At 38.4% G+C, this 68,666-nt stretch overlaps 1 protein-coding gene and 1 long non-coding RNA gene across 2 annotated transcripts in view; one reads left to right on the top strand and one right to left on the bottom strand.

Moving 5' to 3' along the window:
- Window positions 1-38,806: 38,806 nt before the first annotated feature.
- On the bottom strand, window positions 38,807-60,056 carry LOC140337505 (uncharacterized). The gene is made up of 3 exons (XR_011922050.1): window positions 59,543-60,056; window positions 45,364-45,505; window positions 38,807-39,329 (listed from the first exon to the last, which is right to left on the bottom strand). It is a non-coding gene; the product is annotated as an uncharacterized lncRNA (long non-coding RNA).
- Window positions 60,057-62,652: 2,596 nt separating this feature from the next.
- LHX8 (LIM homeobox 8) overlaps window positions 62,653-68,666 on the top strand; it is a 24,159-nt gene continuing 18,145 nt past the window's right edge. The window contains exon 1 of the mRNA XM_072419486.1: window positions 62,653-62,839. Coding sequence (XP_072275587.1) covers window positions 62,765-62,839 — 75 coding nt within the window. The 5' untranslated portion in view covers window positions 62,653-62,764. The remainder of the gene's footprint in view (window positions 62,840-68,666) is intronic.

Consider the following 68,666-nt stretch of genomic DNA (forward strand, 5'->3'; position numbering starts at 1 on the left):
TCAAACTTTTTTTTAGTTTCCAAAAAAGTATAAAGTTAATAAAACCCTGTCAGATTCTGATGCAGAGTTACCTTAATTTCCTATCCTGTAGACACAACTGGAAATAGGAGTAAATTCCTCTAAAATAAAGGATATTCCCTCTTAGTCTAAAGGCAGGGATATGGAATAAGTACCTTCATTGGAACATTCCCCCTTTGTTTGTGTTCTGGGGAAAAAATACAATTTTGGTTTATCCAAGTCCAAATGGTAATAGTCACCAGGCCATTGATTGAGGGGTATTTGCAATAAATAAAAAGTAACAGAGTTTGTTCTAAGCTGTTCTCACGTGTTTTGATTGGCCAATAAGATCACCCATATGACCAATAGGCCAAACTGGGGCAATGGGGTCCATCTTAGAGAGAAGAGTGTTGTCCAAAGTAAAACTTTTCATATTCGGTGCCCTGGCATGGATATAATGAGGGGCTCTGAAATACATGGAGCTACTTGATATTGCAATTGCCAAATCCCATGTGTGGTTTAAATCCATGTACATTCTAAAAGACATTTATGATGTTTTTACCAGTTGGATTCGTACTGTTGGGTTCAGGTTAATAATTCTGATAATAATTCTAAGCCAACGTTTCTGTGTCGCCTCTCTACCACCCCAGTGACTACCTATATAATATACCCATGCAAGGCCGGGGATAGAAAGTTCTACAGATCAGAACCATGTTGTTATCCTTCTAGCAGTATAGGAGTATAGACTTGGTTAGCAATACGATGTGTGATGGCCATAACCCCAAGCCATGGCCTGTGTTGGAATCCATACCCTCTGGCATAGATATTCATAATATCTGCATGTTGTGTTCCTTGCTCATCAGTGACTGTCCTACACCACTCAATGCTTTCACTCATTTTGCTCATAGAAACCTATTACCTATGTACTATTTTATTTTTCCAAACAGCAGTTCTGCAAAGATGCCAATTACACTGGCAGGTGGAAGGAGAAGCCACTCGTGCAAGAAATGGAGTCATGGAAATATGGAACAAGTGTGCCAAAATATGGAAGTCATAACAAAATAGAACATGAGGTCAGCGTTATAATAATAACTCAAAATGTGCGTTCACTGGAAATATGTACAGTTTTCTTTCATTCTATGTAAATGATCTCTGGCTCTAGGATTTCTCTACCTCGGGCAAGAGCTGAGAGCAGACATTGATATGCTTCTCTAATGTGATGGTTAACAAGTTTTTGGTTCATGAACTTGTAATTATTAATCTGAATTTTCACATCCATCCTGGTAGGAAATAGCTGTGAATTACTCTCTGGGGATATTTGCTGGGTTAAATGGAGGAAGAGCAAAATATAGTTGGGACTGGGAATAAAAAAGAATGGCGGGTATATGTTGTAATGTCCATGTGGGGAGGCTGAACTATTGTTCCTCTAACAAGACCAATGAATACGTTCTTGAAACAATATTAGGCAATCAATGGACATTGCAATTTCAGCTATTTCATCATCTTCTAACATCTCTGGTAGAATACTTTGGGTTTTGTGACTTTTACGAAACTACAATATATTGCTTAAAAAAAAAAGATTTATACTGGTTTAAAAAACTTTCTTACATGCCAGGTGGATATAAAACAAAACTTTTGGGTGATTATCTAAGAAATAAGTAAATAAAACAATGAACCTCCACAATACCAAAAACCTTACAAATGACAATCTAGCACAGTCCTAACTTCCTGTAGTGAGATGACAACGCTGCCTCTGCTGCACCGAATTTCCAAGCAGTGTTGTCATTCCTGTCCTATTCTCTCCTGCTGGATTATAGAACATCTTTCTTTCTCTTCATCTCCATAATATGAAAAAAGAGGTCCTATAGTCCAGCAAAGGGGACCCACATAGGGCTGACAACACTGACTGGGAATATAGTGCTGCAGAGTCAATGTTGTCATCTCGCTATTGGACGGTGAAAACTTACTGGCAGTTACTAAAGGTATTTTCTGCACTTGCAGTATTTTTAAAGAGGGATAACATGGGGACTTGTGCTTGTAGTGCAGGAATGTGTAGGAAGCAAAAGCAAAGAGTTTTTTTGCCAAAACAATTATTGTATTGATGATGTATTCTCAAAATACAATACAATTCATACATTAAATAAAACGGATGTTTCGCTTATGTGCGACCACCCCTGAGGAAGCTTATATCAGGTGAAATGTGTTGGGTTTTGGTCACACCTTGGCAAGTTCTATATCCTTTTTGTGGATACTGTACTATATAAACGATTGTGGTCAATCCACTTATTATTCATTAGCTGCATATTGTCTGCTGCTTATTACTTTAGCCAATTAATATCTGATGCTTTGTTGTTACCTCATCTTCTGAGATTAATATCGATTTAATGTTTGACTTGTATTGTAATTTGAGTATACACCAACACAGTACCTGTTTTTCCAAAAAATATTGGAATATTTAGTTATGTTCCAAGGGAAGTAACCACTACACCCACAATATTATACCCAGTGCAGGAATGTGATTTATATGTATTGTTTTTCCTTTTTTCTTCTCTTTAGATACACTTTACTCCACATTACTCCAGCAAAAAGATTAGGTTAGCCACAGAAAGTTTCTAACTTCAGCTAAACTTTTATTTCTGTTTCCACTGGGAAAATTTTGCTTGGCTTCCTTTGTGTTCTGAGCCAGGAAGTAATGTGAAATCTCCCCAGCAGGATTGCATTTATATATATCGGCACTGATTAACAAAACATCTTATCCTGTATACCTTCCATTTCTTCTTTTTTTACCCTGCTGCATCCTTGCAATTGTTTTCTGCTCATGTGACCAAGGACTGATTGTGAACACAGAGTACAGATCTGCTTTCATATGGTCCTACACAAAAGCTATCCCATCACCCACATGCCCTCCAGCTGTTTAGGACTTCACAGTCACAACATGTGCTATAAACGTCTGTCACATTGAGTGGTGCATTTGGAAGTACTCTTTTATGCCCGTTAATCCCTTTCTGGCCTGTTGGTCATCATAGTAGTATTTAGTATAGTATTTATGAGTGCAGGCAGCTTATGGTTTTGTATAAATTATTCCCATATTTGCTTCTTCCAAGTGAGAAATTTGAGAATACGAGACTTGGCTGGGCCAAGCATTTGATACCCAGATATGTTGAGCTCCTGAGAAAAGACACTCCCCTATCGAGACATTAATCAGAGCAGGACCCTCACTCCGGTATACCCACATGGTGGGCATATTATGGGTAACTGTAACAGACCTCTGATCACAGCACATGGCAGAGGAAAGATTTCCAACACCAATTGTGGCTCTGAGATGTCATGGCACTGAAAACCAAAAAGCTGCAAAGAAAGTTGGGGCTGAAAGATGTGAATAATCCTTGTTCTTTACCCATACTAACCTTTCTCCAAATCCACCAAACAATGCAGCACTATAAAACTGCCCTGATCTTGGAAGGGCCTCCATTTTCTGTTAGCACAGTAGGTCATTGCCTGTTAGGTGTTATATAGAAGCCACACCAGACAAACATTGGAGGCTGTCCCAGGTGAAGCATAGCTTTCCCCCAATCTCGTTTATGAAGCCCCTGTGCCAGATCACTACCAGCCAGTAATGATCATCGTTGATAACAATGGGGGCATGTAGGAGGGCAACTTCTGCTCTTCTCTACCCCTTCCTGCCCCACAAAACAGAATTTGTTTGCTTTACTGCTACTGTAAATGATCAATATTACTCATTTACAGTGACTAACTGAGTGGCAGTATGAAGCTTTAGACCAATAACACCAACAGCAGCCCCATAATACCCCCCTATTCACTCCCTTCGTTAATTATTAATTGCCCTATAAAACCATTTTTGTTGAGTATTAGCTCACCATGTAATTATCAGAATAAAAAATGGTCCAAAGACAGGGTTTTTTGGCAACAGTTTTTGTGTATTCAACAAAACTCATTATTACATCCTCATGTGTGTAAAACAGCAAACATAATAGCAACAACACAGATTTGTACGGTACTTCCTCATCTCTTGAGGTTAATTACCCAGATATTTTCGTAAACATCCACAATACAATTGGAGGGGTACTTCCTCGTTTTTAGAGGTTATGTACCTCCTATGCTAGACACAAATCAACTACTCTAAAGGCGTAGAACATATAACATATATGAATATCTCTTATGTCGCAGCTTTGTTAACCCAACGCGTTTTGCCAAATCTAGGCTTCCTCAGGGGTGATGCTACGTATGTTGGAGTTCAAAGCACTGTTTCTTGGAAACATCTGAATAATAAATAGATATGTGTTACAATAGTATATTGATATTTAAAAAAATGTTTTATTTCCTACCCTAAGTAATAATTGAATAACTTTCATTGGGATATACTATCTAAGGTTACAATAGTCAATATCATATTGGTCTGATTTGTGTCTACCATAGGAGGTACATAACCTCTAAAAACGAGGAAGTACCCTTCCAATTGTACTGTGGATGATTATGAAAATATTTGGGTAACTAACCTCAAGAGATGAGGAAGTACCTTACATATCTGTATTATTTTTTATTATATTTGCTGTTTTATACATATTATTATTATTATGATTATTATTATTATTAATATTAATAAACAGGATTTATATAGCGCCAACATATTACACAGTGCTGTACACTAAATAGGGATTGTAAATGACAGACTAATACAGACAGTGATACAGGAGGAGAGGACCCTGCCCCGAAGAGCTTACAATCTAGTATGTGTGGGAATTTACACACAATAGGAGGGGGATATGTAGTGCTGGGAAGTAGTGATGGTTTTAAAAGACAGAAGAAGAAGATGGGAAGGCAAGTTTGAAAAAATGGGTTTTGAGTGCTCTTTTAAATGAGCAGAAAGTAGGAGCAAGCCGAATAGGACGAGGAAGACCATTCCAGAGCGTTGGGGCAGCTCTAGAGAAGTCTTGTTATCCGTGCGTGTGATGAGGTTATGAGTGAGGAAGTCATTAGTAGGTCATTGGAGGAGCGGAGAGAGCGGCTGGGGGAGTATTTTTTTACCAGGTCAGAGATGTAAGTGGGACAATAACTGTGTAGGGACTTGAAAGCAAAGCACAGGAGATGAATTTGATTCTAAGGTGAAATGGAAGCCAATGGAGAGAACTACAAAGAGATGCAGCAGAAGAGGAGCGGTGGGAAGGATGGATGAGTCTGGCTGCAGCATTCATAATAGATTGTAGAGGAGAGAGTCGGGTTAGTGGAATACCAGAGAGAAGGATGTTACAGTAGTACACATGAGGATGTATTAATGAGTTTTGTTGAATACACAAAAAACTGTTGCCAAAAAACCTTGTCTTTGAACCATATTTTATTCTGATACTACAATTTTCCAGGGTTGGCGAAAAAATGTATTTTTCCTGTCAGGAACTAACACATGAATTCTAAACTCATTGTTTCATATTGGTCCCCATCAAAAAAGATCTCCTAAATTCTAAATCACCATGTAATTAGCAAAATCCGAGATGAATCCCAATTTGGTTAAGCCAATTCATTTATCATTAATGGAAAGCCTACCTGTTTACTCACCAACTGATTGGTAGGGTTTCATTCATTTTAGGCTAAGTTCAAACAAGTTGTTTTGATTGATTTTACCGCTTGTAAAAAGGTTAATATTGATCTGAAGGAGTTCATTTCTCATCAATTATTTGACTGGTGGAGGAGGCGGCAGTGTTTTTTGGACACTACATGTAGTATCCAAGGCTGGTTTGCAGCCCCTGCACCACCATAGACCTGAACTGATTCCACATGCAAAAACTTAAAAACATTTGAGCAAGCAATTTTAAGCATTTGCAAGTGTTTTTTGCAAACTTAAATAAAGGAAATTGCTTTGCTAGGTTTTTGGTGCAACTTGGAAAAGCCTGCACAGGTATTTGCAAATGCCTGAAAAAACCTAGCCTGTTGCCACTCTCGGGTACCAAGTGTTTAACAGTAGGCACCCATTGGGCAGTAAATGCCATAGTCTAATACCACTAGTCTGAACTCAACCTATATCTTGTCCAGCAGTAGACACAGAGCCAAAAATTAAGTAAGTGCTCAATGGAAGACATAGCCAACAGTGGTCTTCCTTGCAAAAAATGACTTGGGACTATATCTGCAGACATGATGCAAAGGGGGTTGTCTACAAAGGGGGTTGGTGTAGGGGTGGTCCATTGCAGAAAGAATTGCAAAAAAAAAGCCCTGGCTGTGGGGGGTCCTGTTGGCTAAGGAGGACCCAGGTCTTATGCTGCTGCACACTTTGCATCACCCCTGTATATGCATTCTTGTGAGCAGGGCCCTCCCCTCCTTCAGTGTCGCTGTCTGTCATTTGCAACCCCTATTTAATGTACAGCGCTGCATAATATGTTGGCACTATATAAACACTATTTATGTTTTTTTTATATAATTTTTAATATTAATAAAAATAATAATAATAATAATAGTAATAACAATAATACATTTTTCAACCATGACTTTTGTATTCTCACTTGTATGTACAGACAAGTTTTGCATCCTTATCTACCAAACGGATAAAATAGATCAGCGTGTGACTCTTTATTAGGAAGAGTCGGCACACATAGTCCTGAGTCATCACATACTGGTTTTAATCGTTTGCATTTGGAATATCAACAGTATTAAGCAAACACGTGTGGTTACCAGGATTTGTATACCGCACTGTAAATAAAGGCTATGTCATTGTAGCAGTACAGTTGCTTTTATTTAACACTTGTCATTTTATGTCTATAAAAGACGGCTAATTTATTTGACGTGTTAACTATCCTGTTGCACCTGGCAGGAAAGGTGGATTGCATAACTGCGATGTGCACCTGTCACCGAAACATAATTCCGGGAGCCATTTTGTTCTCAAGCTGTCTTGGTTGACCGTGAAGGAGGTCATCTCTGGCACAGGAATTGGTGTAGAGCCGGTTTATATGGATCAAGTGCTGGTTTGGGTTTGGTTTGGAGTTAAATAAATACTACTTAAACCCAAAAACATAAATGTAATATATTGCAGCTTAGCAGCCCATGGATGAGGAAGTTTCATTCGCTTTTTTTTTCCAGGTCTTTATTTTTTTGTGAAAGAATGAGGTTCCAGTTTGTCATAACTTGAATAATGAGGATGCTTGCCACTCACCAATTTCACAAACTAATGCAATGTTTCTCAACCAGGGTTCCTCCAGAGGATGTTAGGGGTTCCTTGAGCAATGAGCAAGTCAGATTAAATGACACCAAGAGATTTTCAAGGGTTCACCCATGTTAAAGGTTGAGAAACACTAAATAATATGTGCAAGCAACAAAAAGCAGTTGCCAAGATAGTAACAAGCTCCCATGCAGTAATTACCTTGCCAACTTTCTGAATGGCCACCCACCCAGTGCTTCCTGCCAGTTGTTAGTGTACACAGCAGTGGTCCTATAAGCTGGTGGTTTTCTGGGCCAGTACATTGGTCACCAACATGGAGCTGCTGCGTACACCATCCCCACGATTCAGAACGTTTTCTGGTTTGCAGCAACTTCATATCTCAAGTAACACACTTCCAGAGATGGGGTGACAATGCTCACTAGTTGTGTTGTATCAATGGACGAGTAGCATTTTCACCCTAGGAACTACTACAGATCTCCCTTCCCTTCTGTTTTGCTCATCACATAAGAAAGGAAGTACCCTTTTTTTTCAGAATAAAGCTGGGATGGCCAATAAGGTTGAATAATATTTCAATTGAGTCCACGGGACAAGGATTGAAATCTAAGGGAACAACTGGTATTTTCTGTACTTGCTGGAAAATAGCAACACAATTGCAGCCATCACATTTATGGACTAGTAGGTTTCTATATATACCATTTTTTTCTTTGGCTTTTGGATAAATGTGATAGATATATTTATTACCTATTTATTGTATGAAAAGTGCTTGTTTTTTGGTATTAGGACCCATATTAGGATGGGTGAATTTACTTAAAAAGGTAAAAATAAAACCAGAGATGGGTGAATGTACTTGGATGAACCTAAACGGTAAAGGTTAGGCTTATAAAGCTCCACTTTATAGGAATAAAATACCCAGAATAAACAATTCATTACAAGCAGAAACATATTTTTCTCCCGGCTGTGGTTAGATTCTCACAACGTACCATTTTCAAACTAAAATAAGTAACTGAACTTTAAAAAAATCCACAGGAGCAAATTAAAGGTTTTTCCAATTGTTCCAGAAGGCGATAGCCATGCTGTGCCCACCGTGCGTCTCCTGCACAGCTCTGGCTCGAAGGAACGCGTGGCAACCGCAGAACGTTACCTGGAATTGCCTCTTAGTCACATTTCTAAAATCCAATGACTGAAGAAAGTGCTCAGAACAGAAGGCAACTGAGTTATTTGTCAGTTAGAACACAAGCTGTGATGTCATGGAGGTTCTACCCAGAAGCCTCACCGCAGAGGGCACTCTGTCTGTTATTCTCCACACATTGGCGATGAACTGCGGAAAACTGTTAGAGGCTGTTGTAGGTTACAACACCAGGTAAATTGCCAGCTGTCTCAGCACCTTCCTGTTACCGGCCCACAGAACAGAATTCCCCCAGATTACTGTCAACACCTTAACGCCGTCTTTTTCACAGCTCTTCTGAATTCTAAACAAACATTGACATTCTCTGGCTTTTCATTGCAGTCCTTTCGCAGCTCTCCATTCATATAAAAATGGGCAGTATCTCGCCTCGGGAATAGGAGATAGATAAATAAATTCTGGTGCCAAAATATTATAGAAATTCATTGCTCACTCATCTGTGTAATTGTCTGGTGGATCACCCAATAAAATCATTCATTCACACTTATTTATGGTGTTTCCATCAGCAGTACTTAAAGGGTAGACAGTAAAGACAGTAAATGGTGTAAAATTGTTGAAGGAAGGTTAGTAGAGTTTATTATATGTCTAAAGCTTTTAAATTAAATTTGATCAGAAATGCCCATTGTTCTGCCAATTGGGTGCAGGACAGAGCAGCAGAAGATCGAACGTTGAACGACCTCCGTATACCAATATTTCTTATTTCAATATTTTCAATATTTAAATATTTCCATATTAATTATGACCAGTGCTTTCTGGCAACCAGGGAGCTCCTATTTTTTCTGTAACTTCTGTAAATATTGGAGAACATTTCTATTGGCTGTTAGATATGAGAGGGAGAATTGATCCTGACAAGCAACAGAAGTTCTCCCCCTGATACTATACAAACAAGCAGAGCTGTGTGGTTATAGAAAATGGTGGAAAGCTTTTTTATCAGCCATGGTTTGCCATGAATCGCTTCCCACTGTGGGAGATGCCAATGAAAAATAAATTAAAGTATGGGGCAGTGGATCATCAGTTAATCATCTTCCAATTCCTCCCAGCACCTAATTGTCAGAACAGTGGCCATATCTGATCAATAGTTAATTGATTTGCCATTCAATTATCAATATATTGATAAGATATGACAGAGACTGGCTTGGAGATTTGTATGATGAAAACCCTGATACCTGTATAGATCTTGGTTCTATATTGTATTCATATCATCCATCCTTTCTCAACCTTTTTAACATAGGGGAACCCTTGAAATAACTTTTAGGCCCCAGGGAACCCCTAACAATATTTATGGCACGCCTAATTCATGGTCCACTAGCCTGGGGGTCAAAGGGATGAATGGCTTCTTCATTGATGGCCAAAGGGAAGAATGTCACCCTTACAGATACCCAAAAAGATCATTGGGGTCAGTGATAACTGAGGCTCAAATTGCTCATGGCTCAAGGAACCCCCTAGAAACCTCTGAAGGAACCTTATGGCTCTCAGGAACCTTGGTTGGAAAAACATAGGTAGAACCTACTTAGTGAAAGGTTCCTTTACATCCTTTAGATAATTCCATGTAGCTAAAATGAAGGTAAATGATTGAGACAGTGACCAAACTGGGTCACAAATCTTCAAGAATCAAGAATTGTCACTGCTGGGTAAACTGCCATGCCTCCTTCTGAATTTGCATTAGGAATACCAAATATAGTGCAGAATAAGGTTTGGAAATTAGGATAATAAGGTTGTGATGAAGAGAGTATAGGAAATCAGAAAGCCCTCCATTGTCAGGAATAGTCAGGAAGATTATAGTATATTCTCTATAATCTTAATGGTTATCCTTGCTCGTTAGGTAGCAAGACCTATTCCTTCCACTGCATTGATGATTGCCAAAATGCCTGAAAGAACTGTATGTGGTTTAAACTATTACTGGGGGGTGCTGAGAAGTTCCTGGCTTTGCCCCCTTCCAGATGAAATAGTAAAATAGGTGTGGGGGCATATGACAGCCCAATATCCTATTATGTAACTGTGCAAATATCAGGTCTTTGTGTTTCTTAAAACTGTTTTTTTCTTTTAGTGAGAAGCTGTGATGGAAGAGGCACAAGCAAGTTTCATGTCGTTGGAGTTACGGGCCATCATGAAGTTTTTGTTTCTCCAGGGAAAGTCAGCAAAGGACATTCACACTGAGATGTCAAAAACACTGGGGCAGAAATGTCCTTCCTACAGCACTGTTTGTCTTGTTTCAAGACTGGGCATTTCATCGTTGAAGATGAGCCCCGCAGTGGGCACCCCACAACCTTAAACTCTACTCTGTGGAGTCCATGGTTTCCATACACTGCACTTACTATGATGTTTATCATAAAGAAATGAAATGCATAGCTCCACCTACTTTCCCAAAATTATTAATAAGCACCTGATTTTTAAAATATGGGATAAAGAGATATTTAAGAGTACCTTCTGTTCTAAGTAGGCTTCAATATTCTAGAATAAGATTTGTCATTTGTTTGGCAATAACACAATACAATCAGGAATACTTCTTTATTTATAAGTCAATACAATTATTTATTTTATGCTTTAGAAAATGTGATTTACTCAGTAGGCTCAGTGTCCCCTAATTGGCGTCATTCAGTCTGTTTTTTCCAAAATACAGGCTCAGATGCCCTTGAGTTTCCCGCATTATCTCCTGAACAAAACAACACAAAATAGAATGGAATGTCCTAAACAACAAAAAGTATTGTCTGAGCTCTGAAAGAGAGAGAGCTGCATTGTGATTATCTGTGTGCACCTGAACTGGGAGTCATCGTAACAGCTAAAGGTAAACCTACCATGGTGCAAACTAGTCTTCTATTGCTGACCTTTGAGGTGTACCGCTGGTGAAATTGGAAAATTTGCATAGCTTTCAGCCACTCATAAAATAGATGATGGAAAAAACAACAAGATAACCAGAATGCCTGCAGCAACCACACCACACAGATCTATTAACACGAGCCTGGGGTAGCCTAATAGTTATAGGGCAAAAATAAAATAATCTTTACAAATATTATAATAAATTATAAAGCAGCAGATATATAGTACAGGCAAGTGGGTGTTATAACTTTAAATATTACCACATTAATGAATGCATTTTTGTTTGCAGGAAAATGCAAATACTTCACTATTGTGCAGTTTATGGGGCCACTGTGCCCTTATGAGTCACATACTAATGGAACAATTCAAGAGTTTGTTAGAATCAGGAAAATCCTGCTTCCCTAAACGGAGAAAAATCTTGGACATTTGGAAGTGGAATGGTTACCTCTTCCTAACCAAAGTAAGCACAGGCACCATGCAGGTGCTTAGGCAACATCTGACCATAGAGAAGAAATGAGGAATCATTGATGACCATCCTCCATTAAAACTACCTAGACACTCTTGTTTTTTAGCCTAGCAGTGGTGGCTCTTTGACTGTTAGGGGCCCAGGGTACTCAGCTGGTTCTTTGCACTAGGGTCCCGGATTTGTACACCTGATGTAACCATTATGACAGGTTGCCACTCGCTTAGATAAATGTTATATTTATTTAATGACATAAAGAATGCAACATAGGAAGAACACCCTAAGATGGGTGATGAAGCCAAAACCTCTGTAGCCCACAGGATGAGAGTCAGGAATTATGGCAGGTGCATCTTACTCTTGGTTTATTAAACATATATAAGAACCCAAGGGCTAACACAGCTATTTCCCCTTATAATTTACATATAAATTTTAGCTGAACTGATTATTTATTTGAAGCTTTTCTTGCAATGCTTGATAAGTCAGCCATTGGAGTTCAACTCTGAGGACAAGCACTGAAACTAAATATTATTATTATTATTTAACAGGATGTATATAGCGCCAACATATTACGCAGTGCTGTACATTAAAATCTTCTATATATCTTGCCCATAAGTCTCACAGCTATATTTCTTGCTCTAGTCCTATTGCTTTGTATGTAATATTTTAACTAATAGTCCCTTGGAAATATCCTAAAATATTTTTCTCCTGTGTTTCCTGCACTCTGACAGCTCTATGTGTAATCAGGTTTGTTAGATTATATTGTGCACTGGGCAGAGAGGTCTAGCTTTGGTGTCTGTTGGTCATATTTTGGCATGATTATTTAAAGCTCTCCAAGACTGAGCATTATAGACTCTCATTGGGGGACCTGGGAAAACAAGCAAATCTGAAAAGAATCTGTCCCAGGAATAAAAACCCTTGCCACTTTATAGTAAATGATTTTTAGGAAATCCATTGCTAGTTTGCTGGATCGCCCAGGTTCTCCCTTGATAACCTATCTTCTCCAGTCTTGTAGAGGTTTCATAAATCAGGCCCAATGTGCAACATTTTCAACAGTAAAATGTGTTTAAGGATATTAGCACAATCTTTGCCAAACTGAACATCTCAACTGGGATTCAAATAGGTTAACACAAGCACTTATTCTCAGTCCAGTGAAAGTTAATCTGTTGTTACTAAATAAAATGAACTTCTTTCTGCAAACCAGACATGAAATACTGAATTTTCCTGCTGACTGTGACACTGAACTAGTGAAGGAGAACCATCGGCTGAAAATCCTACAAAATCCAACAATTTAGAACAATATTAGCATTAGTGACCCCCCCCCCCCCCCCCCCAATGAATGTTGAGTTTACTCATAGTGGCCCTTAAATCACTAAATGGAACGATCATAGGGACCTGACAAGCACAATGCAAGGACTAAATCTGCTACTATGAAAGAGTTAATTCCTGTAGGATCTATACCTGACTATACCTGACTATGCCTGACTATACCTGACTATACCTGACTATGCCTGACTATGCCTGACAATACCTGACTATACTTGACAATACCTGACAATATCTGACAATACCTGACTATACCTGACTATACCTGACAATATCTGACAATACCTGACTATACCTGACTACACCTGACAATACCTGACTATACCTAACATTGGGCAGCACAGTGGTTAGCACTCTTGCCTTGCAGCATTGAGTCCCAGGTTTGAATCTCAGCCAGGTCACTATCTGTGTGGAGTTTGCAGGTTCTCCCTGTGACTATGTCTGTTTTCTCCGGGTACTCCAGATTCCTCCCACATCCCAAAAACATGCAGTTAGGTTAATTGGCTTCCCACCCAAATTTGACCTTAGACTACATTAATGACATATGACTATGGTAGGGACATTGTGAGCCCCTTTGAGGGACAGTTAGTGACATGACTATGGACTTTGTACAGCGCTGTTTATTATGATGGCGCCATATAAATGCTTTATAATAATTGTGCAAAGCCTGGCCTTATAGCACAGTTAAGCATTTCATGTCTCTTTTTTTTTTTTTGCAATGAAAAGTTTATTTTAAATATTTATTTTAGTGACAGAGTCCCTTTAGTGAGAAGCTGTGTGAAAAATGAACTGAGCCTGAATTCCACCACCCGCCCTAAGTTTTGTCATTCTTGGAATTTTATAGCTCACGAAGGTGAATCTATCAAAATAACACAAGCATCCAACAGCACAAAACCCAAATGATTGATGCATCTTCAGCCAAGAAGAAAGCTGTTTCGACAGCGTGATCTCAATGGCACGTCACAATGCCTTGTTATGAAATGGAACTTATCCGTGACGACTGGGCCTATGAACGAGCCATCTGACTCCGAGCTGAAGCCTCCACAATTGCCTCCCCTTGTTGAGGACACGGTGAAAAAGAGACATTTCTTATATTTTTTCCATGTCAGGATGATAAATGTGAGCAACAATGTATTGTTTCTGCCAGTACTGTATGCTTCTTTCCGTCCGCGAAGATCTGTTATCTTAACGTCGCGCTACCCACCGAGCCTTTGTTAGGGACCTGTCAAAAAATAAACACAGCTCAGCCTTGTGAGGAGTTTGACTTTTATAGAGTTAGGGAAATTATGTATTTTTAAGATTACCGTCACCTGTCAACAGCTCTATACATCATTTGACCGCAGAACAGATTAGTTCCCCTATGTACACTGAACGTGTGAATAGTTGGTGTTACCTGTACAGTCATCCCAAGCAGTTCTATTGACTGTGGCCTCAAGTTCTCTTTTTTCTTTCTTAAAAGCTGTGTAAACATTGTCTGGCGTGCAAAAGTTTGGCAGCTTCTGCATGGGCTTATCAGGGAAGGAGTCCACAGTTCAGCAAGACAGAATATAACCCCCTAAATAATGTTAAAATTATATGTAACATAGAAATAAGGTATTACTATGGTTTATTGGACCCCTAAAAGCACATATAATAATAATAGTAATATTGTGTATAAAATACAACAGAAGACTGTCAGAGGCTGCAGACGTTCTACAAGACAAAGGTTTCCAACATTTTTTGCACCATGGACTGGTTTTAATGCCACAGACAAGGATGGCTGCAGCCCAGTTCTGCACAGAACCTAGCCTGGTATCTGTCAGCACCCCAATGGTTTGGACCTCTGCAATAGAAGACTATTAAAGAATGTTTCCATCCTACAGATTTTGCTGGAGACTGGAAACCAGCTATAGCAGACATTTAGAGACTGGGGATATGTTACAAGAGACTGCCAATGACTTATTGTTATTACTACACCTTTAAAAAATAGTTGTTCCCATTCATACCACTGGGCTCCTAAAAATCCACACAGTAAGTACCCCATGTCCTATGGATCACATGATGAGTATCAGGAAGCTGGGATCAGAAAAAATCATGAATAGACTATAATCATGAAACATATTAAAATAGAATGGAGTACATTTTAATAAAGCAAATAAGAACCTCAGAAAGATTTGTATTGGGGTCTGTGTCCCTTTTCGAGGAACAAAATGGGAATATCCTAAGGCACACCATACTTGAATCTAGTGGTGCCTGCTGCAGCATTCAGCTGGATGGTGTGGTTATAGGACAACAAAGACTATATCACTGGTACCGGTAAGAAGTGTGACTGAAAATAGTTTTTGTCAAGATATTGCTGTTTTTTTATGTTGAAATCAGAATATTTTGAATTTACAAAAATGCCTCCAGCAGCTTGAAAAAAAATCAACTTCTATAATCTACCTTCTATAAGAAGCTGTCTCATCAAGTACTTCATGGTCACCGTTAGATATCCTCAGCCTCCTGGGTTGACATTATTTTACCCTAAGTAAGCATATTGTAGTTGGGTCGGGTTTTAATTGCTTCCCTATATAGGACATTTCTTTTTTTTATTCATTTGAGGCATAACACTTACTTTGCCTCCTATCCAGTGCCTGCTCCTGGCTCCATACTTCCAGGTTTCACTGGTTCTACAACCAGTCAGGAGAATTACAAATCCTTTTGATTGGTTTGGCAAGCCAATTGTCGCAAAACAAACAGGTCAACAAGCTAGCCCCCTGGCTCAGTTAGCTCCATATCTTCTATGATCTCAATACTTCTCGTGCCTCTTGTACCTGGACAACTCACCTTCCCATGGATTTGGACAACTCAACGTCTCTGTAGCTCATCTAATGACCTCAGCACCATTCCCTGAATCAATATTATGTTTTGTTCAGCAGAATGGGCTAACACATACTGGAGTGGGACCATAAAGCCCTGGGCTCACAGTAAGTTGTTTGGAAAATGCTGGGCATCATTGCACCCTAATAAGGAGCAATGGTGTGGGGCGGAGGAGCACATGTGGGACAGCAACAGAGCAAAAAGAGTCTTTGCTTAAGGTGAAGGTAAAGTGAAGGGTGAAGTGTTTGGATCCCTTTATAATTATATAGGGGGTATATTTACTAAAAGATATTGCTGGGAATGGGTGGGCTTTAGAATAAAGCAAATGGCCAGGGGTAAAAGCCTTAGTAGTAGTAGAAGTTCTGCCTTAAAAGCCAAAAAAATGGGCTGCCGGCTCTCAATGTTAATAGCTGAATTTAAATGAATTTCAAACCTTTAAAACAGTTCCAGCTCCTCTAAAAAGTACCAAGCGTTGTCCATAAACATGCAACGGTAGACTGCACCGTTCTAGGGAACACGGCCTGGCAAATTTCTCCTTGGACAGCTGAGACGAAATATCTATTTTTGTTCTTGGCAGAACGAAGCCTTGAAAATGTACAACATTACAAACAAACTCCCAAAAAAACAAAAGACAAAAGCAAAAATCAACATGCAGTTTTGTTACAGTAACTTTTTTTTCTTGTTCAAACACATGGTAATTAAGTCTGGCAGGCAGTTGTGTTCTGCACTCCAGAGGAATATTAAATTAATCGAAAAAATGTAACAGGCTCTAACGACAATTTTTTTCTTAAACAAAATAATTTTACAAACAAAATGACAATTTGTTCTAAAATTCTTTTTCCTATAATACTTCTTTGTAAATGAAAACCTAAAACCCTTCGAAGAGAATGAGAAATTAAAGCAACATGACAATGGTTGGCCGTATACCAGGACAGGGCAGTAGCTAAGCTCTTCGTGGTCTCCAAGTAATTTATACAATTCTTGGGTCTTACAGTGACCATAGATAATAAAGAAAAGTTGGTGGAAATGCTGAAACAATGTTTCATTCAATGTAAAGTTTTCAGTTATAAACATTCATTTCAACCTACAAATTCTTATTTCTCTGAAAATGCATAGGCTTACCCCATTGAGACATAAAGAGAAAAAAAAAAATCTTGAGTGGTAGGGTAGATTTGATACATTATATAAAGTAAATAATAGTAAATCCTCAAGCATATGGGCAGTGTTATGGTTTGGGGTAACTGTTTAGGCAGTGGTATGATCTGGGCTGTCTGCGGGGGCAATGTAATGATTTTTGGTGATTGTGGGATCTGTGTTATAATCTGGGGTGCTTGTGGATGCAGTGTAATGATCCAGGTTGCATGGGGGCCATCTTTGGTGGCAGTGTTATGAACTGGTGGGCCTGTGGGCACAGTGTTATGATCTGGGGTGCCTGTGGGACAGTATTATGATTTGGGGTGCCTGAGGGGGCAGTCATATGATTTGGGGTGACTGTGGGGCAGTATTATGATCTGGGGTGCCTGAGGGGGCAGTTATATGATCTGGGTTGCCTGTGAGGGCAGTGTTATGATCTGGGGGGCCTGTGGGCACAGTGTTAGGCTCTGGGGTGCCTGTGAGCACAGTGTTATGATCTGGGGTGCCTGTGGGGGCACTATTATGATCTGGGATGCCTGTGGGGATAGTATTATGATCTGGGGTACCTGTGGGGGCAGTATTATGATCTGGGGTGCGGGTGAGGACAGTATTATAATCAGTGGTTGGTTCAGTTGGTCAGGTTTAGGTTTAGCAAAGTTATGTGCCCAAGCATATGTTCAGCTGACTCCCTGAATATACGAAGTATCTATGTTTTTCCAACAATGTATTTTTTCTTCCCCGATGGCACAGGTATACTCCAAGATAACAATGGGATCAAACAAGCTCACACTGTGAAAGAGTGTTTCAGGGAGCATGAGACATCATTGTAACACATGGATTGCTCAGACTATAACCCCATTAAAAAGAAGTACATTTTTCAAATTTCTCAAATTGTCTATTTATTTTGATTGCTGTTTGTATACACAATGGGGTAAATTCCCCTGCTGGCCGATCTATCAGTTAGATGGGAATTAAGGAGATTTTCCTTCCATTTCTATTTCTATATTTGTTGTGAGAAGAAGTGAACCAACTGGGACACAGATAGTAACAGCAGATTAACAGTATTTTTAATTAAATTAATAAAAATAGCTGGAGTTGGCCTTTAAAAAAATTTCTGCAAATTTTAACATTCTCAAACACCTGAATCTATAAATATCTGTGATGGATATTTGTGATGCACAGACTGACGTAAGCAGCAGACATTGTCTGGTATGTCATGATGACATTGGCTATAGTAAACATTACCTGAATGAACACAAAACTGACGACTAAGAGACGGCTTCTCTTATGGCTGCGAGTGTTTGATTCCAACATTTAAAGTGGACCTATCACCAAAAAGGTAATTTACATTAAAGGGTAGACAACACTTTAATGCATCCCAGGAGGCTTCTGGCTGCTCCTTCTGCGCATGCTTGATTTTGGACATGCGCAGAAGGGGCTTTTTCCTGTAATAGGGGAAAAAATGGCGATATCAGGCATGTGCAGTAAGATCGGCACTCTTTTTCCCATCTTAAACAGGCTATGCTACTCAATCTCCTGGCTGTGCAGTGGGAGATCGGGCGACATAGCCAGAAGAAGAAAGAAACCGGAGAAAGAAGGACAGCTTGGGACCCAAATGACGACAGTGCCGGAGGAATCAGGGGCTCTACAGGAGTAAAGGTAGTATCATTTTATTTTGTTTAATCCTGCTTTATTACAGATCCCACTGAGTAGACAGGACCCCCGATGCCAGGACGAGGTCCTCTGACACCCAAGGCAAGGATGCCAAAGTGATCCCCTGAAGTCTTTAATTCAAGGTGGATTAAAAAATATATACGATTAAAAATAAAAAAATATAGGAAAAAGGAATTGAGGAGTTAAGAAAAAAAGCAATACATTTTTACTGACACATTTTATTTAAAAAAAATAATAATTTGGGTTAACAACAAATTTATTTTGTGGTTAGTTCCTCTTATAAAGGCATTATAATAAATGTCTGGTGCTAAAACCATAAACACATGCACACTGAAAAAGTTTACATACAAACAATAATAAAAAAAAATCTGGAAACAAGCAAAAAATAGTCTGTGAATCACAAATATCCACCACAAATATTTATAGATAAACTAATAGATTTTAAATAAATAATAAAAATGAATTAGGGTTCAGTGTAATTTAACAGGAGCTGAAATGTTAGAATTCTGTCGGCTTCCTCGAAGAGCATTTGTTTGCAGTTTGAATTGGATGTCACAGAGGTAAGTATATGTTAATGATCTCACAACGCAACCTCTGTTAGAGCAGTGGGGGAAATTCTTGTCTCGTGGAAAGTTCTGCCATGAGAGGTGTTGTTTAGTTGTGTGTCCTCGAATGACAATTTCAACTTAATTCAAACTGCCAACAAGGGTTCTTCGTTAAAACCCCTGAGGGAGTTGACAGGCGAAACGCGTCGGGTTACGTTTTCTCCGTTTTTCATTCTTTATACCTCAATAGGGATATCACTGTGTAGTTTGTCTGTCATTTTTCCCATGACTTCACATACGGGGAAGACCAACTAAAACTCTGTGTTAAATATTTTATAGAAAGCTATTTTTCAAATTTTATTGCTACACTAAACCCCTAGCTATCCTTGGTCTCTTCTTTCAATTTACACAATATTTAGGGAAGTGGCTCATTACATTGACAAGGGAAAGGGATTAGCACCACTCCTAAAGTAAAAAGAAAGTTTGTGAAATGACTTGAGAAAAGTCACCTAGATAATGCCCTCACTATGCAATGCTCTGTAGAGGTATCACTGCCAACCCAAAACTCTGGAAGTTAGGTATGTACCTGGCCAGATCATGTGGGAATGTCCAATAGGGGAGAAGCTGGGTATCATGACCCCGGAGGGCAATTTGATCTTTGATTCTCTTCACACTTCATACATTTTGTTTGTTCGTTCTATTCCATTGATATCCAAACACGTTCCTATTGGGTTTTATAGTAAATTGTCCTGTATATATTACAATTATCATTCATTTTGACCTAAGTGACCTGACCTGGGTCATTTTAAGTCTCAAGCAATCTTTTAAGATGTCCAATTCACTCACAAGATGCCCAATTTGCTTTCCTAGGTCTGACCTAGGAGATAAATAATCTGATGGTATGAGGACCAAATCTGTCATCATCGTTTGCTGACAAAGGTCGTGTCCTGGTTTAGATAACAGTTATGGGAACAAACAAAAGTAAACTTGATTAAACATACATTTCTTGAGAGAACACTGTCATAAATAAATATGAGCAATGTATGCAAATTAAAGTACACAATTCTAGAAAAAGGTGGAAGCCCTGAGAGAGTTTATGTTTGACCTTGTGTATTGGCATGTACGTTCAGAAGAAATATGAGATATTCTACCTATGAATCAGAATTTAGGTTTTACTTTCACAGCTCTTTTTTGTAACATTAAATTGCATATACAGTGGATTCAGAAAATATTCAGACCCCTTCACTTTCTTCAGTTGTAGCCTGATGCTACAATTATATAAATTCTTTTTTTTTTCCAATAATCTACACTCAGTACCCCATAATGAAAAAGTGAAAACCAAATTTTCAACAATTTTGTAAATGTATTAAAAAGAGAAAAACATTGCATAAGTATTTAGGCCCTTTAGTATGGCAGTGAATACAGCCTCGAGTATTTTTGGGTATAATGCAATGAGTTGCATACCTGGATTGGGGAATATTCTGCCTTCATTTTCTCTTTTTTTTTTTTCTTGCCTCTCAAGCTTAATCAAACTGTATGTGGACCCATAGTGGGCAGCCATTTTTAGATAAAAATGTCACATGACCACTTTTGATGGAAATATATGTGCTAATGACACTAGACCCATATCATCAAAGGTGTCGCCCTGCCCTGTGTTCAAAATATTCTACCACATATAAACCAATCCATCACTAGACATGGTCCATTCCATCAATGGGAATGAACAAGCCTGGTACATGCACTTTAAAGCCCTTTACAGATGACCCCAGACCCAGATAATTAAAAGTGTGGGTTGCCCTGTACGATGTGTGTCACCCTATCTTGCATTTAAAACATCCTGGTTGTGTTCTCTGCCTAGTGTGTATTCCCCTAAAAAAAGAGATCAAATGCCATATCCTTAGGATACTATACAGTAAAAAAGGAGAGAAGAATGGGTCCTTAGTAAGAGGAAGTTTTTACTAAGGACCCACACTTATCTCCTTTGTTTTGTGTATATGTATCCCACTTTATTCCCTCTACAGGTAGTCTCCGAGTTAAGGACATCTGACATATGGACAACTCCTAGATATGAACGGGTTTCCCTGCTTGCTCCTGTGCAGGACAGAGGCTTGAAGGGTGGAGGGGGGTGGTTTACATGACCTGCCGAAGAAATCTTTTGCTAAACACAGCCTCTTGTAACTCTTTAATGACTAAGACAAACTTTGCAGTTGTTTCCTTTTGCATATCAAAGCACAGTTTGCTGGAGAAGTTAATGAATGTCTAGGCGCCATAAAGTTTGTGATTAGCTCACAGTGGGGATTTTATACAGTAACTGACACCACGCTGCCTAATATGTTGAGACAAACATCTGTCCTAATTGCATTTATTAAAATAATGTACCTGTTCCGACTTACATACAAATTCAACTTAAGGACAAACTTACAGTCCCTATCTCGTATGTAACCCGGGGACTACCTGTACTAGACATGGTCTATTCCATCAATGGGAGTGAATGAGACCCTGGCATACACTTATCCACCTTTTACAGCTTGGGCTTCATACACAACAACCTTGTGGTGATAGGGCCACTTTACAGCCCAACTCCCAATAAATACTTTGTAGGGAAGGGCTAGAATTAATGTTAAATGATAACCATATTTTCCCATTGTAGAAGTAGATTTCTTGTACACCTGGTGATTATCAGACAAACCATCAACAGAAACCTCATCAGGTCACAGGCATCAACAAAAATATTTTGAATGTGATATCTTGAGAACCTCCTTGGGGTCTTTTCTGCTCTTTGGGTTATTGTTGCAGAGATTTTCAGTGTATTTTGAAATACGCTTTGATTTAAAATTAAACAAAAGTTCAGAAATTAACAAAAATACACTTTCAGTGCAGTTGGGTGATTGTGATTTTACCAGAATTATAATGGTCCAGTATTCCCCAGCCCCGCCCAATAGATACATTATATTTGTTGTTCTGTGTACATTAGAAGTTAAAGATCAGAAGAATAAGAAATAGCCTTCCACGTAAGCTAGTTCATAGTTTGGCTTTAAATACCCAAAATATATGTGGATGATAATAATTGTAGGAAATGACACTGAAGTTTGTTGATTCACAGAGTATCCAGTTGCTGGAAAAAACTGTTTTCCCACTTTGGACCACTTTTGCCTTCCTTTGGATCTGATGCAGGTTTCGGGTTCTGAGGTTCCAATGTATCTATTTTCTCACTTTGTCAGACCTGATAGACATTTTCTATTAGCTGTTGTCATAGCCAGAGTGCTACAAAAATGCCCCCCCCCCATACCACAATGCCAACCAAGGGATCATAAAAAGATTACTTTGAAAAATATTGACATGAGAAAATTGGAGATGAGGATCAAAGTGTTATGAAAACCAAGGAATGTGTTTTTGCCAAACACGCAATGAAATGGGCCAGCAAGTTTTTCCCCAGAATTATAAATACACTTGATCATGGAGATATTTGGGCTGCACCCACCCTATCCCTGTAAGTTGTTGACTCTCTTAGAGACGTTCTCTGGTTAATAGGGCAATGAGGGCATTATAAGCTAAAAGAATGATGGGGACTCTGAGATCCAAGGTGATACAGAGCGTCTCACTCTTTGGCAGTCAGATTCAACTGGCCTACAGCCAGAAACTTTGAACTGGGATTTGCTAGGTGTCCAAATTAAAGGCACACAAACATAGAGAGTCCATATCCTGAACCAAGAGCGTACAAAGTCTGGATAGAGGAACAAAGAAGAGCAATTCGACAGAAAAAACCACATGTAGAACTGGTAACTTGCAGGTTCTTGCAGATGGGCAGCACGGTGGCTCAGGGGTTAGCACTCTGGCCTTTGCAGCGCTAGGTCCCAGGTTCAATCCCCAGCCAGGACATTATCTGCATGGAGTTTGCAGGTTCTCCCCGTGTCTGCGTGGGGGTACTCCGGTTTCCTCCCACATCCCAAAAACATGCAGTTAGGTTAATTGGCTTCTCCCCAACAATTGACCTTAGACTACATTAATCACATATGACTATGGTAGGGACATTAGATTGTGAGCTCCTTTGAGGGACAGTTAGTGACACGACTATGGACTTTGTACAGCACTGCGTAATATGATGGCGCTATATAAATACTGTATAATAATAATGTTGAGGACTGATGTCTCCTAAAGTAAAGCTCTCTTTACTGGATCATGAAGGTCACTTTTGGAGAACTTTCTGAAAATGCTAGTTACCTGCTAGATCTGGAACAAGAAGCAAAATGGTTAGGGATAAAACAGAAGTCTTCTCTTTAGACTTGGGCCAAGTTGACTTCACTGCGGTTGTGATATCTATCATTGCTCCGTCATCTTTAAGTGGTCTTCCTCTGGGTTGGAAGCCTTTGACCATCTTCCTTGGCCTTCACCCATCTTTATTGGCCAGAAAGGACGGTGTAGCTCCAGGGCAGGTAGGCTTTTGTTGGGAACTTTTTGTTTTGTGCACACTGAGCACTGAAAACCTCTTTACTTTGTGCACCTTACCTCCTGTTTTAGGAGACGTCAACCAGGCAACCTCCATATTTTTCTCAAAGAACCAGACTCTTTAAAGACAGGACCAACTTCCGGGGGACATGGGGTGCAAAACTTTTGCAATGTTGGAACTTTTTAACATGGGGCAGGGGGGGGGCAGAAATTTATGCAGAAGGGCACCCAAAAATTTCTGATGGTGATGGAAACCCAAAAAAAAGCAAAATGGAGGCAGCCAGCATCGGGCACCACATGCCAATAGCAATGCCACTGACTTGGTCTGAGGGCTCCATTAAACTCCATCCAATTTCCTCATTGCCGAGTTCTGTTAACCACACAAGCATCCATTTTTGAACAATTGCCCATTTTCCTTTTATATAAACTCTATAACAAAATATGTCTCTATATATATATAACCTAAAGGATCATTTCAGTCAATTATGAACATTTTATATTGATCTCAAGGTGTGGCCTACCTAGTAAGCCCCCACTTTCTCTCATCTTGTCAAAGGGTTCTATTTATAAATGAGGTAATCTGACATTCCTTTAAACATTCCCTGGTTACCACAGAATTAATCCATTAAAATGCATAGACGATTCTGACCAGGGAATGTTTGAGGGAATGTCTGATTCCCTGTTTTATAAATAGTCTTAATTTTACCCTAAGAAAAATAGAAGTCTGCGCCTTCCAAATTCTAAGCAGGGGCAGGGGACTGGAGACAAAACATCAATGCAGCATCATGTGACAGGAGGATGCAGTGCTGCTGAGCACAGTGAAAAAAAAAATGCAAAAACTGGCTGCTATGGAGTATATAAAAGTCTGATTGAATTACATGGAAGTCATTTTTGGATAAAGTAAAAATAGATTAAAATCCCATTAGACTGAAATTGCTCACTGCACACTGGGAGCTTCTCATAATCCACATTGAAATCTGCAGCAAGTCAGAGATAGCCCACCTTGTTTTCTGGTTGATGGGGCATATAGCATCATCTAGCCCCTTCTTCCCCTGTCTGGCTCCTCCTTCTCTTACCTGCCCCTTTCATTCATTGGATTTCAGCTCTCCTGTGGGCAGTCGTTATGCAAAAACAGCCTGCCTAGGAGCGCCCAATCCTCCAGCTTGGGCATTTTGAAATTTGAATAACCCCTCCCAAGAACCAGCCCGCTGTTACTGATTCGAGAACAGAGGCAGGGAGCTGCAATGTTATTGGAAAGTTATGTACACCCCCCTGCCAGCTCCTCCCACCAGCCATGATCTACCTGCACCGCATAGAGAAGCAGAGTGATGACATCACAGAGTTAAAAAAGTTTGTAATGAAAATGGAAACATTTTATTTAAAAATGTAATTACCAGGCCCATGAAATAGGAAAAGAAGGAACCAGAGAAGGGAAAACAGATTAAGCTTTCGCTTCGGGGTGTATGGAGTAGATTTCCACTTCCCAGTGTCAAAAGTTTGTGAAATGCGCACAGCCCCGAGGCCTGACAAGGAATAGCTCCTTTTAAAGAGTCATTTTTCTTGATTGGTGTGATGACAGAGTGAAATAAAAATGTTGTGATGTACACTTCTCATATCGTGGATTATTTTAATGTGCAGGAAAAACACATTGACTAATCCTGTGGCATTTTTCTGAAGCGTCTGCCAAAGCCACAGCTAGAATTTCCAACCTGAAAGGACACAACGGATCTAAAGAATGAGTGAGCTGGATTTAACCCTCCGGGCCCCATGGGCCCCAGAAACCAAAAATTGTTCTAAATTAGAATGAATAGAATGTTCACTTTTTTTACCTTTTTACCCTAAAGCCCTAACATTTTGTCAATTGGGGCCCTGGAAAAGGTGGGGGCCCTAAGTAATCATCCAGTGATCGAGAAGCCGGTCAAGAGTGATGATGTCAAGAGGGGGCAGTTGAGCTGAGCTGCTAAACCACTGCTGGTAGGGGGTGCTGTGCTGTTGGGTGGGGGAGTAAGGAGAACAGATTGCTGGAAAGAGGTAATAGGTTGAGCTGAGCCGCTGAGTTTCTACTGGTAGGGTGCTGTGCTGCTAAATCATTGCTGGGACTGGAGGTGTTAAGTCATTGCTGGAAGGGGTGGCAATTGGGTTAGCTACTGGTAAAGGGTGCTCTGCTGTTAATTCCCTGCTGAAAGGAGGGAGCAAGGTAACAGAGCTAAGCATTTGCAGGAAAAGGAAAGCAGGTTGAGCTGAGCTGATTAGTCACTGCTGGGCGTTGCACTCCTTAATCACTGCCAGGATGGTGACCAGGGAGAATAGAGTTAATCAATTGCCAGAAAAGGGGAGCTGCGCTGCTGAGTTTCTGCGGTTAGAGGGCTCTGTACTGCTGGGAAGGAAAGCATGGAGAACAGAGATAAGTTACTGCAGGAGGTGCTAAGCTGCTGAGCCACTGTTAGTATGGTATGCTGTTTTTCTAAATCACCTCTGAGAGAGGGGGGGCAGAGAGAATAGAGCTATGTCAGTGCTGGAAAGAAATAACAGGTTGAGCTGAGCTGCTGAGTCATTTTGGTGGGGGGCGCTGTGCTGCTAAATTAGTGCTGGGAGGTGGGAGCAGATGAACAGAGCTGGGTCACTGCTGGAAAAGGAGAAAGCAGGGGCTGCTTAGCTGCAGGAAAGAAGGTGCAGGTAAAGATAAACTGCTGCATCACAGAGGAGCGGGGCATCTAAACTGCAGAGTTACTGCCGAGATACAGAAGCAGAGTGAGCTGAAGTTCCTGCTTAGTGTTAGCAAAATGAGCTCTGAATGTGTCACTGCCAGGAAGGGACACTAAGTTGATGCTGCTTTAAAATTTGAGGATGAATCGCTCCACAGTGCCTTGAGCTACAGAGATCAGTGATGGCTCATTTACTGCTCCTTAAAAAATGTAAATACTTAATCTGTCCAAAGCCCAACCAGTTTTACTTTAACCGGTATTAATAATTTTAATACTTTCTTAAAGAATTCCAACCTGTCTAAACACCTCTTGGCGCTTGTCATATTTACCATCTTCTGGGAATTTTTCATTTAATCAGATTTAAAAAGAATTGTTCTGTAATTTTCCTGTGTTTGATTTTCCTCACTCTCAGTATTCTATATATGCCCATAATATATAATACATATTTACAGTAGCTAGAAGAAAAATGAATTTTAATCTTTCAGTCTTTACATGTTTTTTTAATTTACTTTGCATTTTTTAAGAAAAAAATTTTAAGTTCACAGCATTAAAAAAAAAAAAAAAAAAAAAAAAAGAAAGGTATTTTTCTCCTATGCCACACACACAAGGAAAAAAAAGGTTTAATTCCAGTCTGCAATTATGAGCCATTTGCAATTTAAATAGTTTAGAATCATGCAAGGCTTAGAAAGGACCTCACAGCATGAAATAAAGAATCTTCCAGACTCCCGGAATACTTTTTTTTTTCTAATACGCCTGATATAACCTTATTATGAGGTTATTTTGGAACTATGAATAAATTACCGGGAAGTTTTTTTTTTTTACTTCTTGTCATTTACATACATTATGGAAATGATGAATTTACATCTGCAACAATAAAGCCTATGTGCAATAAAAATGCATAAATTAGAATTCAGTTCCTGGTGGTCCAAAGAGTTACATTGTATCAAAGTAGCACTTAAATGTCAAGTGGGAAGGTGCCCCATTCAGTGTGTAGGGGGTATGTAAGGGGAATTTATAGAGCATTGCAGGGGGCATTTGTGTTTTTTGTAATGTAAATAGCTAATAGACCAATGGAATATATAAAAGGGAGTTGTTTTCTCTGCTGAAATATGTTTTTCTCTCCATAGCCATATATGTATTTCTATGCCCTCAGGCAGTATAACAAGTGAATGATAATAATACTTACAGTTCCATAACACAATGCTGTCCATTCCCCACCCCCAGCCCGCTGAATGGACAGTCAAAGAGCAGCAAAAGGATGACATCATCCCCCTGCTTACTCTGCTCCTCCTATCAGAATGTTCCTTGTCAGCACACCTGATTGGTTCCCAGTCCTACCCCTTCCTCTCCCAGTACAGCTGTATAGGGGATTACACAAAGCCAATGTCAAGGCAATGTCGCATACATACTAGTTGGGTTTAAAACATACACATAATAATGAATAATTACAGAACTGCATGCATTTATATATATTTTTTACATCTACCTTTAAAATTATGCTTCATTCAGCATTTACATTTTGTATGCATGCTCTCATTTGCAATGACTGTATTCAACTCATAAGGGGATTTTTATTAAGCAGTGAATATGACATTCACCAAAAATTCTCTAGTGGAGAATCTTCATGTGTTTTAATGGTAATGATATCAATAAGGTTACTGAGAATTTAAAACTCTTTACAGGTGGTCACATGTCAATAACCCATCTAAGGTCAATTTGGAGGTAGCCAATTAAACTAACATGCATGCACACATGGGGAGAACCTACAAACTCCATGCAGATAGTGTCCTGGCTCAGATTCAAACCACCACCCAAATATGGCAACTATCATACACTCTGCATTAGGAATAAAACAGCTGGTGCTATAGGTTGTATGGTAAATGTATATTCATAAATGGATGATTAATTCAGGCACAAGTTGCTGGTGGTCCAGTAGATTTAATAGTGTCAAACAGCAGGAAATTATAATGCAAAATTAGGACAAATTCCCTTTGGGCCAGGGGCCCTGTCAGAACAGTTTGTGGAAGCACCCCGTATGGGAACCTTTCTTTAGAGCTGAGTTCATTCACTAACTCTCCTTGACTCTTCCCGATAATCATTGTATTCCCCCGTCTCCTTCAGTTTGGCAGCAGATGCCCTGGCATGGAGCCCGAAGCACAGCAGATGACAAATCACTACCAGATGAAGCAGTGAAGGGAGCCCGGCATGCAGTATTTCCTCTCACTGTAGGCCCCAATAAAATTACTGCAGCTTTTCAGAATTTCAATTGGATTCATCTTTCTTCAAAGCTCTCCCGTACGTAAACCTCTTCGAGATGTCGGCTGCATTCCACAACCACTACTTATTACATTGATCATGGATTGAGAGAAAGGCCTTTCAGTACAATGTTTTTGAGATTTTTCTTCTGTAACTCATACTGCCTGAAGTCTGAAAGGAACATTTACAGGATAGATGGGTTGGTTAGCTGGTATTTTAAAGTTTGGTAAAAGCCGAAGAATTAAAGAACCTGAAAATTTCTTGCATCTTTTTGGGGCTCTTTTGGTGAGATCTGTGTGTTCCTGTATCTGCACACCTGCTTTGGTCCGTATGAGGGTCTCCTACCATCCCTGTTTTTTTTTTTTTTTTTATCTTATATTATGTAGAATGCAACAGGAAAAGATTAAAGACATGAAAGATGAGACATCAAATAAACCCAGGTAGACAGAAACAAATATTTTTGGCAGGCAGACTTAGGTCTTAGAGTGACCGAGACAATTAAGGCTGGCCAAAAAATGTCCCCAAGCCTGTGGGGGCAGTGTTATGATCCGGGGTGTCTATGAGGGCAGTGTTTTCATTCAGAGTGCCTGTGGGGGCAGTGTTATGATCTGGGGTGTCTGTGGGGGCAGTGTTCTGATCTGGGGTGCCTGTGGGGGAAGTGTTATGATCTGGGGTGTTTGTGGGGGCAGTGTTATGATCTGGGGTGTCTGTGAGGGCAGTGTTATGATCTGGGGTGCCTGTGGGTGCAGTGTTATGATCTGTGGTGCCTGTGGGGCAGTGTTATGATCTGTGGTGCCTGTGGGGGCAGTGTTATGATATGGGGTGCCTGTGGGGGCAGTGTTATGATCCGGAGTGTCGATGAGGGCAGTGTTATCATTCAGGGTGCCTGTGGGGGCAGTGTTATGATCTGTGGTGCCTGTGGGGGCAGTGTTATGATCTGTGGTGCCTGTGGGGGCAGTGTTATGACCTGAGGTTGCTTCAACTGGTCAGATCTTGGTCTACCAACATTATATGCCCACACAATGAGGTCAGCTGACTCCCTGAATATACAGAATGACCAGGTTTTTACATCAATGGATTTTTTTCTTCCCTGATGGCACAGACATATTCCAAGATCACAATTTCATTTATCAGGCTCATATGAGATTGGTTCAGGGAGCATGAGACATCATTGTCACACATGGATTGGCCATCAAAGAGCCCAGACCTGAACTCCATAGAGAGTTTTCGGGATGTGGTGGAGAAGACTTTACACATAGGCCTGACTTTCCCATCATCAGCTCAAGATCCCAAGGAAAAAAAAATAACGCAACTCTGGATGAAAATAAACATTGTAATATTGAAAGAGATTATTGAAATTAAACCACGGTCATTGTGGAGTATAATCAAAGGTAGAGATGATCCAATTTATTATTAGACTGTAACTTTTTTTCTAGCTAGGCAGCGTATAACCCAAACATAAATCACAGCTTCCATTAAAAAATAAAAAAACTAATTTTTGCAATAATCAACCTGTTAATTTTTTCCCCATTTTACCAAAAACTTAAAAAAATGTACAATTCACAATTCATATATCAGTGAATCCAGCTCTCAGCTGGAGAATGGACCAGGTCCATATATTTATAATAGCACCGATAAATTCTACACTATTGGTAAATGTTAGATTTAATAAAAAAATGTCCTACTCATTTTTCCTAATTACTTCTAAAACCAATTGTTTAAAACACATCTAAATTTAGAGTAGTAACAGTATTTTGGTGACCCAGCTCTATTGGTCTTTCTTATTGAGCTTCCTCCATATGTTTAACTTTGCTGGACAGAGAAAGTAGAACATTAGGACAATATTTGGTCAAATACTTTTATTTTTTTGCACTCCACATTAGTTAGATTACTTTAATCTCCAGAGCTCTGGGGAACAAGTACACCAGGGCATTTGCTGCCCCCATATTGTACCCATCTACCAGACTCAACCCCTTATGACACCTTGCTCCCCGCAACCTTAGTATAAACATTTATGAAACCCTCACTATTTTAAAAATATCCCAAACTTCTCATTTCACAAATAGCCTGAGAATACCCAACCTGGCATTCTGAAGAAATTGTAAGCAATTTAAAAGAAACAAAAAAGAATAGACTTTCTACAAACACAACTCTGGTCCATTCTTAGGTGTGGCGTGGAAACTATTTCCCTCAAACAAAGTATTTCAAGTTCTCAGCTTTTTTGCTACAGAAGTATCTTGAAAACAGCAAGAAAGGACATAGTCTGAAATGAAGAGAAGCTGCAAAGAGTCAACAAAGCAAAAACACGTCAATGGGAAATAATAGAAGAAATGCACGTTTTTGGGTCATATTACAAGAAACATAGCTGGGAAGGAGCTAAGCAAGACAAAATAATGAAGGGGAACTCAGAGGATAGGTGACATCCAGGAAATAATAGGCAGTCTTGACATCAAGGAGAACATTGAGCTGACAAAACAGCAAATCAAATAAAAGAAATGTTGGAAGCCAGGTTTGATGTTCCCCAAAACCAAAACACTCATGCTAAAAGTGAAGGTCTGGAGAAATCACTTCTTAGACAATTGCAGTTGAAACAAACATTCCAAATAGCTCGTTTTTTTGCCAGGTGACAACTCAAAATTGTAGATTTGCCCCCATTAATGATCCTGGAAGACGATGGTCAAAGAAAGGGTGAAGATCCCTAAAATGGACAGAGACAGCAAAACAAACCCAACAGGGGTTATAACTTTCCCCTACTCTGTGAACTGTGAGAACAGTGGGCCCATTTATATGAAAGGGCAAAGGTTTATTTTGGCAAACATTTGCAGCACTGGGCCTGATTTATTAAAGCTCTCCAAGACTGGAGAAGATAGACTTTCACAGGAGATCCAACAAACTTGGAATGGATTTCTTAAAAATCTTTTCCTAATATTTGGTAAATGTTTTCTATGCTGGACCAGATCCATTTCAGGTTTGCTGGATCACCCAGATTCACCCATCTATTGTCTTCAGTCTTGGAGAGCTTAAATAAATCAGGGTCAATAAATTAAAATGTGTCCTCTCTGTTTTTATAGCAACAAAAAGCTATATATATATATATATATATATATATATATATATATATATATATATATATATAGCGTGTTATCAGCATTATCAGCAGGATTAGGACTCCACAAGCAAAAAGCACTCATTTGCGCCTAAATGGTCTTTTCATATAATTATATATATATATATATATATATATATATATATATATATATCATGTGATATTATATTGCTAGAATATTTTTTATATCTAAGTTTAGTATTGGGTATAACAGATAACAATGTATATATGTATAGTATAATATATTGTCAGATATTAATTCTGCTTTGGTATGCTAATGTTTAGATTCTGTAAATGATATATGTATATATATTTTATTTTCTGCTCTAAAAGCTTAATAGCTAATCCAGCTCCTAATATTATTATAATGTTGCTTAATGTAAGTTTAGTAAATGGTAAAAGATAATAATTGTACTATGAAATTTAATATCAAAAACATATTAAATAAAAACTATAATATTTTAATTAACATTGTGCTTCAATGTTTTAGGAAATCATTTACAAGTTTGCTAATTATTTATTTTATAAATCAAAAAATGGCAATTTGAAAGTTCTTGAGCTTGAATCGAACCTATCAGTATCTTTACAAGTCACTTATTCCTAATATCCATATATCAATACATTATAATGGGACTTTACCTGTGCCTTTTTTATTTTAATTTATTCACAAAATATATACAAATAATGAATGTCCATTTCAAGCAACAGTAATAGCCCATCAAGTGTCATGTGATTCTGCATATACAATTTCCATAATCTTTGAATTGTATATTCAGAATGGATGCTTATAGAAATTTTTTTTGTTTATTTTGTTATCAGTTTTTTTAATTATTATTATGTGAATAAAGTTTTGTCATTTTCTACAAAAGGCAGCAAAATGTTCTATTATATTATATTGATATTTGGATGTGAGCTCATTGATGAGGTCTTAGTATAACCTTTATTGAATTTAATTTCTAAGGTATTTCTAACAGTATTTTTTATTAATATTATTAGTAATATGATTATTAAAAAGTTAATTCCTAACAAGCAGCCTGCAGGGAGAGTGTCTTAGCAAGAAGCCTGCAGTGGGTGTGTCAGCATGGAGCCTGCAGGGGGTGTGCTTCAGCAAGAATCCTGCAGGATCAGTAAGGATACTGCAGGGAGTGTGTCTCAGCATGGAGCCAGCAGGGAGGGTGTCTCAGCATGGAGCCTGCAGGCGGTGTGTCTGAGCAAGGATCCTGCAGGGGGTGTGTCTCAGCATGGAGCCTGCAGGGGGTGTGTCTGAGCAAGGATACTGAATGAGAATTCCTTTATTACAAATGAGTAAGTAAACCGGGTTCCCAGCTCACCAGTTTCCTGATTTCTTAATGATTGAATGCTATACAATTTAGATAATAAAAATAGGGTCCCTGATCAGGTATGCTGTGTGTTCTGTATGCATCTGAAGACTTAATTTTCAGTTTTATTTCAAGTCATCTCAATGATGGAATTGCAGTTGCTTATGGAAAACAGAATATTCTCTGCAAAAACTATCCAGGTCCATTCTCAGGTTGTCCGTCAGATCTAAATAAAGTATACAACATGTAAAGCATAAAAGTCTAAGAAAGAACTTAGTTACGCATTAAACTTTTATTTAATTGTTGACACAAGTTCCAGACTGCTTATCCTTCACGTAATCTTAGCTGCTGAGAAAGCCACAAGCGTAGGAGAGAACCGCATATAACTCAATTTTGGATGTGAGCAAGGTCCAAGCAGCTCTTTACTGAGTTGTAAACATCCATGCAAAGACAGTGGAAGTGAGAAAATGCATCCTTTATTTAACTCAAAGACTTACAGATGTTATATTCTACATCTAAGGGCTGGGGATTCTGGAAAGAAGCACAATATAAAACACAAAATAGATCAACACTATACATTCCCACAAATCTCCCCAGAATTTTTTTAAGCTGGATGAGAAGAAGCTGTAGGTGGGTGGTGGCCCAACTCATCAATAACCACCCAAAAACAGCCAAGTGGGTATGGAAAAGTGCCGGGTGGTGCGCCCAGCTAAAAGGGGCTGGGGAGAGCACTGCATTCTGTTTATGAAAATGTATGTGCACTTTTCACTAAATTGTAGGGTCTGTATACACAAGCCAGTCCCCCTCCCCAAATACCTTCTATTTACCCGAAATAAAGAAGTTTGTCAACCAGGGGTCGACAAACTCCGGTCTTTAGGCCAGATACGGTCTAGCCGGTAGTTCGTTCTGGTCTAACGCCCCCTGGCTGATCCGGCCTAATGCCATCCGGCAACCCGTGGCTTCGGAGCCGCGGGTTGCCGGCGGATCGGCCAGGGGGCGTTAGGAACTACTGAAGCCGGAGCCGCTGGAGCTCCAGAGCCGCCAGGGCTCTGGTGCAGCCCCCTTGCAGTTGCTCCTCTATTTACCGTGGCCGGTTATGATACTTCCGACACCCCGGTAAATAGGGAAAGCTCCCTGAAGGTAAATCCCTCTCCTCCGCAATGCATATGGAGGAGAGGGATTTCACTTCAGGGGGCGTTCCCTGGTGGTGGGCCGAGCCATTAGGGCGGCTCCGGCCTAGTGTGCTCCCGCCCACCCAATAAATGGCCACTAGTGGCCATAAAACTTTGCCGACCCCTGCTCTAGACTCTACTCAGAAATGTTATGATGTTGCAAAATGGAGATTTCCTTCATTTTAGAGAGATTTTCACTCATTCCTTTTATCTTTTTTATTTGCTGTGCACATTGAACCTGATTTTTGTAAAGCTCTCCAAGACTGAAAAAGATGGACTCTTATAGGAGAACCTGGGTGATCCAGCAAACCTTAAATGGATTTCTTTAAAATTATTTGCTATTAGTTGGCACATTTTCAATCCTGGAGTAGATCTATTTCAGGTTTGCTGGATTGTCCAGGTTCTCTCATGATAGTTTATCTTCTCCAGTTTTAGAGAGCTGTAATAAATCAGGATCACTGTACAGTTAAACCTACCCAATGAGATATAAACAGGAAGGGGAACCTGACAAGGATGTTAACCATTTTCTACTCTATTCAAAATTTAAGCTTTAGCTTTATTTCAGCTCCAAAGGGGTTATGGGGAAGAACCCCCCCCCCCCCATACCTTTAATATCATTACTGTAAACTAGCCATTCTCACTCAACTAGGCTTTTTGTAGCTCCGAGGTTGCTGTTTAATCTCCAGGTTGATGATGCCTACATCGTTGTGGGACCAACACCATTTGTTGGAGCCAGCTGTATGACTCTAATAATGTTCTTAGTTGTTTATAAAGGTGGTATTCCCATCTCCATGGGTAAAAAGGTTGAGAAAAGTCTGTCTAGATCAGTTTTTTTCAACCAGGGTTCTTCCAGAGGTTGCTAGGGGTTCCTTGAGCAATGAGAATTACTGCTCACACCAATGATCTTTTTGGCTATCTCTAAGGGTAACTTTCTCCCCAATGACTACTAAGCCAATGTACTGTGAGCTGTGTTTATAGTAATTTTTAGAAGGGGGTCCCGGAAGACCTGAAAGTTATTTCAAAGGTTTCCCTATGCTAAAAAAGATGATAAACACTGTGTTAAACAATATATCTGTATAAGTTAGGATTCAGGCAGATATAAAATATGACATTGAATACAAATTACAAAGTCATAAATCATTTCATCTAATTGTTAATTCTTCCACCTCTGAGAGTGATTGGGACAACATTATGGGCGTTTATAATCTCTTCTTAACAGGGTCCTCTCCTCCTTCTATGTCACTGTCTGTATCTGTCTCTCATTTGCAACCCCTATTTAATGTACAGCGCTGCATAATATGTTGGCCCTATATAAATACTGTTTATCATAGGCCAATAAGTTGTGCTGAAGAATACGATAACATGGTAAAAGGGAGGAATGTGAGCAGAAGGATGAGCTAATCAATTTTATGCTTCCCTGCCCAATCAGAGATTGGGGACAGGGAGGTGACCTAGCTGTGTTTTATAACTGCAGTAGAAAAAAAGTCAGGTCACTAACCTGGCTGTACTATGTGGAAGAACTATGTTAATACTAATTATAGGAAAGAAAAGCAAGTATAACAGATCTCATTTATGTATTTAGTAGTTTGTCTGGAATTTATTGTTAATGGCACAGTCCCTTTAATGAGGACATTTGGAAACATTGGCTTGCACAATAGTGAGATTTGGGTTTTTCCCGATGCACATGGCCTATGATGTCATCGCTGTGTCTGGGCTCATTGGAGAAAAGGCTGCACTCATGCATTTTTCATGCGGGAATACATGCAGCTAGACCTGTATCATCTTTGGCTGGCTGTTGGAATTGAAGAATAAGGCATGAGTCAGTGGAAAAATTTATTTAAGAAAGGTGAACTGAAAATAAAAATTGTCTGGGTGTTAAGTAAGCCTGATGTTTCAGCAGCTGGGAAGTGCTCTCTGGATAGAGCTATTGTAGAAGAAGGGCAGACAGACAGCTGGGAATATACTGAACAAACCGGCTCCCTCCCTCCAGGTGTCAGGGCTTTAGCACTAAGACAAACATTTAGACATTACACTGCACTCACTAGGGCCACGGCTGGAATTAGCATAGCAGTTGATGCTGTTCCAACCATAACATACATCTATCAAACCAAGTGCTGATCTGTGGTTCGGAATTATGCACAAGGACAAGTGACATGCTTCCATGAATGGCTCCATTGAAAGTGCGGATCGAAGTTGCCAGACGGTGCTTCCATAGACCTGAAACATCATCACCAAACATCAGTATCATCAAATATGTCATCAGGCTTCAATGTGCACTTTGTATTTTGCAAACATGCCGAGTTTTACAGCCACCAGGATTCATTTGCAGGAAAAATAAAGATGGATAAACCATACTAACATCTGAAGTGTCAAATGGAAAGCATAGGGTTACCTAAAGCCTTGGTGAGAAATGTCCAATGGATAGTGAAGCTATCACCTCCCAAAGCCTGCATGCACACCTAGTTATTTTGTAAAATAGCTGGTACAATAATTTGGATTATTTTGTTGTGGTAATTGGTGTTTTCTTTATGGTTTGTAAACCACCATGTTAACCCACAGCACATTATTATTGTATTGATCAGCATATATGTATTATGTCTATATACAGTAACTCCCAGTGAAACTTAAGTCCCCCGAAGAAGCCAATAAGGGCAAAACGTGTTGGGACAACATTTATATCAAGATAATTCAAGCACTCCTTATCTTAGAACTATCAGTGTAAAGATTATTAGTCCCCAAACTACTCACACTCCCCCCAGTATTTGTGGGGGGACTAGGACAAAATCACCTGTAACTCTATCTTTTGTATACATGTACCTTCTATGTATTTATTGAATGGTATATGAATCTAATATAACCTACTCTGATCCTTTTTAGCCAACTGGGAACTAAAGGGATAGAAAGAACCAGCTTGGGCCACATTTCTTTATTAATAGGTTGGCCTCCTTTTCCAGGTTCCTGGTGCACGCTACAAATGTAACACCCGTGCAGGCCTGGGAAGGTTCTTGTTTTAATTTTTGGCATAAAGTTTAGAGCACAATGGGAAAAGTGGACCTTTTAAAACAATAGATGGTTAACCAGGTCATGAGATACATACCTTCCCTGATAAAAACAATGGGCCTGATTGAATAAAGCTCTCCAAGGCTGGAGAGGATAGGAGAGGATACACTTTCATCAATTAACCTCGGTGATACAACAAACCTGGAACGGATTTCTTCAAAATCAATTTCTATTTGTTAGAAAATGTTTTCAATCCTGGACCAGATCCATTCCAGGTTTGCTGGATCACACAGGCTTACTGATGTAAGTGTAACCTCTCCAGACTTGGAGAGCTTTTATAAATCAGGTCCTAAGTTCTAGATTTCTTCTCTGAACTGAATCAGGAACTGAGGTATTTCGTTGAGTAGTGTCAAGCAAAAGTGTGAATCACTGTTTGTGATAGAAGCTCTTGTTTAATGCAATTCGGCAGAGACTGGGTAACAAATACTTTGGCAATGGTCACAAGACTAGCCAATAGAGGGAAACAGAACGGAGAAGCTGTTTTCACCAGGAACTGTAAATTATGGCTAAGTATCACAAATGCATAGAATTGGCAGCCATGCCTGAATATTCCTAATGTTGGGGTTTTCATTTAAGGAAGGAGGTTCAATTTGCACAATGTATCAAGTAATAAAATTTAAGCGTTCTGAGGGCAGAGGGACACAACAGCCCAATTGTGGGGAAACTTTAATTCAAATTCAGGCGATGAGTGCAAATAAACAGAAAGCAGCAACCAAATGGTGAGACCAGAAGCCAAGAAGAGTTCAAGTCTGCCTGGGATAGATGAAACCATCCTCCATAAACTGTCCTGTGGGTTCTGCCCTGTTAGAAGCAACCGGTTGCTAACAGGAGGATTTTTTCATCTATGCCAGGCAGACATGAACTCTTCTTGGCTTCTGGTTCCACCATTTGGTTGCTGCTTCCTGTTTATTGGCACTCATCGCCCTTCTGTGCTCCTTTCCTGTGTGAACCTGCTTTGGTGCTTGGAAAGTGATACTAGAATTTGATTTTATGCTGTATCATTATATTTACTAGTCTCATTAAGCTTCATCCTGAAGAAGTGGTATTACACCACGAAACGCGTCGATGATACACTGGCACTTCTTGTGAGACTTGCTATAATGTTTCAACTATGTATTTATGTTAATAGTTTTATGAAGAAGTGGATGTATGTCTGTATATTGTAATATAGGGACACAGTGGTTCCCATTCTGGGACACTGCAAAAATGAATGTCTCCTACTTTTCTTTTTAATATGATGTACCAATAAAATGTTTTAAGAATTTGTATATATGCCGTTAATGTCCCATTTCTCTGCACATATTAATTTAGTCTATATTTGGGATGTGGCATATGGGCATTTAATGCAATATATTGAATGTTCGCCAACCAGTGAACCCTTTATTTATACCTCCCCTGGACATGACATTGAACAGAGAAGCAGCAGACAGATGAGCTCGTTGTCACTTTTCCCTTTCATCAGCATGCTCCTTTTTCTTTCTGCTGCTTCTCCCTCTTACAATTTCTGATATACCGTCAACTAGAAGGGGTGGAATCCAAATCAAATTCAACCCCTATCTTGCATTAAAAAAAAATAAATGTAATAATGTAAAAATCAATACAGAAATGCACTCATTTGTGTTTTTATTCTTTGATACAGAAGAAAAAAAAATAAGTGGCTTTGGGTCCATTTTAAAGTCAATAACCTCTAGCTTATTTTACCAACAGCTTCCTTTCCAGAACACATCTCCTCAATCTAAACAGAATGGCCATCTACAAGTATCATTATACATTACAGTGCTTATCTCCAAACCCAAGAAACCATAGAAAAATAATTACATCTGTGTTCTCCTGCGCTGTCCATGTTTAGATGCTTGTTTAAAATGTTCTCTTTCTGCCATCTGTGTGTGGGATTAAAGCAAATTTGCATCCGATTTTTCATCCGTTCCCTAACCATTGTGCCGCTTCCAAGTTTACTGAGGGGAAATGTGTTAACCGAGAGAATCAAAGAAAGTCAATGTTTTAAGTGCTTCAAATCTGTGAAGTTTTTTTTTATTTGTCTTTGAACATTTCCATGTGGCTGAAATCTCTTAGCTTACTTTTCACCAGCGTCCTATTGTTCTTCTTCGGCTTCAACGTGCAGGGGTAATCTTAAAACAACAAGAGGAAAATATTAGTCAACACCTCTGGAGAGGAGATCCATTAACTCTGCTAAATGCACTGTATTATTCTTAGGTTTCGATTGAAATCTTCTGTTTAATGGCAATTGGTGGTTCAGATAAAGGATTTCTCGGAGACAAGGCTTCTGATAGCCCATCCTGACTCCCTTTTCCTGTAGACGGCTCAATGGCATCAATGGGTTGTCAGCACGCACCAAACGTCCTATTTCCTGGTCCTTCATAGTAATTTGCAAGTGTCTGTTTAGACAAACACACCCAAAATAAAGTAAGATTGGTGACATGCAGAAATAAAGTCGTTTTTAGAATGATGGGGCTGCCTACGCTCAAGTCCTCATGAGCTAGGGTGAGCAGACTTAGATATGAACCTCCAAAACAGCCATTTAAACCAGGGTTCCTCCAAAAGTTAGTAGGGGTTCTCTTGAATTGTGGCTCCTAATTTGATGATGCCTGCATAGATCTGGGGCCAACACCACTTGGTAAAGCCAGCGGCAGGAATCTAATGATTGAATGATGAAGGGTTCTAGCCACCACCCCTGTAAGGGGGGCATTCTTTCCAATGGCCACCAATTTAGGAGGTTTTTTCCAATTGACCTCCAAAAAATTGGAGTTAAAATGTTGAGAAAGGATATTGTAGAAGAAGAGTATTCAAATCCCAATATATTGTGTCTGATTTTTTTAAATTCTCCAAGGCTAAAGAATATAAACTGTCATGATCTAGTAAATATAGAATGGATTTATTAGTTGGCAAATATTTTTAATTCTAGACCAGATTTATTCTAGGTTTCCTGGAACACCCTGGTTCTCCCATGATAGTCTATCTCAATATTTCTCGACCTTTATAACATGGGGAAACCCTTGAAATAACTTTCAGATCATCAGGGAACCCCTTCTATAATTGCTATATCCACAACTCACAGTATATTAGGGTGATGGTTAGTGGTAAGAATTCCTCGCACATTGCTGACCATTGGGAAGTATGTCACCTTCATAGATAGCCAAAAAAATCATTGGTGTCAGTTAAACTGACCTGAGAGTCACAAATTCCTTATTGCTCAAGAAACCCCTTAGCAACTTCCAAAGAAACCCTGGTTGAGGATAACTGTTGTATCTTCTCCATTTGAGGAGAGCTTTAATATATCAACCGATTGTGTCCAAACAAAATATTTTGTGTTATTTTTCTTTTTACTATTGATTCAATTTCTGTACGAAATTATATTTCTTTACCTGAAATGAAAAATTAAACTAACGTCTACTTATGGCGTGTTCCCACTCATGTTGTTTTTTGTTGGTAAGAATGCACAGCACATGCGTTGATATGTTCGATTGTTCTTCATTGTTATTTCCACCCCTAACACACCTTACCAATGTAGTACAGAGTAATATGCAGCAATGTGTCGGCTGGGTCGCTGGCCGTGGGTTGTGCCACAAAAAATGCAGCATGCAAAACATTTCTGTGTAATGTGCAGTATTGGGCAGCCCATTCACATAATAAGACTGCTTATACAGGGCACACAGCAAGGTATGTGCATAAAGAAAAAAGTACTGCAAACCTGTAATGGGAACAAACCAGGGGGGAGAGAGGGAGAAGGAGAAGGGAGGAGGGGGGTAGAGAAAGAGAGAGAGCGGGGAAGGAAATAGAGAAAAAAAGGGGGAGAAAAGTAGGAAAGAGAGAGATTGAGGGGACGGGAAAAGAGTGAGGGGTGGAATGAAAGATAGAAGATAGAGTGAGAAAGTGTAGAAAAAGAGAGCTGGGGGGGATAAGGATAGAGAGGGGGAAAGAGAGAGAAATGGGAGAGAGCCGGAGAGAAAGGGGTAAAAGAGAGGGGGGTAAGAGACAAGGACAAGAAAACAGTTGAGGGGTGGAAAGAGAGAGAGAGAGAGAGGGAGAGTGAGAGAAGGAAGAGAGGAAAAGAGAGAGGGGGATAATATGAAAGATAGGGGAGGAGAGGGGAACGAGAGAGGGGGGAGAAAGAATGAGGTAAATGGGAGAGAGAGAGAGAAAGGGGAAAAAGAGGGGGGTAGCAAAGAGAGAGACAGGTACAAGAAAACAGTTGAGGGATGGAAAGAGAGAGAGAGTGAAAGAGGGATAGAGAGAAAGAGAGAGAGAGAAGGAGAGGGGAAAAGGATAGAGGGGAAGGAGAAAGAGGGGGGAGAAGGAGAGGGGGTAAGAGAGAGAGAGGGAGAGAAAGAGAGGGGAAAAAGAGAGGGGGGGAAGAAAGGGAGAGGATGATCAACAGGGGGGGAAGAAAAGTAAAAGTAAAAAACCTTTAATATCCCCCCAGGAAAAAAATACCCCTTTGAAGCCAAAATTTTTTGGCTTTTTTGGTTTTCTTATTTACCGTATTTATTTTTGTAACTTTTTTAAAAAAATTTAGCTTTTTCATTTATACAAAATTTACAAATTTTACTGCAAAGTCAAATTTGTGAAAATAACTCTGCACATCTCTAGTTAGTTGTAGCCAAGACTTTCTTACACAGCATGCTAGTCCACAGGTGTGTGACAAGATCGCCATCACTGTTATCCTTACCCATTCAGCTTTTGTCCGCAACCTTTACACAGAGACCTCAAACAGGGCCGTTGTCACAGTAATGACAGATCAGTCAACAAAAAGTTTGGTGTAACATAAGTTTGTTTGTAGTTTTTTTGTGTTGCTATATTCTGTACAATGTGAACGAGCGTAGTAATGCTTAAGTAAACTGGGTGAAAAGATCAGGTTGTTGATCCTGTACATCTTTAAACAAGCAGACAAGCAACGCCAAATTAAATAGCTTTCAGGATGTGTATTTAAACCTTTGGGGAAAGAAAATAAACTTCTAAGGAGTAACCTGTTACACACCAGTACAAAGTATAACGTTTGTGAACCAATGGATGGACGCGGCACTGAAGCCCACTTGGAGCAAAGGGTTGGAGGCACTGGGGCACCAGGCCGGACACAGGGCTATCATAGCAGCACATGCAGTCCATGGCAGATGCTGGTCAACCCGAAAGACACTGGTTTCCACCATCATCAAATTCCTTTGTGGGTCCCAGGTGACTTGTGATCAAACACCAAGGACCTTTAAGGATTCTGAGACTGGAAGATGCTCCAGTCAATGGTGCCATTTAGAAATACTGATCTTACTTGGATACCCTTCCAGAAACATGCAGGTAGGCTTCACCCCAAAACTGGCCTTAGATTGAGGATTGAGCTCCCACATTCTCCAACACCCCAGTTTACAGAATGCCACAGGTGCAGGTAGCTAGAATACCACACTTTATCTCCATAACCCCATCATATGGTATGGCAGACCTTGGTGGTATAACTTCTTTAGCCCACAGAAATCTGTCTCTATCATGAAAAAGCTACTGGATTGTATTTACCACCCAGGACAAAGGTTCCCATTCCTCTGATAGAGGCTCAATCACATTTTTATTATCATGTGTGTGCCCATCAGGGAAATTCCTTTTTTCTGATCTCTCCAATAGTAATAGACAAATCTGCCCAGGACTGATTCTTTTTGGATTTTATATTAACTTTATATGGGAGCCTATTGTTAAGGTACACAAGCAGGCAGCATTTCCATAGTTCTGCCTGTGATAACTACCAGCCAATGAAAACACTGCTCGTTGTGTACCCTCACAACTGGCTCTTCACCAGTCTTTACATTGCTAATGTTTGCAGAAATTTCAAACACTGGACCCCATAGTGGGTTTTACTTGGACTTTATGCCTACTTTCCAACACGCAAGAGAAAAGGGAAGAATTAACTCTGGCCATGTGTTTATTGCTACCTGTGCATTTCTGTCCCGGTATAAACCACTGCCCGTCTTCATTCCATAACAAATAAAAACCCAACTAAGAAAAAATATGTTGAGCTTCAAAAGAGCTTGTACTATCATAGGCTTGGACCACCAGTGTCACTGATGCCGATGATCGGGCAAATGCATGTGGACAGAAAGTGCCCTCAAGAAGTCGCAGAAAACCAGCAGCAGTGGGAGGCAAATATAGTCAAATAGTTGCAAATAATGGCAGTTGTCTATGATATACACTGCTTTGGCAAACTCACTGATCTCCCATTAGGTTTCAGATTGCTTTAAAGAATCAGCTTAGTCTAATATATGCAACTTTTTGTACTGTCTCAGTTGCTTTTCAGAAGTTGGTCCTCACATTCCATAGCCTGGGTGGGTAATGAAAGCCTGAAGCAGCTGCTCCCTTGTGCGGTCACGTGTAGACACCTTCCAGGAGTGAGGGGAATGCTAACAATAGGACGGGCTGTCAGGACTTGGTGTCACTCTACAAGGAATGTGACAGAAAGCTAGTGACCCCACACCTTGTTGTCTTTGGCTGGTACAGGAGGGGCTTTCCGGGTTAATGGAATGGAGAGAGCATTGAAGGCTGGAAGATGCGGCTTGATGTAGACCTACAGCAGCAGGAACCTGGGGGAGCTCCATGGGGTGGGTCATGTGTTGACATTGGGGCATGCGGGTCCCTTATTGCGTTGAGCTTTGTGTTATATCAGTTTGACGTTAGAATTTTTCAAAACAGTTGTAATTGAAATCCATCTCAGATTCTGGCAGGAGGAAAATGTTACTTAAAATTCTCAAGATAATATTCTCTATGTACATATACAGACTGTTGTCAGTCAAAGAAATCCAAACAACTGAGTTTTTTTTTTACAGTGGGAGAATTACCATAAATAGACGATCAAAAGCTCCATACTTTTCAATTAAGTAACGAGACGCAAACTATCAATGGTGACCACAAAGGCCGACATAGAGAGGTGCAATGTATGCCGTTGCTGGAGGGCTTTGGACCCTTCTCAGCCAACAGAGGTTCTCCCATGGGCCCCAAGTCAGTTCAGCAGGGGATGCCCAAGTTATTTCTGCACAAGGGCCTACTGTTGGCAATGTCCACCACTGGTTGAACAGATTCTTTTAACAGTGAAAATCATAAACTGAAACTTTTCAGCTTTTCACTTCCTATGTAACCAAGGACGGATACTACATGCCATACATTATCTTTATATTAATGATGAATAGTGTACAATAATGTGCCTGTTGGCTCTTTATGAAAAAAAGGCCGCCATTAAAGTCATGCCACAATTATGGTGTTTAAAGCTAAACTCTGGGCAAACTACAACTTCTCAACTTTGTGCTGATATGAGGAGTCATGGTCATGTGATCCTGAAGTTTCAAATCTTTTTGCTTTTTCCTTGTCCAGGATGAAATCACAAGGAGCGTATTTTTTGTGCCTCCTCGCCCCCTATCCCTTGCTACCTCCAGTGATAAGTGAATACCCACCCCTACTTTGTCCTAGAAGGAAACACTTACCTACTAGGGGAGTGAAACTAAAGTCTTCCTTTGCTAATTTGTAAATCCGGCAGGTGGTTATCGCGGAAAGGAACAGCCAATGTCCTTTCTGCAGTCACTGTCTGATCCCTGCTACCAGGAAAACCCAGAAGTCCCTGCCACAAGTCATCCTGGCATATCAAGATAGGATAAAGACGAAGAAAGATGGAGGCACCCTGAGATGGAACAGGGATAGGCGATTCATTTTAGGTTTAATTCTGCTTTAAGAAGGTGCCCACCGTTTGGTTTCAATATTACAGAAAGGGGTACCTTTTTTCAGGTGTCCATATCACTGTCTTCATAACCGATCACTTCTTATTGGCTGACAAGTAGAGAGGTCAAATCAGAAGCCGTGACATTATGACAAGGGTCCTGAATGGGCAAGGGTGGGCACTTGTAACAAGTTAACAGTTTAAAAATTAATGCAAAAAAGATTAAATTAATTAACCTTTTACCAAAAGGTAAAAGGTTCACCTTTGGTGATCTGAGTGTACCTTTAAAAGACCATCAATATCCTTTAATCTTCCAAATTTATACATATTTAAACCTATAGAAATACCACCCCAGGGCTTTTGGGGTGGTATTTCTATAGGTATGGGCAGAAAAAGCTGATTCAGCTGTATAAATGTTTCGGTCTGTGTTGGTAAAGAATTGCCCTTTCCACAGGTCGCTTCACCTCGGCAGGATGACCAGACTCTTGGCAGCTGGAGCTCTCCCTTCTTCCTTCCTTTGTTCAGGATGATTGATGGCTTCTCCACTTGTAATTACTGTTATCCATTACCAGGTGAAACCCTCCAGAATTCTGCAGTGTCACCTTCCTACAAGAAGAAGAATCCAAGTTATTCACACAACTCACTGCAACAACTCGCAGCAAGCAATCACCTTGGCCAATCTGCTGCCAGGAAAAGCAGAAAGCGCCGGCCTATTCATCGCATGCTGGGAAATTCCATTCTTATTATAGATAGAAAATTGTTGTTTGTTTAAGTGAGAAAAAGAAGAAGACTGAAAAAAGAGGAGAGAAAGTGAGGCGAGAGGGAGGAGACACATGCCAATGCCAATGGATTGTACAATGGAGGTTGTATATGTTGTGCAATGATAGGCAACCTATATGGAAGGTTTTTCAATGGGAAAAATATTGTGTCTGTATGCATGAATAAATTCCCAGAGAGTCATTACACACAGCAACAATAAACATCCAACTTTTAAAACCACAAAGCATTTCTTGAGTATTAGTAAAGTGACATTGCCTAGGCTAAGATGACTTCATCAGTCTGCTGCAAGCAGGATGAAGCATTTCCTTCACCTCCACCACTTATCAGACTGGTACATTGTAACAAGTCACAAGCTAAGAGGCTGCAGCTGGTACGTGTCAGATGTTTGTGAACAAAATGTGCACAGACACCAGGATTTAGATGATTGTGCCATCTCAGTGCAGAAAGTAGATAGTGATCTTTCATGCCTGAAACAAGATAGCACAGTCCTAGAATACAAAAGCAAATGTATGTACTGCGGTGTCTGTGAAAGGCAAGAAATATATTGGACACATTACTTACCATGCATTTACTTGCATGTATTTAATGCAAAGTGTACTTGTTTATGTCTTACACATTTTACAAACTCTTTCTTGACTTTATAATTTGTAATAATATTGAGTATAATTTCTAGATTGTCCATTAGGAGGCGATCACTGACATTTTGTCTTCTAACCAATGAGATATCTGGTACACAGGGGGTACATGGTTTTTAATTTTTTATCATTTTGTCATTGCATGTGCCTTTATTTTGCATTGAGGAGCCAAAATAACATAAAAAGTGCAGGACACGTGGTGTGTGTATGTAATAAGAAAATACGGCTGTCTCTATGTACATAAAGTTTCAAGCTATAATAATAAAATGTTTATTCTTGCAAGTATGTGTCAATGTTTTACCTATGTCAATCATTTTTTTTATATAAAAACATATTATATATGGTTGTTAAAATGGACCTGTGCATTACCAATTCACTGTAAACGTTCACCTACATTTAATACCCCCCCCCCCCCCCCTTTGCTTGATGCAAAAAGGCCAAAACAAAAAGGACTGAAATACAGCTCTATATTACCTGAACAGAGTGCAGAATGAAGGAAGAAGACGCATTACAAAGTGCCAATTAGTTGTGCTGCAATGCAAAAACCATACTGATGGGTAAAAAGATCAGGGTGGCAGAGAGATGATCTAATCAGCACACTGCCATCCTTTCACTGTCCAGCCACAAGGGTACCCTGTAGGCACATTCTGTCTACATGGGCAGCATGGTGGCTTAGGGGTTAGCACTCCAGCCTTTGCAGCGCTAGGTCTCAGGTTTGAATCCCAGCCAGGACATTTTGCATGGAGTTTGCAGGTTCTCCCCGTATGTGTGTGGGTTTCCTCCCACATCCCAAAAACATGCAGTTAGGTTAATTGGCTTTCCCCTAAATTGACATTAATGACATATGACTATAGTAGGGACATTAGATTGTGAGCCCCTTTCAGGGACAGTTAGTGACTATGGACTTTGTACAGCGCTGCATAATATGATGGCGCTATATAAATACTGTGTAATAATAATAATGCACTCCAGTGATGGCTGCACAGGATTTCTCAGGGCAGGTTTTATAATCTGCATCAACATGGCTGCTTTAAATCCCCATTGGGAGTTAAAATGATAATGTACAAGCACATTTAGAAAGAGACACAACGTTGTCACCCCTGCCTGCACAAGCACTTTCAAGGTAGGATGACCAGGTTGGGATGGGGGAATTTTGAAGAAAGCTACAGAAAGCTAAAACTTCCACTGAAATAAGAGCTTAATTTACACAGTCTGGGCCCCTCCCAAATCAACTGCAATTAGTTAATGCACCAACAAAGAAAAGAATTAGCACAAAACCATATCAGAAGGCACCAGGAGGTATATTTTTGTGGCAGAGGAGACATGCAAATTCTCTTCTGCCAAAAAAAAAAAAAAAAATCCCGGGTTCCTGGTGACTTGTTTTTTTCTTACATTTCATAGCACATACAATATAGAGCCTGGCTCTATATGCGGTACAACTACATATAAACCCAGTTAACTCATGGTATCAAGGCGGAATTTTTGTTACCCTGTTGGAGCATCTTGAACCAGGCTTTATAAGGATTGTTTTGCCTTCCTCTAAATCAACTATGTATAAGGTATTTTTCTGGGATATATTTATTTCCCTGGTGGTTAAACTTGGTGGACTCATGTCTTTTTTTTCAACCTGACTTACTCTATGTAACTATCCAGGCACAATGTTACTCCTTTGCTGGTATTACATTACCAGTGACCATCCAAAGACCAAAGAGTAACACCATAGACCTGGAAAATTCAGAAGGGTCAAAGGTGCAGCAAGGATGGAATCCTTGACCCATCATAGTTGTACGGTGCTTAGGAAAAAGTAGGTGTGTGCCATAATAGGCAAGTAAGTTGTATACATTCTAGCCCATTATGGCAAAAGCTCACCCACACAAAATTTAATTTAATATGCTAAAACGAGATTTTGCTATTTGGGTACATTTTATATCTCCAGTCTCCACCAATAAGACCGCTTTTTCTCTGGTCTGCCCGTATTCATTAACATAACAGTTGTCTTGTTTGGTTAAGCCCAATATGGACGGCCTTCCCCGGCACACATGTGGCTCTGCAATAAAGAGAAGCTGCCCCGAGACAGATCTCTAAATGTCCAGCATGGATTCCTGTGCGGCTCGCTTGTTGTTGACCTGCACTTGTGATTAAACTTCTCACTTCCTCGGCGGTTGATGGGACACAGACCATCCTGGTGACCTGGCGGAGCACTTTTCCAAAACGACTCTTGTGATGTCTATTTCCACATCTGGAGAATGGCAGTCCCGTCTTCCAGTTACCAGGGAAATAAAATAATATTTATCTGCAAGGCAGAAGAACAGATTCACGCTCCCTCACCCTCCTCCAGCGGCTTTATTTTACTTGCCACACGTTGTTACCTTACCGGGTTCCAGCTCAGATTTGTCTTCATTTTATCGGATGACGGAGCGTGAAAGTGTTTGTTTTTTCACAGAAGATAATCTTATAGATATAATTGGTTGCGAGGAATACAGATTTTTATTTAAAATAAACCTTTCTGGCCAAAAATGTTCTAAAAAAAAAAAAAAAGAAAGGCAGCTGCGGGTTCGGGTAGGTCCTTGGCCTCTTCCTGTTTAGGGGTGAGTGATACAGAGAGTTCATTCACTTCGCCAAAATTTTGGTAAATTTCAGAAAAAATCAAATTTGACAAAGAAAGCAAAAAAGTCTCTTTATAAACGTTTTCACCCAAAAATCTACACTTTTTCATATTAGATCGAATTAGAAAAATGTGTGAATCATCTTGTACTCCTTAATTATCTATTTTCTATTTAATACCAACGTGAAAATTTTTTATATTTTGGATAAAAGGTGAAAAATGTAAAATTAGACCTCTAAAAGGTAGAGGAGGTTTTAAAAGTAGGTTATAAATGATCTAGGATTTAATTGTGCCAGTAAACAGCTATTTATTTATGAAACAGAGAATCTGGCATTCCCTCAACGTTTGAGGGAATCTCGGATTCACTGTTTTATAAAAAGAAACCATAGTGTATTTAATACAGTGCTCCGTTATAAATACATCTCATCCCCGCAAAAAACACCCCGAAAAAGAGTAGATTTTTAAGGCAACAGGATACCAGAAATTCACACTTTTCAAATTTTGGTAAAATTTTGTCACTGCCATGTTCAGTTTGGCCAACATTGCCGAATTCTTTGAGTTGCCATATTTTTTTTTAAAGGGATGATTGTTTTATTTATTTAAAAATTAAACAAAAAAGATCATGTTGTCATCTTCTAGAAAGAAGACTCTAAAATAAATAATTAAAAAATTCAATGTGCATTACAAGAGAATAGGGATAGAAATAGAAAAAAATAAATCACACTGGTTCCTGGTAAAATATACGTGTATGTTAACATGGAAGCCCAAGGGAGGGCTGGAAAAAGCCTCCAGTGGGCCCTAATAAAATGCCCCTAAAGTTTTGTTTTTTGTGTGCTCCAATGGGTCAATAGTACTGTGTCAGGAAAGCTATGTGTAGGCCCTCCTCCACATTAACTTTGGTGGACCCCAGGTCCCCAGTCTGACCCTACATAGACATGACCTAACCCCACACACCAGATGGTTTCCTTAGGCGTCATTTATTAGAGCAGCCAGAGTTACCAACAACTATAAATCGTGAGGGGCCCCTGGACTGTACAGAACTCATATGGTTTGTGGAGCCCTTGACCCTGCACAGTGATTAGATTTTTTCACTGATCAACTCTTAGAATACACATACAACAATTGTGGCTCATTCACCCCAGCAATATTTGGTGTATGACCATCTAAAATGGTATATAATCCCAAACAACACCTTGTTGGTCGTTTAAATATGACACTGGAAGTGTTTGGTGATATCTGTTCTTTGATTGTTCCCAGGGATCTCTCTGGGCTATGAACAACAGAAGAAGAGGAAATGCATTGCAGTTCTGTGACAATATTGCTATTCCCTAAATTAAATTAACATTGTCACCCCAGGACAGAGAGCCTGATTTATTAAAGCTCCAAGGCTGAAGAGGATATACTTACATCAGTGAAGCTTGGTGATCCAGCAAATCTGGAATGGATTTCTTCAAAGTCATTTGATATTTGCTAGTAGGTTTTGAATCCTGAACCAGATCCATTCCAGGTTTGCTGGATCACCCAGCTTCACTGATGTAAGTGTGTCCTCTCCAGCCTTGGAGCTTTAATAAATCAGGACCAGAGAGTATATACCTGTGGAAAAAGAAACAAAAACCTGAAAAGAAGACTGCCATTTTAAGGACAGGCATACTTAAAAAGTTCACGTGGCATTTATCTAATTTCAAAGAACCCTGTCACCAACAGAAAAAATGCAGATTAAAGCAAGTATATAAAAGTGTTTCATTTTCTTAAAATATTTTTACCTATATTATGCCTTAAATTCGATTACTTAAGTCAATTTTCTAGCACAGCCCCCTCACTCCTTGTATGTCAGAGTCATCCCCTCTGCCTTATTACGGGGCTAACCAGGCTCCTTTGCCTCTCACCTACCTACCTACATTTTATGTAACTAGTGGGGTAGCAATGAAACAGAATCTATAGATTGTCCTATGAGTGATGGGTCGGAGTCTGTTGGCATCACACCCAAAACAGGGGCACCCGTCAGCGATGTTGTGGCTTTTGAATATCCATACAATAACATGCACAAAATATATTAAATGCACATATAAACTTTTAGGTGTATAAATGAATGGCCTGGTGACGGGGCCACTTTAAAGCAACCTTCATCACTTCCACCAAAGTTTTACATCCCTATAAAAGAGCTGAAGGATCCTTTAATGCTTCACTAACGCTGCTAGAAGCAAATGCTTGTTGTACAATAATATAAAAATAAATAAAAAGTCCAAATATCCATGATCAAACTGCTTTCACCCATGATGATGTCTCTCCAATTCTGGTTCCTGGCAAATGCCATTTCCAACATCCAAGGTCTGTGGGTAATTGTCTCCTGCCTGGGAGTGGGGTAAGGTCAAACCTTCACCCCTGGGGTCAGCACGTTTCCGACTAGACAGCCGGGAGCGATTACCAGGACAGGTTGTGTGTAATGAGCGGCTGGAGAGTCGCCCACCAGACACAACACTAAACAGAAGCAGCACCTGAAGCCACTCCAAACCAGGCTGACGAGTCAACAGCGAGGGGCCCTCAGGAGAACCTCCAATACACCTGTATCTGGACACGTTTATTTATTGTGTCTTTATTATAACAGCGTCTGCTCAGTGTCATGGGCACAATCCCCCCAATCACAGACACTGAAATAAGGATGGGGGTCCCTGTCAAAAAATCCTCCTTCTGCTCCAAAAAGAAAATATCCGGCCATATGAATGAGTTACCAGCTAGAACACATTTTCTGGCGTGTTTTTGTACCGTTATTAATTCCATTACCTGAATTTTACAGATTTGTTTTTTATTTTAGGATTGAGTTCTTATTGCTGTGCCCACCCTTTTATTTTTGTCCAAGGAGGCAATATCACCAAGACAAAAAAGCTGGGCTAAATCCAAAATATTACATTTGTCATTAGAATAGGTGAGGGTCTATCCTCCAATTTTTTTTTACAACAGTTAACCTCATTTTGTAATTTTCCTTTTGCATTCTGTTGTGTCTGTAAGAGGCAAATTGCCCTCCTGGACCCCTACTGCAAAAATACACTGGCATGGGTTTTATTCTATGTCTTGCATTGCCAAAAACTAAAAAATACATCATTTTGGCTATAAATGTGCTTTAAAAATAATCAGTAATCTTTGTTGAAGGGGGGCTGCTTAAAGATTTCCCTGGTTGGTCTTTAGCAAAAAGAACAGACAAGTTGGTGGTTTTAAGAAAGCAGTGAATATGCATTTTATAGTTATTTTACAGTCTAATTTACTAATAGAGAATTAATCACAAAAGGGCCAATTTATATATTAAAAAAAAGTTCACCAGTTCTTCTTGCCATCATATATGTGTATGTATGTATATATATATATTACAGCTCTGTGTAATATGTTGGCACTATATGAATCCTGTTTATTAATAATAATATATATACATTTTTATGGTAGCGATGAGTAATGGATTACCATACTATAAATTGTACATCAGAAGTTTTATTCACTTGAGTAACTAATCGACCCCTTTTCCAACCACAATCACCACTTTTGGAAATCAGCCTTGGTAATTGATGGCTTATACTATCTGCATGGAGTTTGCAGGTTCTCCCCGTGTTTGTGTGGGTTTCCCCTGGGTACTGCGGTTTCCTTGCACATTCCAAAAACACGCAGTAAGGTTATTTGGCTTCCCCCCAAAATTGTTTTAGACTGTGTTAATGACATATGACTATGGTAGGGACATTAGATTGTGAGCTTCTTTGAGGGACAGCTAGTGATATGACTATGGACTTTGTACAGCGCTGCATAAAATGTGAGCACTATATGTGACATGGGAGGACCCTGCACAGAACATCTTACAATATTGGTTTGTCATTTGCAGCCCTTATTTAATGTACAGCCCTGCGTAATATGTTGGTGCTATATAATTATTGTTTATTATTATTATTATTATTAATAATAATAATATATAAATACAAAATAAAAACAATGTCTGCTACCACCACGTTTGCAAAGTGGTGATTTTGGCATAAAGCATTCAGAAAAATTGTCACTGATCTCCACTGTGGCCTTTGGGATGATCCAATTTCTGAAAGTATAAATCATAAAGCAGCCAATCATCACTTATATTATAGCAATCATGATCTTTCAGCAGTGAAAGTGGCTCTAAAAGTCTAAAAGCAGTGAGTGGTGGGGGTTAAAACCTGGCACTATTTGTGCAGAAATAATTTAGGCTTCTGGTGCACAACCATCATCGCATCTAAATACTGGAAAGATGTATAACATTTTAATTCCTGGATTCAGATACACTTTGATATATATATATATATATTACACACTGATATGTTATAAAGATAGCGAAAACATACATTTCAATTTGGACAATTGTAAAGGATAAATAAATATATATATAAAAATGTAACACTTCATAGAGGAATCCCATAGTGTTGATGGTATTCCCACCTCTTGCCATACAAGTTGTCTGGAAAACACTAGACAGAGTTAACAAGGCTGCATATTCCAAATCTTCCTGCCTATTCTACTTCTCTCCCGGAGAGGGTCAAGGCAAGTCACGCTGAGCTCAATAAACAAATTACCAAAACTATATTTCTGCTACAAAGTCAATGAGCCACTAAGCAAAAATATACAAACAGCCCTCTCTTCTTGTGCTGCATATTATAGGGGTTTAAGCAGCGCTTAATGGTGTATAACCTTTTGTATATTTACAATTTATGGCTTGGAGTGGGGAATTGTTTCAGATTGATGCTGTCTGTCCAGTTTAATTGTTTTTTATATGTATTTGTTATTTATATATTGTACCAGAGTGGTGAAGTGTAGGTCGTAGCTGTCATTTCATGTTAAAGAGACGATATATATAAATCACATAATTTCCATCAACTGGTTTATGCAAAACAAATTGGTTAATGGGTTCAAAAGCTTTAGGCAATTACAACTTAAGCGTAATTAAAACTATGAGAGTATAGCAGCAAACTTAGTAGCTGGTTTGCAACATGAAGTTGGCTTTTTGTCTGAAAACAAAGGAAAAACAAAAAATACATTCATATATATATTTACAAAAAATTACATAAATATCAATGAGCACTCTATAGACTGCTCGCTAAACCATTAAGGGTCATTATTTTTTCAGAATCCTTTGCACTATCTGGCTGTAGCTCAAATACTTTCTCGCATGGCCTATGTCCATGCTTTCCACCAGGCATGCTAATGCACATGTGTATGATTTGCACCATGCATGCTAATGCACGTGTATGCTTTGCACCAAGCATGCTAACGCACGTGTATGATTTGCACCAGGCATGCTAATGCACATGTGTATGCTTTGCGCCATGCATGCTAATGCACATGTGTATGCTTTGCGCCAGCATGCTAATGCACATGTGTATGCTTTGCGCCATGCATGCTAATGCACATGTGTATGCTTTGTGCCACATATGGTAATGCACATGTGTATGCTTTGCGCCAAATATGTTAATGCACATGTGTAAGTGTAAAAAGGGCTTTACAGTTTCCCTAAAACACACTAAAATTGCTAAAAAGCATGTTACATGTATTGTTCATGTGCAACCTTTTAAATCAAAAGGGCCTGCAATATATGGTACTGCACTAAAAAAAATGCATCCGCAATATTTTGGCTACCACAACACAATGCACAGGTAAAAACTATGACCATTGAAAGAATGACAGCGTTGTGCAAATGCTTTGATGCAGGTGGATAAATGTTTAATCACAAAGATGTAAAGAGGGAATTATTAGATTCTTAGGGCCAATTTACATTCATGGGTTACAATTGATGTCAATGCGTGTACATGGTTAGCTATTGTTTTAAATGGTCAGATGACTATAGACAGGCGAAAAAAATCACACATTTCCCGCCTGATTGCATGATTTTTTATTTGCATCTACAGTCATACAAAAAAAGGAAAAGACAGCATGTTAACTCAAAGCACATATTTTAAAAGATCGTACATTTAAACATGTTTAATAAAATGTTTAGGTTTCATTGGATCTTCAAAGCTAAGCAGTTTTTGTCTATTTTAAATGTGCTTTCTTGACCCATAAACAAAATTTGCACAAATGATAATAGGTTAGGGAAAGTCTGTGTAAGCGTTGTCACCATAGGACAAGAAAAGTGTGTTACCTTTTTTTGTTACACTGAAAAAAAAGAAAACTAATGCAGCCAATTTAAAGATTGTCAAGCTGCAATGTATTACATTTTTGATTTTGGGTTTAGATCACTATCAATGACCTTTTTGTGTATGCAGTGAACAATTCACCACTGTACATTCAATAATAACAAAGTCAGTGAGATTGTAGCCATGATGAGTATTTATGTACAGTGCCCATGTATAAGGAATGAACACCGTGCAAGATACTTTCTAAAAAAGGCTCCAGGACACCCAGATTGCTGATTTTACAATTATGATTACATAGCCAAATCATAATGAATCCTAAATAAAAGCAAATTCTGTAGTGTCTACATTGGTGTGTGTGTGGGGGGGGGGGCATCAAGGTTGGGGTTGCTTTAAATATTCCAAATGTTTAGAAGATGAAGATATTTTAATTAATGCAAAAATACACCTCTCATGTCATAGTCTGGGAAGAAAAGTACTGGAATTGAAATATTTAGGAATGGACAGACCTCCTAATAAACCCTTCTCAGGGAATTATAATAAGCACCCAGAAGTTCTGCAGATAGCTTTAAAAGACTCAACTTTAATTCTTATTTAATTAATATGTTCTATACAAAAACACTGAATATTGGGATCATGTGTTCTATTATCAGGTATTTGTTTTGTATGTTTTATTATTTAAAATGTAGATAGATAGATAGATAGATAGATACTTATAATGATTTATAACCTATACCTGCATTTTATGAATATGTATTTGCCCACAACACAGTTGTACTTAAACACAACATAATGTATAGAGCTCACTGACACCTATTAGATTTTTATTGATTGGCAGATATAAACTTTCTCAAATATTATAAATTATGTTTAGAATTTATTGTAAAAAAAAAAAGTTTTATTTTTCTCTACAAGTGCAAACTGAACAAGAAACAAATAGGCTGATGTATAGACGTCTATAGAGGGGTATACACAGTAAAGAGTTTATATAGAGGGATCCATGCACACAGCTATATAGAGAATTCATGTACACATGTTTATAGAAGATCCATAGATAAGTTTATTCATAGAGTAATTATATATATATATATATATATATATATATATATATATATACACATGAAAAATAGAGGAATCATATACACAATATATATAGTTTCTATAGGGATCATATATATAACTGCTATAGAGTGATCATGCACATGTTTTCTTGAAAACAATCCTCTACATAATTTGTATGGAAGGTTCATATATACATTGTATATTCAGAAATCATACACATATCTCTATAGAAGGCTCATGTATACACCATAAAAATCATGTATCATCATCAATCATATACACATGTATTTAGAATGTTCACATGTATTATTTGTAACAAAATAGCATATGCAGGAATCATACACACATTTTCAATGGCAGGGTCATATATATATATATATATATATATATATACACACACACAAACGCATAATTTCTATGGAGGAATCTTAATAACAGGTCTACAGAAGGATCATGTCTAAATAGAAGGATTATCCATACAATTTCTATAGAAGTATTTTATTATATATATATAAATTTTTATAGATGATGCACCCACCTTAATAGAGGAAGCCTATACACATGTATACAATTTCCATAGAAGAATCATATACACTTTTCTATAAAAGGTTAAAATATATAATTTTCATGAAAGAATCTTATACACATTTATAAAGCAGGTAATATATACAAGTTTCATAGAACAATCATGTACACTTGTCTGCAGAATGATCATGTGGGGATATCAATGTGGGAATAATGTTCACATTTCTTTAGAGGGATTATGTACACAATGTATATACAGAAGAATCATGTTTAGATTTTCTTTAGAAGGATTATACATGGGTTTGAATAGACAGATCTCATTTATGGAACTAATCATGTAAACATTTTCACATACAGATCTATATAGGGATAACATATAGATCTCTATATAGGGATAGTGTACAGATCTCTATATAGGGACAATATAACATACAGATCTCTATATAGGAATAATATATTATACAAATCTCTATATAGGGATAATATACACATCTCTATATAGGGATATTGTAAAGATCTTTATATAGTAATAATATAATATACAGATCTCTACATAGGGATAACATATAGCTCTCTATATAGGGATAGTGTACAGATCTCTATATAGGGACAATATAACATACAGATCTCTATATAGGAATAATATATTATACAAATCTCTATATAGGGATAATATACACATCTCTATATACGGATAATATAATATACAGATCTCTATATAGGAATAATATAATATACAGATCTCTATATAGGGATAATATAATATACAGATCTCTATATAAGGATAATATATTATACAGATCACTATATAAGGATAACATACAGATCTCTATATAGGGATAATATAACATACAGATCTCTATATAAGGATAATATATTATATAGATCTCTATAGAGCGATAATATAATATACAGATCTCTATATAGGGATAATATAATATACAGATCTCTATATAAGGATAATATATTATACAGATCACTATATAAGGATAACATACAGATCTCTATATAGGGATAATATAACATACAGATCTCTATATAAGGATAATATATTATATAGATCTCTATAGAGCGATAATATAATATACAGATCTCTATATAGGGATAATATAATATACAGGTTATTCATAAGGTGATGTCTATGCGGGGTTCTGCATTCGGGAAGTCCCGGGACTGACGTGACACAAATCCCGGTGATCGGTGCAGCACACATTCATTGCTTACACCGGGTGTGCTGCCGGGTTATTCTACAGAAATATCAATCTTCTAATTCCCATTTATTACAGATCTGACCTCTCCTGGGGTGATGGGAGCAGAAAAGAGGACAGGGCCGGTCAGGGATCATTTTGGTGGAGTTTATTAAGAGATTATTCAATATACAACTGGGAAAATGAATATTTGTCTGGATTATATTTACCATGATATGGAGAGTGTTATTATCCGAGAGAGCATAACATGTAATAATTATAATCTACATTGCTGCATCCATGTACAATAATATATATACCAACTATAGTATTGGCAATAATGTACAGATAATTATAAATATTACTTTAACCATTTCAATGTAATTGCACATTTTTGTATCCACTTCTACTCTTCTTCCTCTGATATATATTGTAGGTTTTTTATGCCGTATACCACAAATATTTTACATTTCATGCTACTTTATTATTTGAGAATTTGGACAATAAATTTGCAAAAATGGCAATCTTTTGGCAGTTTTATTAGTTATGTATCATAATTGTATCAATCAGTTCTCCTTTTTACTTTCTAAATCCTAAATGTAGCATATAATGATTCCTATTGTATGCATTATAATAAATAGAGCTATATATATAATAGCATTGGAAGTCAAATAAAAATATATGCACAAATATAATAGAAATGTATATTATGATATTTATTAGATGTATTATATATTGTAACACATTCGAGTGCATTATTTTTTTTTTAGGTAAAGCATACTTTGCATGTACAGAACACACAGATTAAATATACACACTAAATGAATGATCTAATATTATTGCACACTTTTAGCCATCGTTTATCCCTAATTATACAAAATATTCTGAACATTTTTTTTTCATAGAGACAAATTTCGTTTTTTCTAACATAGAAGCAGTAAATAATAACCTCTAAAGAAGATCATAATCAATTTGGAAATATGTGATTATATTATTATTTTTATTAATTTTTCTTTATTATCGCATTCCTGTTATATCATCCAATATAAGATACCACACTACAATATCATCGCTGATTTAACAATAACCTTTGAACAGTAAAAATACTCATTACATTATGTACAGTTATTTGTGTAATTGTTCAATATTTTGTAATCTAAAAAAAATGAAGAATAATCATTCTGTAATTACTGTTAACCCTTGCAATTATTCAGCACGTTGTTACCCCTAAAGACCACTCAGCATCAGCTGTTAACCCCTAGAGACAATTTAGTTGTTACCCTGAAGCCCAAAAGGTTGTTGCCTTTAGTAACCACCCAGTAATTGGTTATAACCCCTTTATTATCCATCCATTTATTAATTATTGCCCCTACAGGCCATCTAGCATCAGTTTTAGCCCTTAGGGACAATTCAGTAATCAGTTGTTACCCCTAAAAACCATTGAGCATCAATTTTGCTCCTTGAGACCATTCAGGATTAGTTTTGCTCTTGCAGGATATTCAGCATCAGTTGTGGCCCCTTAACATCCATTAGGTAAATCAGATCTCCCTCCTACCATTGGGGAATCAGCACCCTTTCCTTTGGACCAGTGTAGCAGTCCCTGCTCTATTCATTTCCTATCCTGGTGCTAAAGAAGTGTCACAGCACAGACAGATAGACCTATAGGGATCAATCCTTGCACCCCTACAGAGATCCATCTCACCCATCTCTATCCTCACCTGTGCCATGGCAGAGCTCCCTGGGCGCAGGATTGTACAGTCCCATAGCGCACGGTAATTCTCCTCTGTCGGTGCAGCATTGAGGAAGAACAGATCCTCCGCCTGCAGCCCTCAGACCCCTCTGCACACCAGTTCCAATTATTTGCCTTTTTACTCCATGTCAGCCTGAGAGCTTAATGCTAATTAGCAACATACCGCTTGATTTCCAGCTAGTGGTCTCCTCCACACACGAATGGAGAACTCACATGTTGCTTTTTGTCCTAATGAGAAAGTCTTTTTTTTCTTTAATCAGAACTGTGCAGTTGGCAGAGTGATAGCACTCCATGGAGAGAACTGTGGAGGTCCAATGGGGGCCACAAAGCCAGGTCCAGTGAAACTGGATAGGAAGCCTATGGATGCTGAGCACTTGACAGGTAGGATGACAGGGGTCCTAACTTGAATTCTATTTATCTAGAAAGTAGTAGTAGCTCCCTATGTGTTGGAAAACTACAAGTCCCAGCAAGGTGTACCAGACAAGTTAGAAATGACACTTACCTTGCTCTCCAGTACTGACCCAGAGTCTAGGTACAGCCCCTAAAAACCAAAAATGCTGACTTCTAGCTGCATGCTAGTTCCAGGGAAATGGTCCCAAGCCAGCCAGCAAACTTTTTACAGTACAGATTCTTTTTAATGTAATAAGAACCCAGCTGCTACAGATAGCCAAGTTTGGGGCCCTTTTCACATATGCGTTGGTGCTTACTTATTATTATGAATGCTGGTGCATTTGGTAACCTTTACATTTTAAATGTCGCCATGGTATATGGATCAGCTCATGATAACACATTATTGTATGTTATGATGTGCTGCATTCCCAAAAAAAAGTGCCAAGTCTGGTGTAAAGTGCATTAGCACTGCACATTAACATGTGTAGTAATGCACCCCATAAGTATAAAGAAGTCCTGTTTTTTTTTTTTTTACATTTTGTGCATGTGTTGCATTTTTTGCACCACTGTTAAAAACAAGAATAATAATCTCAGCTGAACAATCATGTTTATAAACATGGAAAGGGGAAACCCATTTTGGGAGGGGTAACAGACTGGGTTCCACCTTGCCTAATTATTTAATCTGGCTGACAGGTTGAGGGACCATTGGAGACATGGACAGTCCGCTATTATATAGCTATGTGTAGTTCTAGATAGTGGCTGGACATGCAACTCAATTAAACATGCACACGCATATGTGGTGGAAGAATGCAGTGGCCAGTACTGGCGCATGCACAAAAAAATCAAATGCCCAAAATAAAACTCATCTGATCAACATGTTGTGTAGTATATGGCATCACAACACACTGTATGTTGTTACCTTATTGTCCATTTGGATTGGCTCCCAAAAGGGCACAGAAATGCAGAAGAGAATGTTAGTTGTGATTTTATAATGCACTAAATTCAGCATCACCTGTGTATATGTTGCACCCTCCATGTAGCAGTAGACTGCATTATCTTGCACTGGCAATTTAAAGTGTATCTCCAGGCAAAATAAAAGACTGTCTGTGTCCCATTGAGAGGATTACCCTTCACTTCCTGTCCTGTAGACACAACAGGAATTTTGAGGAAATCCCATCTAAAGGCCCATTTATTCTTTTGCAATGCATCAAAGTGACCCTGACATTACAAGACCAAAATTCCAATAGTGTCACCCTGCTGATGATCCCAGGCCCCTATAGCTGGTCCATGCTTCCAGGTGTGTGAGTATGTGCAATACTCATATGTGCATTATGTTTCTGCCAGCACATACTGTACATAACTATATGACAGGCAATTTGGAGGTGGAGGTTTTTTAATGTGGATTTGTCCACTTTTTTATGACATGTTGTGCTTTGTGCATTTTTCACTAAAGTGATTGTTTTTTTTCCAGGTGCACATGTTGGTACATGCTGGTGTGTGTTGTGAAGGTGCACTGCAATGCATTGCTACGCCTCTGTACAGCAGGGCTCTGATGTGCAGAGGAAAGCAGTAGAAGGACCTCACGAGTTGATTATGTACAGTACAATGCTTGCAGTAGATGAGAGCATAGTGATGGGCCCATCGCTATGCTGCTTCTTCTTTTATTGTACTTTTTGCAGATCCAGGATGCCTTGGGCTCAGAGGAAATGGGTTGAATGATGCTGGCTATCAGACTGAGGACATCTAGTGGCAAACAAAATAAAGGGAAAAACCAGATTGGAGGTGAATATTGAAGCAGAGGCTGGTTTTGTTATTTTACCTTCTAATTGACTATTCATTTGTATCCTGGTCATTTTGGCTGGAGTTATGCTTTATCTGATCGTAAGATAGATTGTAAGCTCTTCGGGGCAGGTCTTCTCCTCTTGCTGTGTCACTGTCTGTATCGGTCTGTCATTTGCAACCCCTTTTTAATGTACAGTGCTGCGTAATATGTTGGCACTATATAAATCCTGTTTAACAATAATACTAGTAATAGTACAACTGAGCTACTAAACCTCTTATGTGTAGCTCTAACCAAATGACTGCCTGCAAGTGTTAAAATCTCTGGAACAAGGGACTAAAATAACCCCTGTAATGTAGCCCTAAACCCCCATTTACACTATTGAGGTGAGCAACACATGTTTATGCAATGGCACCCCAATGTGCCTTTCCAATGGGTGGGCATTGCAGCAAGTTGATATGCATTGTACCACATGCACCTATTTGATGCCAAATGTGTGAACAAGGCTTTAGATGGATGCATTTTTTTTTTGCTTGTATTTATATAGCACCAACATATTACACAGCTCTTTATGTACCCTTTACCTGTATTTTAGAAGGCAACATGATGCACCCAAAGGCTCCAAGTGTTCTCAATCCCCTTAGAATGAAGAGAATTAAAATCAGCCACAGGATATTAAAGATAATTCCTTGCTTGGAGACTCAATAGACTGCCTAAGCATGCAATGTGGTGTCACCCTGCCTGACTTCCCCAGTGCCAAGAGGTGTGGTTAGACCAGGAGGTATGGCCAGGCTGTCAGCTCTCCCCTCTGTTTTTGGCTTCTGGGATCTTGGGATCCACCCACTGCAAAACAAAACTTTGATTGCAGCAGAGCAGAGCAGCAGTGGAGCTTGCAGCTGCCAGTCAGAGTGAGTGAGCTTGGTGTGGGGCAGCACAGGGGCCCCTGGAATTGCTTGCCTTTCCTTCTCTTGCTCCCTGTGGCCCCTCTGGAGTTGGGATGTAACCAGGTCTGGCTGTGCCATGTATTGGAAGGGCGATCAGATGTTTTTATGTAAACTTGAAGACAAGGATATCCCTGCAGTGCATTCTGACAAGGTAAGGCTGCACAGACAAGAAGCACAATTTTATGGGGGACAAATTCATTTTACAAAAGCTGATCTTGTAAAAATGATATTGTAATGAGATGGAGAATCTTCTTGTTTGTTACAAATATTGCACAGTGCTTTCTTTGCTACATTGTAACCTTCATTGTATAAGAGGAATATTTTCTAGGGACTGGGCAGGAAAGAATTGTAGTTGCTTGAATTACTATACAAATACATTGCGCATTTATTACTGCGCAATGTATTTGTAGCTTTCATTGCTACATTGTAACCTTCATCCTGTAACACAGGGACCTTTTCCAAGGTAGGAAGGAATTGCAGTTATTTTGGAATTTTTGAAATAGAATTTTTAAAAAAATACAATTGCAATGCGCATTGTTTGCTGCGCTAAAATCCTTAATTATTACAGGGATTTCTTCCAGGGACAGGGTAAGAAGGACCTGCATTATAGTAAATACTATTACAAATCATTGGGCTTTCATTGCTACGTTGTAATACTTATCCTATAACACATGGACTTTTTTTCCAGGACAGCAAGGAATTCAATTGCATTGATTACTATTGCATTAATTCGCTTTACATTGCGCTTCTGTTGCTACTTTTAAACCTATATCCTAACATAAAGCATTTCGCAGGCACTCTGGATTTGAATTTATTGCAAAAAAAAAAAAAATCACAATATATATACAAATCACATTGAGTTTTAATGTAAGGGTAATTTTTCCAGGCAGTGTGCAGAATGAAATGACACTGTTATTCCTCATCAAAAGCACTTTTAGAAGAAACAGAAGATGGACATTTCAGTTGTACTTTTTTTCCTAAATATTCTTTACATTTGAGCTAGATTTCAAGGGAGGTTTTATTTTTATTTTTTTCCTAATGTCAGATCAGTATAGGGGAATTAGATGACCTCTTGAATCCCCAATCTAGTCTGACCCCTTACCCAAGGCACTGCTACCTACAGTAGGCTGGCAAAACATTCAGCATTAGAGACTCTTCCTAAAAACTAATCTTAGATAAGTGCACGATATAAAAATCAGATAAACTAAACATTCAATTTAAATCCCGACATAGGACATCGGTACAACTGTGTTGCAGCACAAACCGAATTTGTGGGACGTTGATATCAATTAATGAAGTTATACATTGTAACCTAAAATATATATGTAAGTGTACAAGTTATAAAATAATCAAAAAGTTCGGAAATACCTTGCATAAACTTGCATAAAGGTAAATAAATATAAATAAATTTTATATATATATATATATATATTAATCTTTGTTGGTGTGTATGTGATATGAGTTTAATATAATATTAGGAAGAAGTAAAATAATTAAAAATGAATGTAGTAAAAATGAAATATATAATATTTTGTGTGTGTGTATGATTGTGTGTATATATTAATTTTACATTAAATAATAACCGTAATATTAAGTCTATTAACTTTTTTTATTTTCGAAATTATTATTTTATTCTGCATGGCATGATTGATTTGCAGGAAACGAATAGTTTAGCTCAGTCTTGTTGTCCCGATAAATAATTTCAAAAATATTCCTATTAAGCACACATCATGAATTGACCTATTAATACATTTATCGATTCATCCAGCTCCTGTATACAGGATCATACCGCAGGCTGTGTACCCGAATATAAAGTTACCGAGCAGTTTGAGAGTGTCGGAAATTCAAATCTTAAATTTAATAAATATATCAAGATTAGATGTAAATGTATATTCTTATAAGGGAGAGTCTGGCACTTAATTTTTAGAATCTACACCTATGTGTAAAAGTCATGAATATATATATATATATATATATATATATATATATATATATATATATATATATAGGAGAAAAAGTATAATAACTAATGTTTAATAATACCAATCATTTCGTATTATCATTATTTATATTAATGAATTAGTAATCAATTATGATAATGTACTTTTAATATTTCACACTGTGTAATCTGAGCATTAATTCAGTATACAACATTTATGCATCTCAGGCTCAATTTAAAAACCTTCATCACAAGGATTAGGATCGTTATTTTAGCTCTATAACTATAATTACCGAATATCATTGCACACAGCTAAAAATATCATTTTTTAGATGTTAATAAGCATCCTTATCCTCCAGTATTAAATTTGCGCAGTGAGCCTTTCCATTATGTTTGCATACTGTAGCTTTGTTGTTGTGGTGTGTTGTTGGTTGTGTTGTGTAGTATAGGTTATCTCATGGTAATTTTTTGTGTCTAATTTGTGATTGTTGTATTCTTCGTAATTATTTACTTTTTGCATAATATTATTTGAAGTTGAGACATTTGTGCATGGATCCCTATTGAATATGATATTGATTGTGTGGTGTATGTTGTATATTTGTGTGGTTCATGTTTAATTTGAAGCCTGTAGTGTTGTATGTTAAAGATTTGTGTTGTATAAAAATTATATCCTTGTATATATTGGGGTTAAATGACTACAAAATGTTTACTTCAAATTTAATGTTGACTTTAAGGGAATGTTGGGTCAAGCTGTGTTCAATGTTAACACTTTTATATAATTTTATTTCCCCTTTCACATGATTGGCTATTTAAAGTAAAGACATATAAACACAAATGTGCCAACAAGTGAAAATAAACTTTACAAAGTTATCATTGCTTGTGCAGGATGAACTATTGACAATTCTGCAAAAATGTCACCCAATTATCAACAAATATCACAGAAAGTTCACAACATTTCTGCAAGAAAATATTAAACATGAACCAAACAATATAGCATGTAAATAATTACATGGAAATTAATATTTGTGTGTTATTATGCACAGTTGTGTGCATGTAGCACACATAGTATATTGTGCTTTGTGTGTTGTATTGTACACTGAATGTAGTGTGATAGTACTGTATATCAGTGCCAGTATTTGTATGGTACAAGTGATATGATTGTACCAGCTATAGTAAATTATTGTTTATCCGTGTGTGCAGCAAATTTATTTGTGTGTCTGCTTGTAAACAGTGTGTTTGTGTACTATACAATACACTTGTGCCCTTTAATATTATAGAGCACCATACACAACCCATGTGTGTTAATAGTGCACTGCTCCATGTCTATTATACACTGACTTCTGTATCTTTATGATAGGTGTAATATTTGTGTAGCATATATGTGTATCCTTTATATAGGTACACAACTTGTGCGTGTTATCCATCTTTGTTTGCTAGTTATTATTCATATTTTGTATGTTAGCTTGATGTGTCAGTTCATATTTGCATTCATAAAATGTCCATGATATAATTTTTTCATGCTAGTAAATATTATTTTATAGTGTGTGTATTCTACACAAATCAAGGATAGTAGGTGTGTAGTATAAAGCTATCATAGCTAGACATTTGCACTCCATACAAACTGTACAGTTTCATGTGTGGGTTATGATTGATGTGAAGAATGTATTTTTTACTCTTATGTGTTTGTTCCATTTTGATACATTTATACCTTTTGTGTGTCTGTACCATTTGGATGTGTTTTATACTTCTGTGTATCTATCGGTTTAGGTGTATTGTGTACTTTTTTTGTGTCTGTTCCACCTTGGGAATATTTTATACCATTGTGTGCCTGTGGTCAATTTTAAGTATTTTATGTATTTTATTTATTGTGTACCCTTGTATGTCAGTAGCAGTTTAGCTGTATTGTATACCGCTTTGAGTCTGTACTCCATGGATGTCTTTGTACCCTTGTATGTCTGTACCAGTTTCTTATGTTTGGGTGTATTTTATACCCCTGTGTGTCTGTACCAGTATGAGTGTATTGTGTACACTTGTGTTTTGATAGCAGTTCAGCTGTATTGTATACCGTTGTGCATCTGTACAAGTTTCTTTGTATCTTGTACTCATGTGTGTGCTTGGGTTTATTTACCACCCTTGTGTGTCTGTACCAGTTTGGCCGTATTGTGTACCTTGTGTTTTTTGTAGCAATTGAACTATAACGTATGCCATTGTGTCAGCACTCATTGGATCTATTTGTACCCTTGTGTGTCTGTGCCAATATTTTGTACCTTTTACCCTTGTGTGTCTGTATGTTTGGGATTTATCTTATATTCCTTGTGTGTCTGTACCAGTTTGGCTGTATTGCATCCTCTTGTGTTTCGGTAACAGAGCAGCTATATTGTGTGTCTGCACTTATGGGATATATTTGTACCCTTGTGTGCCTGTGCCAATTTCTTTGTGTCTTGTACTTTTGTGTGTCTGTATAAGTTTAGGTGTATTTTATTCCATTGTGTGTTTGTACCCATTGTATGTATTTATAGCTTTGTGTGTCTGTATAAGTTTAGGTGTATTTTATCCTCTTGTGTGTTTGTACCCATTGTATGTATTTATAGCTTTGTGTGTCTGTACCCGTTTGGCTGTATTGTACACTCTTGTCTTTCGGTTCAACTATATTGTGTGTCTTTACTCATTGGATGTATTCCTTGTCTCTTTGACTCTTGTATGTTTGTACACATTTGGGTGTATTTTATACTCATGTGTCTGTACCAAGTATTTAGTTATACACTTGTGTGCCTGTACCAGTTTCCTTGTATCTCATACCCTTGTGTGTGTATGTGCTTGGCTGTATTCTATACTTTTGTGTGTCTGTACCAATTGTGATGCATTTTGTACCCTTGTGTGCTGGGTACAAAATCAATTTACTAGATGATCAGAAGCTGTTTATTTAGTGTTGTGTAACTTTTGAAAAGTTTATGTTCACTCACCAAACATTGTATTTCACTTTTACCCAATCAAATCCAAGGAAGAGTTTTCAAAAGAAAATAAAATTTCTTGCTAGGATATGATTGGATGATTGAACTAAACACAGCTTTACTAAATTCAGTGCATCCTCTGTTCTTTGATTCTGTCATCTCCAAACAGTCAAATTTCTGGCCTATTCTTCAATAATCCTGAATTTATCACAAATCCATGTGAAAATGTTTATATATAGTTGGAGTATATGGAAACAATGCCTGCTGGTACATGCAATATAACATACAGCGCTGCGTAATATGTTGGTGCTTTATAAATGAAGTTTCATTATTATATTAATAATGATGCAATGACCTAAATGTCTCACTACAAAGGAATGTATTGTTTTCGACAGTACTGTCGCCTTATGTTAGAAATACAAATTCACTCCTCTATACAACAAGGTTTCTGTATATAATTTTATTTAATAGAAATATTATTTTGTAAATACAGACACTTAGGATAATATACCTAAAAATACATAAATACAAGGAAGCTGTAATGAACATCCAACCATCTGCAAAGGAAATTAAAAAAATAGTATTCTTGGACTTTTGGATAACTGAAGTTAACAATGTTTCACCCTATTCACTAAGCTAAGTGAACAGCCCCTCTGCCCTTCGTATATCAACTCCGATATTTCAGAATAGAATAACTGACCGAAAGCAGTGACCGAGGACCCCAGGCTTATATTATTAGAGTGTAAGCTTTTCTGATCAGGGTCCTCTCCTCCTTCTGTGTCACTGTCTGTATCTGTCTGTCATTTGCAACCCCTAATTAATGTACAGCGCTGTTTAATATGTTGGCGCTATATAAATCCTGTTTATTATTATTTCTGAATGGAATAAATGGCCTATTCTGAATAGCAGTCTATGAGGAGCTCTGTTTTCGGTCTATGTGTGGCTGTATATCTGATTGCAATATAGTGCGCCAAACGATTTTTGTGTATGTCCGCATTCTACAGTTGTTCTATCCGTGTGTGTGTGTGTGTATGTATATGTGTGTGTGTGTGTATATATATATATATATATATATATATATATATATA

Source organism: Pyxicephalus adspersus, chromosome 8 (genome assembly GCF_032062135.1).
Source record: "Pyxicephalus adspersus chromosome 8, UCB_Pads_2.0, whole genome shotgun sequence".
NCBI classification, from domain to species: domain Eukaryota; kingdom Metazoa; phylum Chordata; class Amphibia; order Anura; family Pyxicephalidae; genus Pyxicephalus; species Pyxicephalus adspersus.